General features: G+C 41.6%; 4 protein-coding genes across 4 annotated transcripts; all 4 read right to left on the reverse strand.

The window, feature by feature from the left end:
• Positions 1 to 15,931: 15,931 nt before the first annotated feature.
• LOC308370375 (uncharacterized protein) lies at positions 15,932 to 24,320 on the reverse strand (the record flags this gene model as incomplete). Its single annotated transcript, XM_080845029.1, has 13 exons — positions 15,932 to 16,848; positions 17,285 to 17,408; positions 17,623 to 17,850; positions 17,975 to 18,790; positions 18,905 to 19,184; positions 19,309 to 19,364; positions 20,358 to 21,262; positions 21,669 to 21,792; positions 21,902 to 22,129; positions 22,270 to 23,058; positions 23,145 to 23,436; positions 23,615 to 23,777; positions 24,299 to 24,320. The coding sequence occupies 13 exons, from the start codon at positions 24,318 to 24,320 to the stop codon at positions 15,932 to 15,934; spliced, it is 4,944 nt and encodes a 1,647-aa protein (XP_080701155.1).
• An 11,737-nt stretch (positions 24,321 to 36,057) lies between these two features.
• Positions 36,058 to 41,859, reverse strand: LOC308370376 (vomeronasal type-2 receptor 1-like; the record flags this gene model as incomplete). The annotated part of the gene is made up of 9 exons (XM_080845030.1): positions 36,058 to 36,204; positions 36,403 to 36,536; positions 36,676 to 37,172; positions 38,610 to 39,519; positions 39,606 to 39,729; positions 39,879 to 40,106; positions 40,199 to 40,990; positions 41,198 to 41,489; positions 41,654 to 41,859. 9 exons carry the CDS (start codon positions 41,857 to 41,859, stop codon positions 36,058 to 36,060), a joined length of 3,330 nt encoding a protein of 1,109 aa, XP_080701156.1.
• An 11,748-nt stretch (positions 41,860 to 53,607) lies between these two features.
• LOC308370377 (extracellular calcium-sensing receptor-like) lies at positions 53,608 to 56,840 on the reverse strand (the record flags this gene model as incomplete). The annotated part of the gene is made up of 6 exons (XM_080845031.1): positions 53,608 to 54,521; positions 54,617 to 54,740; positions 54,896 to 55,123; positions 55,220 to 56,011; positions 56,185 to 56,476; positions 56,635 to 56,840. The coding sequence occupies 6 exons, from the start codon at positions 56,838 to 56,840 to the stop codon at positions 53,608 to 53,610; spliced, it is 2,556 nt and encodes an 851-aa protein (XP_080701157.1).
• Positions 56,841 to 63,000: 6,160 nt separating this feature from the next.
• Positions 63,001 to 70,170, reverse strand: LOC308370378 (uncharacterized protein; the record flags this gene model as incomplete). The annotated part of the gene is made up of 11 exons (XM_080845032.1): positions 63,001 to 64,170; positions 64,255 to 64,485; positions 64,586 to 65,398; positions 65,556 to 65,835; positions 65,939 to 66,076; positions 66,655 to 67,561; positions 67,670 to 67,793; positions 68,279 to 68,506; positions 68,656 to 69,471; positions 69,584 to 69,872; positions 70,037 to 70,170. 11 exons carry the CDS (start codon positions 70,168 to 70,170, stop codon positions 63,001 to 63,003), a joined length of 5,130 nt encoding a protein of 1,709 aa, XP_080701158.1.
• Positions 70,171 to 72,089: the final 1,919 nt, after the last annotated feature.

The following is a 72,089-nucleotide window of genomic DNA, read 5'->3' on the forward strand; positions in this document are numbered from 1 at the left end:
GCGATTTTGTATCACTTCTCCCCACACAACGACGTCTCATCTTTGCTCCTTGAATGTCGATATGTAATGATATGGTGTTATTGAAACTTACTACATGTAAAAAAAGACATTTAACGTTTTTTATTCGAGTCTCAAGCCTCTAATTTGCCTCGGGCGCCTTAAAGTGAACATAATTAAAAATTCACATAAGTCCACTAAACAATTCCCACTTAAAGTAACTATAACTAGATCAGAAGCTCCAGTAACAGAAGAGAAATACCCCAGAGGAGGGGGTAATGATAAACCAGTAACATTCTCGCACAGACGAGCTGAGCTCTGAACCAGCACGGTAGCTCAGTGGCGAGAGCACAGCACCAGACACCTGAAGAACGCAGGTTCGAAACTCGCGAAGCTCGCGCAAGATTTCATAATCTTCCTGACAGATACAGGTTAGATACTCACAAGTGGCAAACATGTACCAAGTTGCGAAATGACTACCTCAGTATCAGAGTAAGCCCGACTCTGTATAATTACATGCCAAAAGTGAATCTCAAGAACATTACAGAGAGGAAGCTCCGCAATATGAGTGGAACAGCCTCGAAAGTACATTGCCATCCTCGAACTCTGAAAACGAAAGTCAAATCAAGAATTGTGATAACCCCGGAGCAAAACCCAAAAGACAGAACTCTGAAAACGAAAGGCAAATCAAGAATTGTGATAACCCCAGACAAAAACCCTTAAGACAGAATATCAATTAAATTATTATCGAGTAAATGATTAATTTCGTTTTTATGGGGCAATAGCTGTAAATGAGAGGGGATACGTTTTGTCAGTTGAAAGCTGACCAATAGACAGAATCTCATTCCGTCTCATCACAAGACGTTTTAATTCAATTCCCTGTCGTTTTCAACCAATGGCTGCAGCAGGGTGTGTGTGGCTAAACTGCTGACAGTCAATATGAATTGAATTCGTCGGATGCCCACGCTTGGTTCAAGTTAGCTTGTTCAGAATAACAGACTTGTAGAAGACGGCTTAGCGAAAGAATGTTTTTATTCAGTCACAAGCCATGGTCAGCTCCATACAGCACAAGCATGCACAAGGCACGTCTGCTGCTGAGGAGTCGGTCTCCTTGCTTCTTCTTCTTCTCATTACAAAAGGTTGTGACTCTTATAGTATAAAATTAACATGTAAACAATACCAAGAAATGAAAGGTGTGTCCATAAATGGAAGTAGGATGTATTAACTAATTTGGTCTAATTTAATTAAGTGTTTGTCTGGGGTCCTGGCTCCGGAACATCCCATATAACCATTGATCTCCAGCTGTCCTTAAGCTACATCAAGAGTCTGGCTTGATGGTCCTTCCTGGCCCTGGACAAAAGACAGGATCTATCTTGATGTCTCAGCCAAACATCAAATGGTCAGGGAACCAAATGTTTAGGAAGCAGGCCTGACGCTCCGTCTGTGAGACCTAGATGCATATTCACAGAATGGGCCTTGCCATGATGCATATGAGATTATATTACGTAAACTATAACCTATGTATCTAACTGAATCTAACAGCTTACAGTATTACCACTAATTAAATGATAAAACAAAGGTGCCTTGAGGTGCAGTATATCATTGAATATGTGATTTAACCAAAGGTTAACTAAATGGTTTTAACAAACATGCGCTATATCTGTCAATAATTATTTTTGGTGTAATATCTCCGCAAGATCCTCTAGACTAGATCAAGGAAAAGGGACTGCAAAATGCAGTGGAAGGATGTATCCAAAATATTAAGATCAACAACAAAGGGGACACAACAATAATTGAAGCAAAAGCATACAGGTCTCAATCAAAAAATTAGTAACCCCACGACCTCTTCATTAAATGCAACCAGCACAACATTGTAGACTAGTCATGTTCTTTCACCACTGGGTAAGATCTGTATATAATAGTTGAGGCTAGCTAATAACCTTCAAAGATTATTTTATTCCTATTTTGTATTCCTCTGGCGAGAGGCTGTGGAGAGGTCTCTATCTATCTAGCTAGGATGGTGACAATCTAGATAACAGTAGCCTAGAGTAACGTAGCAGTTTGGAGCAAGATAGCTGCTATCCCAGTAACGTTGTATGGGGTAAGTCTACACTTAAAGCCCAGAGGGATTGCTGACTGAGCACTTGATTGACGCGCTTACTCTTACGATGTCAATAACGTTCCAACTTTGCGTTCAACTTCTTGATTACGATATTTTATTTCTCACAATAAAATCCAATTAGAGAAAGGTGTCCATACATCCAAAATGCATCATAATTCATACAGTTTACAGACCTTTGGTGACACAATGAAGCGGTCAAAAAGCTATATTCGCTCTCCCTCCGTCAAGCAATACCTGAAACCTGCATGACCTTTCACCTTTATATTGAGTGAGCCCAATTAAGGTGGAGCGCCATCTAGTGGCCCAACAAGATTAAAATATGAACCCCAAATGGCTCCTACACACTGCCCCCTAATTGTGATGGCCGACAGACATAACAATTACAATACATACAAATGGGAGCCATAAAGAAAAGTGGACAGAGTGAAATCACACTATAGATACTCCACAAGTTTGAAACATTAGCATAGGGAAATGACGACACAATGGCTCAAGCAACAATCATTTGGATCATCAGACAGTTTTGTGATGGAGTGGTCATTTTAGCATAGCCTCTGCCTTGCACATGGATATCCTATTAACCATGGCTGATGTACACTCTACTCCAGGGCTGCTGTCGTTTCCATGCAAAGGACCATTAATAACCCAGCCTAGGGTTGTTTTCATAGCATATGGGCCATCGCCTCTGCTGTTGATAACCTCCCAGGGTTCCAACATTGTCGGTGCGTTGCTTCCAATCAACAGGTCAACATTCGCCATTATGCTGGGGATTTTAATCTTTGCTAGGTAAGGCCATTTTGCCAAATCTCCTTCCTTCAACAGGTTATCTGAATTTACCAGCATTTTCTTCTGTGTGAAGGTTTCTGGGAGTTTATAGAAAAGTTTGTCATTGATTCCAGACACCTCCAAGCCTGTGATTGAGTATGCTGGCACCACTCTTTCCTGTCCCATGGTTTCTAGGAGTAGACTAGTTTGTCTTCCAGCAAGGTTGAGCCTTTGCATGAGCTGTTCTGAGCAAAATGTTGCGGAGCTTCCAGGATCTAGGAAGGCATAAGTTTGAATTACTTGGTCCCCCTTAATAGACTTGACTTGGACTGGCAGGATGGGAAGCAGGCAACGATCCCTTCCGGCCCCTGTATGATCACAAGGCTTCAGGGATGCTGTTATCACTTGGGCTCCTGACTCCTTGGCGGGTTCTGTAGGTGCACTGGCTGTCTCACTCCTGTCGATGTGAAGTGCAGTGGGATGCCTTTGTCCACAAGTCCTAGAGGTCAACCGCCCCTCACAGTTCCGGCTCCAGTGCCCTGAGCATAGGCAGGCAAAGCAGAGTTTTTTCCTTTTAAGAAAGCTTAGCTTGTCTCTGTGCTTCATCTGTTTGAACGGTTGGCATTGCTGCAATGAGTGGTGTTGAGTGCAACAGGCGCAACCTAGCTCCACTGCAGAGTCATGTCCTTGTTACGCGTTCGTCCATTCTCCCTTATTCTACATTGATTGCCCTGCAATGCGCCTACATCTTCAGTCTTTATTATGGGCCAGGACAAAGCCCTTTCTATGTATGCCACAGCAATCTTGTACTTACTGCCGAAATGTTCACACAGCAGCTGCTTTGCTTTAGCATAGCCATTCTCAGGTGTCATGTGAAGACAGCTACAGACCAGCTCCCTTGGCTGATCCCTAGTGAACTGTTCAAGGTAGTAGAGGCAGTCACTTTGCTGGCCTTCTCCTCCACTCCTTGTTCAAATGCTCTCATGAAGGAAATATACTGCAGAGGATCTCCATCGAACACAGGGATATCTCTTGCTGGTAATGATGATAGGCGTTGTTGTTGGACGAGTGCTGATGTTATGTCATTTTGCCTTTGCATTACTACGAGAAGGTCTTCAGAGTGACTTCGATCTGTTGGTTGAGTGTTGGTATGGGAATGTTCCAGAGTCAACGTCAAAGTTTCCCTTTCCAGTGTATGATGGCTGTTAGAATTAGTCCACTCCTTTGGTCGAGTTGCAAGGTGTTGGCCAGCTCCCTGAGGCGACCAGATGGCTGTTGATGGGTGGATGGCTGCGGGCAGCATCGACTGCTGGGTCTGCTTGGGGATATAAGATTGAATTCCTTTGCCAATGGGTCCAATCTGTTGACAGGTGCCATGTTTCTAGTTCCTCTTTTCAGGTAAGAATTCATTGCATTGGATACCTTTGACCGGCTATCAGAGGCCTGTAGCACAGCAAGTTTAGCTGCAGACTCAGCAAGCATGGTTTCCAGTTCCTGTTGTTCCTTTTTCCTCCTTATTTGCCGTTCTTGCTCCTCCAAAGCATGCTTTTCCTTTAACGCAGCCATGCGGACAAACAGTGCTGCCTTGTCTGCTTCTATTAAAACTATTGCGGAGGAAGTAGTGCTTGATCCACTACTGTTCCTGCTTGAGTGATGGCTGCCTACATTTGAAATACTGTCATCAGGGTTGATACCATCATCATCATCATCATCATTATCATCATTCAATGCATTATGTTCGCCACCATCATTAAGGACATTTTGTTCAACACTTAATAACCATAATTGCACATGTGTGATACATTCAGTTATGTTCAACATTTGGGCTTTAAACCACACATCATGTTTCTCTTGTTCAACCTCAGGTAACATACCAATCACAGAATCTTGAAAACCCTTTGCTTCATCACATACTTTAAGCAGCTAAATAAAAGTGCACTGGACCTGTGATTTCTTTCCCTTTTGTATAAGCTCCTTTATCTTTCTTTTTAAGCTGCTCGCTTTGTTAAGCTTTGCCCTCCTATCCTTCTGCAATCGTTCAATTTTTTAAACAAACACTTTAGCAGTTAATGTTACAACACATTTTTCTTTGTCCCATTGGGCATCGGCGCCATTTGCAACATAGTTCGAATCAGCTGGTGGCCCAGTGGGATTGTCCGCGATTTCATACATCTCAGTTTGAATGTTAGCAACAAGTTCGCAACACAGTAACGTCAAGTTTCGTGATCCTCCCCAACCCAACTGTCACCAATGCATTGGAATTTTAGCCCTACTGTGTGTGCACGAACCTTGAATGGCCATTCGCATTGGGTGCCATGTGTCTGATGAATTCCCAGTTGGCTTTCGAAACCAAGTGTTGATTTCTGTGCTGGTGGTAGATGGTAGCCTTTAGATCCGCAGAGACGTGAAGCAACGCTGACCCCAATACGAACGCTGTACTCGCGCAGGCCACGGCTTTGTTGTTGCTGGTTGGATTGAATAAACGTGATGTTCCTTCCTCTATGATCCACGATTCGCTGAGACGTGAAGCAATGTTGTTGACTCCAATACGAACGCCGACCTTACTGTCCACGGCCCGTGTTGTTGTTGGCTGAGTGAACAGACGTGATGTTTCTTCCTCTAGAATCCAAGATTATGTGCAACTTTCTTTGCTCGGTTTGAGCGCGACTGTAACCTAATCTACTGCATCAGTAACGTGGAGCAGTAAGCTTTTTGACTTGAGTATGGGCTAAGTCTACACTTAAAGCCCAGAGGGATTGCTGACTGAGCACTTGATTGACGCGCTTACTCAATAACGTTCCAACTTTGCGTTCAACTTCTTGATTACGATATTTTACTTCTCACAATAAAATCCAATTAGAGAAAGGTGTCCATACATCCAAAATGCATCATAATTCATACAGTTTACAGACCTTTGGTGTCACAATGAAGCTGTCAAAAAGCTATATTCGCTCTCCCTCCGTCAAGCAATACCTGAAACCTGCATGACCTTTCACCTTTATATTGAGTGAGCCCAATTAAGGTGGAGCGCCATCTAGTGGCCCAACAAGATTAAAATATGAACCCCAAATGGCTCCTACAAACGTTATTGTTCAAGGGATGTGTGTGCAAGTTGCTGAAAGTATTTCACAGTCACTGTAGCGATAACGTAGCGATAGCTTGTAAAATGATGATCCTGATGCAATGCTATGGCTTTGTATCAGATCGCCAGGTTTTGTTCAACATTGATACAGTATGTTAAGCTCCTGGTAAATAGTTGGCTTTTGCTATCGCTAGTTAGCGGGCAATTTTACAGACGGTATCATTAACATTTTGACTGTCACATTAACATTTTAATTTTAACATTAACAAATGTGTAATAATACTAGTTGTCATGAACCAAAACTGTTTGGGGATGTTCTCTCAACTATATAGTTATCATACCAGCGATAGCTTAGTTCGCTAGTTAGATAGCTAGCTGCAAGCTAGATTTGGGGGAAGATTTGGGGGAAGCAAACAGTTTTTCGACTGTGCCTAGGTGCAATGTTGTTAGCTTCAGTGTATCAGATTTGAATGTGAGCAATTCGGTTTTGTTGTTTTGGTTACGAGTATTATGAGTTAAAGTTATTGCTGCTGTATTATATGGAAAATAAATGCAAGATAATTGCATCACTGAACTTTTCGTTATATTAGGGGGCAAACGCACCGGGCGCACGTCGGAAACAAAATAAGCTATCAGCAACCAGTACTAGACTTAGTTTAGGACTTCGTCAGTACAATTAGGTCGAAAAACTGCTTCAATTGAGATTACCGTTCATCAAGAGGACGCGGACTTGTTACATTGTGGAATTACGTTTCGTTTGGAAACCGCGGATGTGAGGTGGGCAAATGTTTGGAGTTGCCAATTGCTTATTGGAGCTCTACTGGGGCGAGCTACACGGCCAGCGGAGTACCAGCTTCATCACACCGGGACATCATTCATCAAAGCCGGCCAACGCTCGATTGGGGTATGTGTTGATCAGCGCTGATATTATGAATGGCCATGGTAATTTGTGTGCACACGTTCGTGTAAACCCAATGCATTGGTAATAGACTCGCAACTGTCTAAAAATAACTTTGCTCGTCGAGACGAGTTGTTGCGCAATACAAACAATTTTGCGGACTTAATAAGACAATTTACTTTGCGTATGGCTGAAGAGGAAAAAGGCCAACTTGGCCATGAGACTGAACTTGATGTGTGTGCAGATGGAAAATCTGTAACTGAAAAACGTGTGGTTAAATTAACACCTAAAGCTTTGTCGGAAAAAATAAGCCGTTTAGAAAAGGAAAGGAAGTCTAACTTTGGTAAACTGTCAAAAGTAAAAGAATATATTGCTAAATTAATGGGTGACAAAGAGCATGTGAACGAGGTTGAAAATCAGTTTAAAATGTTCAATGTGTTGTGCGACAAAACACAGCAGGTGCATGCATCTTTATTGGGTTTATTGCCTGCTGATGAAGCAAGCAAACATGAAATATGGTATCAAGCTAAAATGTTGAATGTGAATGAGTTTATTGTGGGTACAAATCAATGGTTGTCTGACACTAAAGCTGGTCCAGCTACCAAGGTGGGTGATCATGATAATGAAGTTAATGATGATTTGCTGGGTCAAACTGAACAATCTCAAACTGTCCAAGGTGAAAAAGAAATTGGACCAACAGAAACGCACATGGTTGTTGACAACGCTTTAAAGGAACATGAAAGGGATAATCATCAAACTGTTGATATCAATGCTGGAAATGGAGCTGCTGTTGGAAATGATGAGGAGGACGAGATTCGACCTCAAGACAGCATTTCAAATGTGCAGTGGAGGCACCATGGCTCAATTAGCAGATCTTCCACTTCTTCAGCAAGACGCAAGGCTGAGGCAGAACAGGCCGCGCTCTTTGCTCGCGCTGATGCTTTACAGGAAAAACATGCACTGGAGGAACAGGAGCTCATCTTGAAGAGAAAAAGGGAGCAGCTTGAGCTGGACACTGAGATAGCTGCCACTTCTGCTAAGCTAGCAGTGCTACAGGTAGGGAGCCGCGTCCATTCAAGGCAATCTGATGGAATGGCTTCCTACTTCAGAAAAGGGGCTAGACCTAAGCTCATGCTCACCTCTCTCAATCCACTGGCCTCCATGTGTGTGGCTCCATCCTCACAGCAGCATGCATCTCTACCACTGCAGAGCAATGCTTCACCATTGGTAATGCCAACTACCATGCCAAATTTGGGGAAAAAACAAGTTGCCGTTTCATCATCTTTACCCACTCATTTTGCATCACAACCAAAGCCAACTGTCAGTCAACGCTCTCAACCCCCTCAGTTACAATCAAAGACAACCTTCAGTCAAATCTTTCAACCCACTCTAGGCCAACAAGTGCAGCAACCCCTGCAAGGCCAACATCAGACAGCAGGTCTCTACAATCTGCTGCAACAACAGAATGACATAACAGCTCTCCTTGTTCAAATGCAAACGTCGCAATTGCTGCCGCGCTGAGAAATTCCAACGTATGATGGAGATCCTCTGCAGTTCAACACATTTATGAAGGCGTTTGAGCACTGCGTGGAAGCGAAGACCAGCTGTAAAGGAGACTGTTTGTACTATCTTCAACAATTCACAAGGGGGCAGCCAAGGGATATTGTACGCAGTTGCCTTCATATGACTGCAGATAAAGGATTTGCTGTTGCCAAAAGGTTGCTCAAGGAGCACTTTGGAAATGAGTTAAAGATAACAGCAGCCTACATGGAGAAGGTCACAGGATGGCCAAGTATCAAAGCTGAGGACACCAAAGCGCTCAAAGCTTATGGACTTTTCCTCTGTGAGTGTTCCAACGCTATGGAAGACCTTCAGTACTCGGAGGAACTTATTATTCCAGCAAACGTAAAGATTCTGAGTCAGAAGCTTCCATACAAACTCAGAGACAAGTGGAGAGCAAAGGCATGTGAGATACTGGAGAAAACTGGTCGAAGGGCGCGATTCTCAGACATTGTGAAGTTCATCGAGCGCCATGTCAGAATCATTTCAGATCCAGTCTTTGGTGAAATACAGGATACTTCACCTGTTATCAAAGGTGCTACAAAAACAAGCAAGTTTCAAGTGAAACCACAGCTGAGAAGAAACATCTTTGCAACACATGTGGTCATTGAGGATGAATGCAAAGCAGAAGCTCACAAGAATGAGGATAGATGCAGCTAACCAGATGGTGACAAGAAGGAAAAAGCTCAGAACAAAGTGACATCCTTTACCAAGACTGATTGTATTTCCTGCCAGTATTGTGCTACTGGTCATGTTTTGGAACAGTGTTTTAAACTGGGAAGAAAGCCACACAGGGAGAAACTGGACTATCTAAAGGAGAAAGGTCTGTGTTTCAGTTGCTTGTGCACAGGACACTTGAGCAAAAATTGCGACAGGCGCATCACTTGCAAAAAGTGCAACCGAACGCACCCCAGTGTTGTGCACATTGAAGAGAAGGAATGGGTCACTCTGAAGGAGCAGAAGAATGGTGAGCAGTCAAAGACTTCTGACAGCTGTACAACATCCTCTGCTTGTGGTCTTACAGGGGCTGGCCACTGCAATGGAATTCCTCCCATTTTGCCTGTTAAGGTGAAGTGCTCAAAGGGAAACAAGGTTATTGAAACCTATGCTTTTCTGGACCCAGGGAATACAGGAACTTTCTGCACCAGGAAGCTCACTGACAGGTTGAACATGGAAGGACGCAAATTTAAGATTCATATCCGCACCTTGGGACATAGTAACTCAGTAGAAAGCTCTGTTGTTAACAGTCTGGAGATTTCTGGATTTTCTGGTGAGTGCTTCTATCCACTTCCCAAAGTGTGTACCCAGACAGAGATGCCCGTCTCTACAGCCAACATAATCAGTGAAAGGGAGCTGAGAGAATGGCCTTATTTAGAGGATGTAAACATTCCACACATAAATGCTGATGTTGATCTGTTAATTGGCACAAACGCCTCCAAGTTGATGGAGCCTTGGGAGGTGATTAACAGTCGTGAAAGTGAAGATGGACCCTACGCGATCAGAACCCTACTGGGGTGGGTAATAAATGGTCCGTTACGGGGAAGTAGCGATTGTGGAAGTGACCACCCTTCAGTTTTTGCCAACAGAATCGCCATTGACAGAATTGAAGAACTGTTAACCAGCCAGTACAACTACGACTTCAACGAGCGAGCTTCTGCTGAACAGGAAGAAATGTCAAGGGAAGACAAGAAGTTCATGGAGATAATGGAAAGCTCTGCTCAGCTTCAGAATGGACACTACACGTTTCAACTGCCTTTCAAAGGGAAAGATGTTTTGATGCCGAACAACCTCAGTGTTGCCATGCAACGTGTTCGTGGTCTGAAAAGGAGACTTCAGGGAGACGTAAGCTTTCATGAGGAGTACAACAACTTTCTTACTGATGTCATTAGCAATGGCTACGCAAAAGAAGTGCCGCAGCATCAGTTCGAAACACCAACAGGGAAGGTGTGGTATATCCCTCACCACGGTGTGTATCATCCACGGAAGGGAAAGCTACGAGTGGACTGTGGAGCAGAGTATAAAGGGGTCTCACTCAACAGTCGGTTCTTGCAAGGACCCATAACCAAAATATGCTTGCTTAATGAAGCTAAAGAGTAATTGGTTACCATTTAAAAATGGACTGTACATATTTTTGTATTCATTTGTATCCCCTCTGTATTAATGGCTCATTTCAAATGTGGTGTAATTGCTCTGGCAGATGCATTTAGGGGCTGGAGTGTATGAGCCATATTCATTGTCCTTTCATTTGGTGTGATTTTGCCCCGTGCCACTAGGGGGCTGTATTTGCTGTGCGGCTTAGTTGACCTCGGGTCAGCCAAGCTAGGCCATTTTAACCTAGTGAAACCCAAACGCAGGTGTTGCTGATTTGGGGGAAGCAAACAGTTTTTCGACTGTGCCTAGGTGCAATGTGGTAAGATGCAGTGTATCAGGTTTGAATGTGAGCAATTCGCTTTTGTTGTTTTGGTTACGAGTATTATGAGTTAAAGTTATTGCTGCTGTATTATATGGAAAATAAATGCGAGATAATTGCATCACTGAACTTTTCGTTTTATTAAGGGCAAACACAACGGGCCCATGTCGGAAACAAAATAAGCTATCAGCAACCAGTACTAGACTTAGTTTAGGACTTTGTCAGTACACGTTACTTTGTAACACGTTACTCCCAACACTGGTTACAGGACATTTCATGTGTCCTGTTAAGCTATTTTACATTATACCTCATTTAGGTAATGTGAATAATGAACAATTTCTTTCAGGAGCTGCCACGGCTAAGCCTCTCATTTACCAGAGGACAATAATCAGCAGTTACAAGGTCTACATAGATACAGATACCTGACTCCTCAAAAATTTAGATAGGACGATGAACATATATAAGAGGTGGCCAGAACAATTTCTAAAAAAAGGGGTTGACACAATAATCAAACAATCCACAATGTAGTAAAATAACACTTTACTGGTATGTTAAAAAAAAAAAAAAAAAATTATCTGTGTAATTCAGCTAGGAACCAAAATAAATGTTCTTGGTTTCCGGCCGCGCTTCTTTGTGTAGGACCAACCAGCTAGCAGAGGACAAACTCCCAACCGTTTGGTAATCCATTTCCTTGGTTCATGAAACACCGTTGGTGCTCTTACTAAGTTCATTTAAAAAAACGGTTCCAACTATGTGCAATCAGTTGTGTGTTTGTGTTTTGTGTTTGTTAGCAGTCGCTTATACAGGGCAGGAGTGTGCTTTCCCTGTGCAGTCGCACCAAGGTCTATTTAAAGATTATAGTCTTGGACTAGGTTCTTTTTCGGCCTTTATCTGAAAACCGCTATCTGGCTCTATTACGGAATACATTTGTGGAATACATTACGGAATACATTTGTGCCCTGTGGGATGAGGGATGAAGGATGTTTCATGTATATCTTTTGATTGAATGTTGGGAGTGTGTCTTTGTCGGCTATCTGCCCTTGCTGGCCATTGAGGGCTCACCGATTGAATATTGTTGACAGGTCCCGAAGAAGCACGAAATCCAACTCCTGGCACCTCCCCGGAATCCCGAAGAGTAACGTCATCCAGGTTGGGGAAGCCGCATCGTCCCCATGCTAACGATAGCGACCGGGCGTCAAGTTAAAAGTCCCAGCTTCCTGAGAGTGAACTTACAGGCCCTGGCCTGTGCATAGAACTAAAAGTCCGGCTGTTACAAGATAACTTTCCACCAGCCCTCCACCTAGGTGGCCTGGTGTTGCAGTCTGCCAGATCCAGTCCTTAGTCTGTCAGAGGGACCACGACCGAACAGACATTCTTTTCTGTTTGTCTGTGTGCCAGCCTGCCTGCCTAGACAGGAGATAGCATTGGGGGTGGGCTTTATGAGAGTTACTGGTAGAGGCATTGGTGGTCCTTATGTGCACGTGTGAAGACTGAAGTGCTGTGTGCTATTCGTGTTGAGCCTATCTGTTAATAAGTCCCTATACTATTCTCCTAATCTAGTGTGCGGGTTAGACTTTGATGCCCAGTGTGCCCTTTGTTGTGTGCCCTTTATCTGTGTGCCCTCTTTCACCCTATTGGCCTGTGGCCCTCCGTTTAGCCTGATTGGTAATCCAGGGGTACTTATGAATTGCAATAAAAAAATATTTTTCTCAACCAAAAACTGGGATTCCTTGCTTTAAGTGGGTTCGCTCCTCAGGTTCGTTGACACCCTTTTCTTGTGTTTTTGGCAAGATCCCAGTTACACCCACAACATTGAGGAGGTCAATGGGCTGGGGGACAATGTAGATAACACGGCCGAGCCACAGCCTAGACCAGAGGCCGGCACCGTTAATGCAGTTATGATGCCGTGGTTCATGGGGGGACCCTGGATCCCCAAACTTATCGGGAAAGGGGGTCCAGCTACATTTGCAAAATGGCAGACACAGATGGAAGCCTTTCTTAGGGCGCAGCAGAAGGTGGATTTTGTCCTTAGTGCTCTAGAGGGTGAAGCTAAGCAGGAAGTACAGCTGGTCGAGTCCAGCAAAGATACAGCTGAAAAGAAAACGATCTTCACCCTCTTGAGGGGCTTGTATTGGGGGCCAACATCCATCGGCCAATGGAGGGCACAGTTCTTCTAGTGCAGACAGGGGGCCAATGAAGGGGTAGGCCCGTGGATCTCCGTGGATTACATCTCCGTGGATTACATCTCCGTGGATTACATCACCAGTGAAGCGCAGACCCAGGCCCAGCCGAAGGAGACGACGAGATGCTTCAGGCCCAGTTTTCAATGGGTCTCGGGCCAAGTCCAGCAGGAGCTGCAACGCCAGCTGCGGCGCTGGCCCGATATGTCCTTCACCGCCACTTGCACCGAAGCCGAGCCCCCGAGCAGGAAGTGGACCATGATGGCGTACAGGTCTGCCGGGTGAACACTCCAGGGCCTGCTACTCCAACAGGGCCTGCTGCTCCCACCTCGGCCAACTCTTCCTGGCAGCAGTGGAAGGAGTCCTTCAAGTTAGAACTCCAGCAGGAACTAAAATAGCAGCTTTCCGTGCTTGGCAAGGCCCTGGCAGATGACTTCAGGAACCTCCAACTCCATGGCCATCGGGCGGACCCACTGTCAGGGAAAAACCCTAAACATTTACTTTGTTTTCTCAGAATAAAGACACCACAACCCAGAGTAAAGTTAATTCAGACTGTTTATGCCCTGGCCCGACGGAGAGGGTAGCAACTTCTTGGTTCCCTCTGCCGTGCCCCTGCTCAAACAGCTGCTTTTATTAAACAAGGGGAGTGCGGTCATAACTTTTACTTCTGCATAGCAACAAGACAGATTGGGCCCGCTTTGTCCTTATCAGTAGAAAAACATTACATTAGGCATCTGGTTTCAAGGCCTTGCTTTGTTGAGTGGTCTCCTGTGGAAAAGTACAGCTTGACACAGTGTTATAGTTACACACTAACACACAGCATTTTTGAGCAAGCCCTTTTAGTCAATACATTCATGATAAAATATACAAATACTTTCTTAAACACCCACGCACGAGAGAGCGTTGTTTCCCTGCCACCTCATTTCCACAGTCCAGGCCCAACCAGCCAGTGGAGCCCAAGGGGAATCCCAGCCATATCGATGGGATGCACAGGGCTGGCCCATCTGCCTGGATTGCGGAGAAGCCAGCCACACTTAACGATTCTGTCCCCGGTGACAGCGCCCAAACCCCTCAGATTTTTAGAACCCTAGGTTGCAGTGGGGCGAGCCGCCGAGGGAAGCGGGACCACGGCTGCTCTTCAGAAGCCCACGCTGGTAGGAAACTGCCCACAAGAGGAAACATTCCGAACCAACAGTAACCCAACCACTGGAAAAAAGCCTGGGCCCTGCAATTCCTACGTGCCCGCAGGCCTTGGTATCAGGGCCTGGGCCCTATCTCCATGGGGTCGCCAAACTGGAACCCCAGCCGCCAGTCATCCTCCCTCCAGAGATGGAAGTGATGCTGTGGACCACGGTCCTCTAAGGCATCCGGACTGCTTGGTCATGGTGGAAGATCTGGATGATGGCGACCAGGAGTGGCGGGTGGAAAGGACACTCGGCTGGCTACGTCAGGGGCATGTTGCTGTCCGCCTTCGCAACACCAACCCCTTTCCGGTTCAGCTCCCTCTGGATCGCCCACAGGCTCCTGTGAGCCAGGTGTCATCGAAAGATGTGCAGGGTCGGAGCGAAATGGTGCTAACCAACCCAGAGCCGACTGTGGTGGAAGTGGCTGTGCAACCAGGCTTTGGTGGTCCTGAAGTGCTGTGTGCTATTTGTGTGTAGCCTATCTGTAATTGAGTGCCTATACTATTCTCCTAATCTGGTGTACGGGTTAGACTTTGATGCCCATTGCCCTTAGTTGTGTGCCCTCTTTCACCCTATTTATAAAGACCCTAGCCGTGCTGTGTGACCACTTTTGGCCAGTGGCCCTCTGCTAACCCTGATTGGTAATCTAGTTAATTTTTTTTAATAGCAATTCATAAAAAAATATTACACTAAACACAGTACTTACTCAATATTTGTATTCAATTTGATGTACTTAGTACGTTCTTTTTAATATGTTTTTGTTCTATTTTATGGACTTTCTCCTTTATTTATCCACTATGTTCTTTAGCTTTTATTTTTCTATGCTGTTTTAATTGTTTGAATGTTCTTTCGGCTTTTATTAATGTGAAATGGCTTCTGCTGTCTAGTCTTTTCGCATAAAAAAAGTTACTCCTGGTTAATATCTTCTGTGGAAAATGGATCTCGTACTTAAATATAATGCATATAAGGTTCAGATGTTGATCTTGATTTTAATGTTTTCCAAAACAAAGGAGTTTAAGTGGGTACTGATAAAAGCTTGCTAACATGCTAACTGGTGTCTTTAGTGATATAAATTTAGTTGGTGACGTCCTGCAGTGAAAGCTTTTCTTACATTTTCACTGGGTTTCCGACCCAGCCTGGGCGGCTAGAGGGAACGATAGGTGTGTTTATCGGTCACACCACCAAGTAAACCATCAAAATGAATTTGGAGATGATACCCAAATGCCTATAAAATATACATGTTAAATTCCTGAATATGAATTATGATAATAATTTAATTTAATAAACATCAGAGAGACTTCAAATGCAACTAACTGAGCAAGTACACTTACGTTTATATTTTGTCCTTCAAAACAAAGTGTGTGTGTGTGTGTGTAAGTGCAACATGTAGTTGAGTTTAGAATGAGTTTAATTGAGTAGACATCTTCACTTTATTTGGTCAGCTTGAAGGTCCTGAACTACATTCATGTACATTTACATTTAGTCATTTAGCAGACGCTTTGGTCGAAGTACAAGCGAGAATGTATGAACGTAATGTGAATGAATACCAAGACCAAGTTTGCAACCCCTAAGGGCCTAATGACATCCGGTTCACAGGTTAAAGTAGCAGTTTCAATATTCCCAGTTAAAAACCTCTGTTGTGAAGGAAAATGAAAGGAAAATGACTTTACTGACTCAAGTGACTTTACTGAGTACATTTAAAAAAAATAAGTCCTGTTGTTGCCATGCAATATTTAATAATGAATATCAGTGGATGTTTTTCCCATCACGTGTTTTTTAGTGTTCAAGTTTGGCCTTAGTAAAATAATGTAGCACTTTGGTAAGAAAATACAAAATAATAAACCGGAACTTGAAGCTAAAATCGCAAATATCTCCACTGCTACAGTGAACTTCCCAGGAGTGCTGACATAAGCTGGTATGAAGGTGATCCAGACTGCACAGAATATCAGCATACTAAATGTGATGAATTTGGCTTCATTAAAGTTATCAGGCAACCTACGACCGAGAAAAGCCAGTATGAAACACAAGACAGCAAGGAGTCCTATGTACCCCAAAACGGCCCAGAATCCAATAGCTGAACCCAAATAACACTCTAGAATAATCTTTTCCTGGTAAAGGTTCATAGTCTTGTATGGGAATGGAGGGGATATAGTTAACCAAAGGACACATATAAGGACTTGTATGAGAGTGAAGCCAAGAACACTGAGTCTCTGTTGCAGAGGCCCAAACCACTTCATGACATTACTGCCTGGAAGAGTGGCTCTGAAGGCCATTAACACCACTATTGTTTTCCCCAGAACACAGGAGATGCAGAGAACAAAGGTGATACCAAACGCTGTGTGACGCAACATACAGGACCACTGAGAGGGCCGACCAATGAAAGTAAGAGAACACAGGAAACACAGAGTCAGTGAGAAGAGCAGCAGGAAACTCAGCTCTGAGTTGTTGGCTCTGACAATAGGTGTCTCTCTGTAGCAATAAAAAATCACTGCAGTCATTATTGTAAAGAGGACTCCTAAAGAAGCGAACAATGCTAGGAGCATCCCCATGACCTCATGGTATGACAAGTATTCTATTTCTTTTGGGATGCAGGTATTTCCTTTGTTGTTGGACCAGTACTCACTTAAGCACTGCATACAATCAGCAGAATCTGTGGGGACAAAATTTAAATGACAGGATTTACTTTTGCAAAAACGTATAATTTTAGAGTTGTTCATCTGTGACATATACATGATTATTTATGAATCGACCATATCCAGTGCGGTGCACATGTTTTAGGCACATTTTGAAAGCGTGCTAGAAAGTAAAGATGCTTTTTTTCACCTTTCATTGAACAACATACAAATGTGCAACAAACCAAAGATACCCAAATCAATTTCACTATTTTCAAAAGGAATGTTTGAAAATCTAAATATGATATTTCCTATTGACACACTAATGCAGAAGAAAAAAATAACTGCGTTGAGACAAATGCCTAAAACATATGTTTTTATCACTTGGTTTAAGTTACTTTCAGCGTTGAACAATGTGACACTTATGAAACACATTAAAAAAGAGACTAGCGAATAAAGCTATTTATGCATCACCTGCAGTCTTGCTAATCTTGCCAGGTGGACACGGTATACAGTCGTAGCAGCAGACAGGCTTGCCTTTCTGCACAGCCTTCCTGGTGCCTGGGGGACAGCTCTCACTGCACACAGACACAGGCACCTGGCACAGACACAGATACACGTACGCGTTTACACACTGACTCATTCACACACACACACACATATCAAATTTTTTAACCATATAGTGTAAGTATGCTTTTCAGCGTGCTAGTTAGCAGTTGGACCTGGACTGGTATGGCACCGATTAGCACCAATCAGACCCAGATCCCTTCCCTGCAATATGTGTCTAATGTTTACTATAACTGTGTGTTTACCTGGTTGTGCCCTCCGCCCCACTTAATGTTCACATTGTTCATTCTGAACTGCTGCTCTTTAGGCAAGAAACCATCATAGTGGCCAATAATGTCAATGTCTGTGGTTCCTTTTCTGATATTTCTTAAATGTATCAATTCGTATCTTGCTGGTGAATCTCCATTGCTATCAAAAAACACTTGCTCACCATCGGGCATGGTAAAATTAACAGACTGCAGGTAATGCAAAACCTATACATGGGAATAGGAATGTCATGTTAGGGGACATGATCACATCTCTGATTAGAAACAATAATCATGCCAAGGATAAATGGAAATTCTGCATGTTCCTTGTTTATGGGGTGCTATTGCTCACCTGCCATGGTTGTGTCTGTGCCGCTACAGCACAGGTACCACTAATAAAGGGCCCTTTACCAGGCTGACAGGTATACAGATTGTGTAATGCATGTGCCACAGCATATACAGCTTTATAAACATTATTGGTGAACCTTAGTTCAGACACATCAGTAAACTGATTATTTACGTTTCTGAGATGCTCAGATCCATTACACTGTTTTCTGTCATCATTCTCCATCGGTGGATTCAAAGAACAGTCAAAAATAGATTCCCAGATGTCTCTTAGGAACTGACTGTTAGGATACTGGGAAGGGTGCAGTTCCTGTAGAAAAGGTCCCAGACCAGGAATGTGTGCCTTTCTGACTGTAAATCCTATGGCTCCAATGAGAGCAGTGTGCCCTTCACTGTCTATAAGGGAATCATCTGTGAGCCATGCTTCAGTGCCAACCCACTGCAGTCCAGAGATGTTTTGCCTCTGCAGTTCTGCCACTAAAATTTTGATCTCCCTGTGAGACACGAAAGTAACGATCACTTTTGATGTGGAGTTTCTTATGATGTCTACTATCTGGCGAACTCGATGTTCTGGATCCGTGCTCTCAAAAGCCTCATAATACTCAATACACACCCCCTCCTTTTGGGCAGCTCTCGCAAAACTATCCATTCCATTGATGCCATAGTCATTTGTATTGCTTATGGCTCCCACCCAGGTCCAGCCAAAGTGTCTGACCAGCTGAGCCAGGGCCCTGCTCTGGTAGAAGTCACTGGCAATAGTCCTGAAGAAGGAGGGGAACTCTTTCCTGTTACTCAGACAGGCACACGTGGCAAAATGACTGATCTGTAAAGGCATCAGACACAGGACTGTCAGATGTGTTAACGCCATGAACATAATATCAAACATACATGCATCAGTGATTGTAATTATAGAATAAATCAGCCGTTTTAATCTTACCACTGGTATCTGAAACTGTCCTAGAACTCTTGCAAATCCTATAGTTGGTGTTGACCCAGAATGCCCAATTATGGCTTGTACAGCATCTGGATTAGTACAGTTCTCTACCCTCTGCGGACCGTTTATCAAATGCATGGCTGCCCTCAGTATATCCGTGGTGCCACAGTCATCATAAATCTTGTATCCCAAAGAAATTTCGGGCAGAAGATCTGGGTTTCTATTTATTTCTTCTACTGCAAAAATGACAGTGTGAGCGAACTTGAATTCTCTGAAATTGAAACTGAAGATTTTTGATCAGTTGCATAACATATTCAGGTATACAGAACCATCCATCCCATTTAAATAGTTTGTTCAATAAAGGAAAAGGCAGAAAATATTTTTCTAAATGTGTGGACATGGCATACCTACTTTTTGCATTGACGTCGATCTGGCATATTGTTGAAAGTGTCTGTTGTGCCATCTTTCCCAGTGCGGAAGGAAAAAATTCCCCCAATGACAAAGTGTCCATCCTTGTCGAAATCAGGTAGATGTGCCCGGCCCATAAGGCTGCACTTGGGTTCCTCTGCTTGGATCAGGAGACCCAGGAGGACAAGCATCAGTAGCCGCATGACACTTTGCATGTGTTTGCCCCTAAATCCTGGCCCTAACTTATATAGCATGTGCTCTGCATCTCAACACCTTCTGCCCCTTGTGGCAGATTAGGTGCACAAATAGGAGAAGAGGAAATGAGCCATGGGAATAGTAATAAAAAAACCAATCACAAGTCACAGAATAGGCCTGCCCTCTCATTGTTGGAATGAGCTAAATTTCACTGGTCATAATTTTATCTTTGAAGTCTACTAAAATAGATTTACATGATTCAATGACCCAAGAACACATTATTTGTCTCATACTAAACATTTATTTCCCCTTTGTCTGAAACTCCTTGTTAGAGCTCCTGTCTTTAACATAGTAGATTGGTCATACAGACGTTGACACACAGGTCACGAAAAGAGTACCTACGTACAGTATGTTCGTAGCAGTTAATACTTTCAGATGTGTTTTTGTGTCCCTGTGGCTCGACTGTCAGAGCTAGCCAAGGTCATGAGTTCATATATGCACTATACTGTGAGTTATTTTAGGTAAAAGCACATATCTGCACTACACTGTGTTATTTTAGGTTAAAACACATACCTGCACTATACTGTCAGTCATTTTAGGTAAAAGCTGCAAATTGAGTACATGTTATGTGAATGTTTTAATCATTTTAAAACAAAGGCATTTCATGAGGACCATCTGCTATTAAATAACATGTAGTATAATAAAGAACACATACTTATTTATTATAAATCAAATAATAGATGCAAATCATGAGTTTTCATTACAGAAACTTCTCCAAACTATATTAGCACCAAAATGTGCATGAATATGGATACCATCTGTTAGCCATTTACTTCATTAACAGTCAGAGAGCCTTTGAGGGCATTTTCCCCATGAGGTGTTTTTTGGTGTTTTTATCAGGTTTATATAGAATTATATAACATTTTGGTATAAAAATGCAGAAGAGGACACCAAAGCTAGATGCCAATATTGCAAATATCTCCACTGCCACAGTAAACTTCCCAGGAGAGCTGACATAAGCTGGTATGAAGGTGATCCAGACTGCACAGAATATCAGCATACTGAATGTGATGAATTTGGCTTCATTGAAGTTATCAGGCAACCTACGAGCCAGGAAAGCCAGTATGAAACACAAGCCAGCAAGGAGTCCAATGTATCCCAGCACAGCCCAGAATCCTACAGCTGATCCAACATCACATTCTAGAATGATCTTTTCCTTGTAGTGATGCATATTCTTGTATGGGAAAGGAGGCGATATAGTTAACCAAAGGACACATATAAGGACTTGTATGAGAGTGAAGCCAAGAACACTGAGTCTCTGTTGCAGAGGCCCAAACCACTTCATGACATTACTGCCTGGAAGAGTGGCTCTGAAGGCCATCAACACCACTATTGTTTTCCCCAGAACACAAGAGATGCAGAGAACAAAGGTGATCCCAAACGCTGTGTGACGCAACATACAGGACCACTCAGAGGGCCGACCAATGAAAGTAAGAGAACAAAGGAAACACAGCATTAGTGAAAACAGAAGCAGAAAGCTCAGTTCAGAGTTGTTGGCTTTAACAAGTGGAGTGCGCTTGTACTTAAAAAAAATAATGGCTACCACACATGTCAAGCAGGTTCCAATCACTGAGAAAATGGTGAGTAGTATCCCCATAATCTCTTTGTGGGACAGATACTCAGTTCCCTTCTTCAAACATTTAACCCTTTGTCTGTTGGACCAGTATTCTTGATTACAAGGAACGCAGGTGATGGAGTCTAGAAATAAAAAACAGATACATATATTTTGGCACAAATATCAACAATATATAGGAGAAACCCTTTATTAAACATATGTGATCTTGCATTAAATATGAAGAACATAAGGTAATAGCATAGACTTTGGCAGGTTTAAAGCTTCGAAGTCACTCCTTTAAAACATCTGGTTATACAGGTAATGATTAATTTACCTTGTGTCTACAGTAAATCAATTTAATCTGTGACATTTTATTTTTCTTTACGTTTTATCCTCATGAAGGTCCATCAAGATTCTGCTACATTTAGGCCAATTGTTTGGTAATTTTATGTTATATTTATTCTTTATGTATGTAATACAGTGATTTCTCCTGAAATCTATATTTTCAGGTATATGAAACATTAGTTTTTTTAGTGTAGCCATCAGTACCTGTTTCATTGCTGATCTCTCCCTCTCCACACGGTATACAGTCATAGCAGCAGACAGGCTTGCCTTTCTGTACAGCCTTCCTGGTGCCTGGGGGACAGCTGTCACTGCACACAGACAGAGGCACCTGTGTGACATGGAGGCATAGACACATTGAACTTTCTGTCTCTCACACAGGGTAAATTCAAGCATTACAAGGAACTTTTTAAAGTTTAGGAATGTGAACTAATTGGTACCTCTGTAGCATTTTTAGCCCATAGAATAGAACCTCCATTTACTGACAGTCGGATATTGGCAGCTAAAGAAGCATCATAAAGTCCCACTGTCACAAACCCAAGCTGCCCATCTTTTCTTGGCTGCCAGTTTATTATCTCATATTTAGCAGCAGGGTCTCCATTTGCATCAAAAAACACCTCCTCTCCCTCTTTAGTCTTAAATCTTGTTTTTTTCAGTTGTTTTAACATCTAATAACAACGGCATAAAAACAGCAACTTAGTACATAAGAGCATCAAGAAGCGTAAAAAGTCACGCATGATTTTAAATGTTCTTGTTTCATAATAATTCATAGAATAATAGTCATGTATTGAAAAATCAGGGTCCCCACCATATGTGGTTCAGGTTGCCCCTTGGCAACACATGTGTCCTTGCAGTCTAGTGCCTGATGCAGCGCGTGAGCCACAGCATACACACCCTTGTAGACGTTATTAAAGATGGGTGTCAAAGACATGTCTGTGAAAATATTATTGACTCCAGACAAATCCTCTTGGCCGGTGCATGTTTTCTCCACAGATTTTTTCAGAGGGGTAAATTTACACTTAAACAAAGCCTCCCAGAGCTCAGTGAAAATGGCATTGCCTGAAGAATTCAGTGGCTGTATATCCAGGATGAAGTCTTTCAAACCTGTTACCTGTGCTTTGGGGATTGACAGCCCTATGGCCCCACTTAGGATGTGATGACGGTCCAAACTGGCGATGTAAGAGTCTGAGATCCACCCTTCAGTGCCTACCCACTGATATCCTACTAGGTCGTGTTCAGCAAATACATCCAGCAACACCTCCAGGTCCAGATGGGAGAGGAATGCCACCACTATCCGTGTGGTGGACAAACGCACCTGCTCCACCAGCTGCAACACCTTTTCTTGTGGATAATTCCTGAAGAAGGGCATAGAATACTCCAGGCAAATACCCATCTGTTCAGCAGCTGCTTGGAACGTGGCCATCCCATTGTTTCCATAGTCATCATCTGTTCTGATGGCACCAACCCATGTCCAACCAAACTTCTTTACCAGCTCAGCGAGTGCTCTACTCTGGTAGTAGTCACTGGGAATGGTTCTGAGAAATGATGGATATTTGCTTTTGTCACTAAGACATGCACATGTGGCATAGTGACTGATCTGAAATAATACACAAGGGTTTGAATCAACTTTGGGTCAAAAGTCAAAAGCGGGCATAATTATGGAATTCAGCATTATTTTCTTACCATTGGAATGCGAAAAGGTCCGATGCTGGTTGCGATAGCCATACAAGGTGAGGAGGACGTCTCCCCTATGATAGCCAGAACCTGGGCTGATTTGGTGCAGGGTCCTTCAGAGGCGGTGTGGTCATAACCATTACTTAATGCCATAGCTGCGCTCACTCCCATAGCCATAGAGCCACAGGAGTCATAAATCTTATATCCCAGTGAAACTCCCGGCAGCAAAGATGAACTGTTGTTGATCTCCTCCACTGCATACAGTACTGTTTGAGCATATTGGAATGCCCTGAAATTAAGACTGGATAACCAAGAAAATTACGAAATATTAACTCATTATAATTATGATAAACTCTGGAATAATCTTCTAATAATACAACTTGATACAACTTGATACAATACAATACAATACAACACTGTATAGAATAATTCAATACAAGGCAATACAACAGAATGCAATATAATACAATTTGGCCAACCTGTTGCATTGTAGTGAAGTTGGAGCCTCTGAGTATGAATTTTTATTATTCTTCCAAGTACTATGGAAGGAAAAAATGCCTCCAAGGGTGATGTCTCCATCCTTCTGTAAAAGAGGGTAAAAAGGGATTCCTCTGAGTTTGCACTGGGGTTCACCAAACTTCACTGAGGACACAAAAAACAGTAATATTAGGATTGCACAGTTTTTTGAATTACCACCGCAAAGCATATTTCCCAAAGTGCTGTAATTATGACTGCACTTGATAAAATGGAGAACATTTATACCATGTGGCATATGTAATCCTCTGTGGTATACACATGCTCCTTACTTAGAAGGAGGTGCTCCACTGGAGGTGAAATTTAAATGATGGCGGAAAGCCAATCAAGTTTTATCTTCAAATTTGAATTCACTCTGCCTGCAATGATAAATCAACTCTCAATGACATTGGCAATACAACCTATGTTTGGAACTGGTTCTTTATAACTTTCTAGTTCACGTCTGTTGTTAAAACAGTAGGCTTAAAGTTTGTATCAACAAGACACATAAAAAAACCAACAATACTTGAATCCATGTTGCAAGACAGAGACACAAATAACAATGGCATTTGCAGCCTACAGAAAACAGTGAGGGCCTCATTGCTTATTTGCGAGCGCAGCGTAATCAGCGCCTTTGCCAAACCGCATACAGTGCACGATGTGTTTCCGCATTTTGCGTAGTATTTATCAAACAAGAACCTCGTTGCGCCCTCTAGTGTTATTAGCACACCGCTAAAATAGGGGGAAATGGGCCTGCGTGTTCCTGCCACCATGGATGATGAGTTAGAATTAGAATTAGAGCTTTTGGTTAATGAGGTTACAGCAAACTTAGAACCCATCCACACTATCCCTAACTAACAGGGGAAACGGCGGTTTCGACTTTCGGTTGCCATGGCACTGGGTAGCTGGGTAACTTGCACTCTAGAGGCTATAACTTCAAAATAAAAATGGAAGGTGAAATAAATATGCTGCTCTGTCTCTACAATTTACTTAGTTTAGTTAGTGTACTTCAGGTACAAGTACTTTCCCTGAATAAACCCTATAGGGTTTAAACCCTATATTGAGCGGTGATTCTGGGTAAGACCTGGCCGAACAGCTAGTTGGTGGGTATCCAATTGATATGCCTATATTAAATGATGTATCAAATATAATAATTTAAACAAATAACGTTTCTTTTTATTGAAAGTTAAAATGGAGTTAAATACAATTCTCACGCAGAGAGCTGAATTCTTAGTTCACAGAGTCAGGCAAACTGACTATCTGGATGGGAGCAGACCTAGTTTTTTGCTAGCCAGTAAACTAAAGAACAATGACAGGTTGGCTGATATACCATCAATTAAGTCAGAGGAGGGCAGTTTATTAAATACCCCAGAATCAATAAACCAAGAGTTTAAGAAATTCTATGAGAAACTATACACATCAGAAATACAACCTACTCTTGATGAAATAGATAGTTTCCTTGATGGCATAAATCTGCCCACAATTTCAGAAGACCATTTTAACTCATTAGAATCGCCATTAGCTATTAAAGAACTTTAGGATGCTCTAAAAGACATGAACCGTGCGAGATCACCTGGTGGGGATGGAATCCAGCCAGAGGTCTATCTCACTTTCTGGTCTGAGTTAGGAACTCACTTATTTGCAATGATACAGACTGCAATAAAAAATGGTGAATTTCATAGGGATGTGAATACAGCCATTATATCTCTGCTCCACAAGACCGGGAAGGACCCAACCTTATGCACAAACTGGCGCCCCATATCTCTTATAAATTCAGATATCAAACTGTATGCTAAAGTTCTGGCCTCTCGCCTTGAGAAAACCCTGCCCGTACTAATACATCCTGATCAGACAGGTTTTGTCAAACATAGGCTCGCATTAGACAATATCAGAAGACTTCTACACATTGTTCACTCTACCTCATCTATTAAGTCACCATGTGCCATCTTAACCATTGATGCAGAAAAGGCGTTCGACCGCCTTGAGTGGTCATATTTATGGCGCACATTAGAGATCATGGGCTTTGGAGAGAATTGTATTTCTATGTTGAAAACTCTCTACTGTAACCCTACAGCAATGGTCTTGACGGGCAATCAGCTTTCGCTACCATTTAGAATTGCTCGGGGAACTCGTCAAGGGTGTCCTGCCTCTGCATTATTGTTCGCCTTATCAATTGAACCCTTGGCACAAAAGATAAGGAACTGTCAAGATATCAAACGTATATTCTTGAATGGTACAGCTCACATAACATCTTTATATGCCGACGATCTTTTATTATTTCTTGACCATGTTCCATCATCACTTCCAAAGGTTTGGAACCTTATCAATTCCTTTGGATCAATTTCCGGCTATAAAACAAACATCAGCAAATCAGCAATATTACCTTTAAATACAGCTATGACGGACATTAATGTCCAGTCTGAGATACCATTAGTATCTACCTTTAAGTATCTAGGACTTGATATATACCCCTCACTGGATACCATTGTTAACAAAAATTATAAGAAGTTGTATAAGTCAATAAAGGAAGACATGAGTAGGTGGAACAATCTAATGCTATCAATGTCTAGTCGCAGCTCCATTGTAAAGATGAACATACTTCCTAAAGTAAACTTTTACGCTACAATGCTCCATTTACCTCCGCAGCCAAACCTTTGGGATAAGATCCAAGGCAGAGTCTCACATTTTATATGGAATGGACAAAAACCAAGAGTAAAGAATAAAATACTCCAACAGGAAAAGCATCTAGGAGGATTAGGAGTTCCAAATTTTGAGTTATATTACTTATCCTTTATGATACGTGCCATAACAAGGTGGTTTGAGTTAGACTCTAATGTTCCCTGGGTTGAGCTGGAAAAACAGATTATACAGCCATATACCTTCAAAGACATACTTTTTTCTGGTGTATCTAATACATTTTGTCGCAATCATTTCGGACCATTGGTTGCCCATTCTGTATATACGTGGCATCAGGTTGTACAAATGGGACAATGGGACACCAAGTGGCACCTTGAAACACCAATATTTGGGAACAATGCATTATTAATTGGAGGTAAACATATCAGCTTTCCACAATGGCAGAAACGAGGGGTTCAAAGTTTCATAGATATTATGAGTGATACTGGTCTAAGGCCATTTGATGAACTTAAAAATCTGTTTAATTTACCTGTAACATCCTTTTATTTTTATTTGCAGTTAAGAGCATCAATACATACCTCTGGGGTCCCATGTGGACAGATTCCATCAACGCATGCCCTTATCAATTTTATACAATTACCTAGAACGGATGGACTTGTCTCTTGTTTATATAAGAAACTCCAGCAAGCTCAGAATGTGTCAATGGGCATAGTCACAATATGGAACATTGACCTAAAACATCTTGTACAGGGTATAGATTGGGGAAAGGTCTGGAATAACATCCGTATCACCTCTAGTAACTACAATAACCAATTAATTAACTATAAACTTATACATAGGTATTATCTATCACCACGTAAATGTTGTCAACATAGAATGACTACAACTCCAATCTGTACCTTGTGCACTGCTAATGTAGTGGGTACCTATGTCCATATGGTATGGGAGTGCCCAGCAGTTGAGGCCTTTTGGAAGAAAGTCATTACAAGAATTTCCAATATAGTGGATGTTCATATACCATTTCTCCCACATATTGTATTATTAAATGATGACTCCACTCTGAAACTGACTAGGCACCAAAAAGTATTACTGTTTAATGGATTAACTGTTGCAAAGAATATTTTGGTTATGAGATGGAAACCTCCACATACTTTGAATATTCAACAGTGGAACTGTTCATTTTTGGAGGTACTTTCACTAGAATTATCGATAGCACGAGCACGCAACATGTCAAGTGACCTAATTAAGCCACTTTCTGAGGCAATCGTGCAGATACGAAACTCATTTAAAATTATTGCTTTCTTTTTTCTTTCCTTCTTCACTTGTGTGTGTACTGTATGTATGTATGTATGTATGTATGCAGTATATGTATATGTATGTATGTATGTGGATAAGTGCATGTAGGTATGTATGTGTACCTGCATGTATATATGTGTGCGTGCGTACGTGCCTATGTATGTATGTATGTATGTATGTATTTATGGGGGTATGTATGCAGGCCTATGTATGTTCACCCATGATGCTGTTTATGTTTTTGGTTTCTAAATATTCTAGTGCTTGTGAGTAGCCTTAGTCACCTATGGTATTTTCCTAGACTTGTGTCAGGATGAACTACAGATGAGGGGGGGAGGGGGGGGATCAGTCGCAAACAGGGGGTTGGTGGGAGGGAATTGGGATGGGGTGTGTGTATGTGTTTGTGTGTATGTGTTTGTGTGCATGCGCGCGTCTGTCTGTGTGTATGCCCATGTGTATGCCCATGTATAAGTTATGTATGACATATTGTCCTATTGTTTCCCCTCATTGGGGTGTATATTTTTCTCTTAAAAAACAAAAAAACCCAATAAATATTTGGTCACAAAAAAAAAACAAATAACGTTTCTGAAATATTTTTACCGGTATCCCCACCCAAAACCCAGATGTTCGTATTTATTTATGTTTTTACGAATTGCGTCAAACTCCTCGCACACACATACAGCCGCGGAAAAAATTAATACTACACAATACTAATGCTTTAACTTAGGAAGAGTTCAGAAATCAATATTTGGTGGAATAACCTTGATTTAAAATCACAACTTTCATGTGTCTTGGCATGCTCTCCACCAGTCTTTCACATTGCCGTTGGGTGACTTTATGCTACTCCTGGCGCAAGAATTCAAGCAGCTCGGCTTCTTTTCATGGCTTGCGACCATCCATCTTCCTCTTGATCACATTTCAGAGTTTTTTTTATGGGATTCAGGTCTCGAAATTGGGCTGGCCATGACAGGATCCTGATCTGGTGATACTCCATCCACACCTTTACTGGCCTGGCTGTGTGGCATGGAGCATTGCCCTGCTGGAAAAAACACTTCTCAGAGTTGGGGAACATTGTCAGAGCAAAAGGAAGCAAGTTTTTCTTTTGGGACAACGTTGTACTTTGCCTGGCTGAGGTTTGTAAAAGACCATAAGGATTGAACCAAAGCGGACTGGAGGGTCTCCTAGTTCGTCTTCTCTGATGAGTCCAATTTCACAGTAGGTGCAAGACTCTGTGGCTTGTAGGCCTCTCCAGGTCTCCGTCTAACCATCAGACGACCATGTGTTGGGCAAAGCTGAAAATTGGACTCATCAGAGAAGACGAACTAGGAGACCATTTTGTGGAGTGGTCTCTTAATTTTTTCCGCGGCTGTAGTTTTCATTTAGCAACTGATATGTCATTCTACAACACCTCTTGTTTCGTTACAAATAGAACAGACCTGGTTTAGACCTGCTTTTATGAGGCGTAGAATTGTCACGCAAATAAGAGATGCGCTCTCGTCAGGCAGTCTTAGTAAATACCACGGAATTTATAATGAGGTGCACTTTATGCATCTCCCCCCATCTTTTTGCTGCGAACACCCACCCTCTCTTATACCCTCCCATTTATGCATGTGTATAAGACGGGAAGCGCAACTTGCCTCTATCCGCTTCAGTTGCGGGCAAACTGCAATTTTACCTATATGCACATCGTTTGTAAATACGGTTCAATGTCTTTAACCGCATACTGTATAGAAATTACGCTTAAAGTGGACGCAATTTGTTTTGTAAATCTGGCCTTGAATATCATAATCAATATCATAGTGAATTTTATTAAATTCTTTATTGAATTCCACTGCATTGTAAACAAAATATGGACTCATTTATGAGCCTGATTTGGATCTACAAATCGAATTGAGTGCTACTGTAAAACAACAGCTTTACCCCGCGCATCAGGGCTGTAATGCACATGCCAAATGGTAAAAAGAAGTTATAATTATATGGGCTGTTGTGACAAACAATCAAGAAACCTTAGGAACCAGCTGAGACAGAAATTACAGCGGTAATCATTACAGCTGTGAAATGCCTATGATTAAGTTACAGGATGAATTCTTTATTTATTTTTACGCATTTAACGCATGTGCAGAAGGAGCTTCCAATAATCCCACAATTGACCGTTCGCGAAACTCCTCCCTAGAACGGCCCTCATCCAATCCTACTTTAGCAACCGCTCCTAAGAAAAGAGGGTCCGACCACTTTGAGGTCTGAGCACTATGGTGCAGTGACGTGCGGTGAGGTTCACAGCTGGTGAGGCACAGAAACCGGAAATGATTACGTCATTCCGATCTCTAGTTGTTTAAAAAAAATAGAAATGTATACATCATACATATATGCTTATGGTTTAAAAATTGTCATCTCACCAGAACTGAAGAAACTTTATGTTTTATTGTCTAATACTATTACTTTTAAACGATTATTATTATAAGAAGTTATGCGGCTCAATAGTTAACTGACTTTTACGAGGCTATAGGCCTACAGTTAAACGTACTGGTAATTGAACTTTTACACCGTGTCAAATAAGATATTAATCGTTACAAGGAAGCGTATGTAGCCCTCCCACCAATGATATGGCTCATTTCAATTTGTCTAGGGAAAATATAACCTTTTACACAACTCAGTGATGGGCAGTAGCGTCACTACATTTGTCAGTAGCTTGGCAGTAACGTCGCTATTTACAAAACCAACTTTTCAGTAGCTAAGCTCTTTTATTGATCAAGTACCGCAGTAGCGTCCTCGAAAGTTAATTTATCCTGGACCTTTCTGATGTTCATTCATAACTGGCTTCCCTGCAGCCATTAAACACACAAAATTAAGCAGTACATCACTTTAGGCGAGACGAGTGAAAATAGATAGATAGATATCGTCATTTCAAGTACACCAGACGCTGCTCATACATTTAAAATGAATTCTCCCCTAATTTTAAATGGGTAGTTTGCATGCAGATTCTAGGCAACCGGATAACTAGAATGCTGTTGATATTTAGATACAGCTGAAGAAGATGATGAAAGTTAAAAAGTAAAAAAGTCTGTGCAGTCTGCTCAGGGAGTCGAATTGCGAAACTGCACAAAATAGACGAAAGATGAAGGTAGGTCTTCTGCACTAATTTGTTTTCGTCTGCGTTTGAATACCTGACTCAACAGCCATACCTTCAAAAGTACGTCACTTTATAAGAGACGAGTGAAACTAAATATGTTTTCAGATGCCTTCTTTGTAATCCAAAGAAAAAGTTCCTGTCAACGTCAATGACATCCAACACAAACAAACGAACACACGAATTTCATCCATTCAACCGTTTTTATCTGACTGACAGTTGTGTTGATCCCTAAAATTGCATTGACTTGGCATGCAGTTTGTTTAACTGAAAGTAGTTTCTAATGTATCAAACTACTTTTGACAGGTTTATGTAACTTAGCTTGCTACTTTTTTTTTTGAGTGGTAGCTTCTGTGTTGTGGAGCTGAATTTATTGTAGAGTAGCTGATAGCTTAGCTCACTACAAACATCAAGTAGCTTGCCCAACAATGCAACTCGGACACTTGAATTCGAGGTTGAGAAAAAAACACTTACATATTTATTTACACAAGGTATTAACAAGCAAACAGTTAAACACCACAGACAAAGCACACAATACCAAAATGTTCTACTGACCGGTATAATTTAAAGTTGGTGCACTTTTGTTGGAGCTCGTAATCCATTCACGGCTCCACTGCACCTAGCAGCCTTTAGCTAGGTTTGTGAATATGTCCCGTTGGGAAACTTGAAACACTCCACTGCAAATGTCAATACCTTCTGTCCCGTCGTTTGAAGCAAACATTTTAGCTCCGCCATTGGTCTCCCATTATTAATCATTTCTCGTTTGGACTGAAAGTCCAGTTTTGAGAACTGCTTCAGGTTAGCAATGCAATATTCCATTTTCGCCATCAAGGTCAAGTAAAAGTGTGTAGAAGAAGTCCAACGTCAGACTATATACCCGAGAATTGCGCTCATGCTCGCCCCCTTCACTGAATCCGTGCTACTGCCTGCCTCCCTTGCAATATTTTTCAATGCTACTCCCTGCCTCCTATGACTGCACGTCCCTGCTATGGTGAAACCGTTTGCCTACGGGACTTGTAGATCTGACACATGGTACCCTGAGATTTTAGAGGGACACGTCGTTTTTTCGCATTTTTAAAGCCCAAAACAACGGAGGAAAGGTGCGGCTGTGGATTTAACAGTGTGGGAGATGTATCAAAGATCAACAAACACCCATATGTCTGCACCAAAGTAAATGTGGCTTCTAGCAGTTAGCTTTCTAGCGAACTATGCTATCTAGCTAACTATCTAGTTAAGAGAACATCCCCAAAGAGTTATGGTTCATGTCAATTAGTATTATAACGACTACAAGTACATAACTAGTCTCTCCAACAAATGTGTTAACGTTAAAATAAAATGTTACCGTCAAAATATTAAGGTTACCGTCTGTAAAATAATTGCACACTTAGCTATCCTAGCTATCGTAGATAGCAAACGCCATCTAGTTGCAAGGAGCTTAATATACTTTATCAATCTTAAACAAAAAGTCCCGAAAGGCCATTATGAACTTTTTTCTATTTTAATCTTTGTAGCATTTTGTGAATGGGCAACCTACTCCTGAGTATCTCAAGGTATGCACAATGCACTAAGCCAAGGATATCCCAAAATGACAGATTGTTGAGGAGCATGAATAAAATGGAATGAGAGTGTCTCGTGGTGATTACCGGATATGTTCATTTGCAGGGGACTAGTTTGGTGTGTTACCTTGCAGAGAAGACGACCATCCAAAGCAGTGGCGTGGATAGGTGTTCCCAGCACCTCCCGACCGACTCCCAGCTGAGAAGCAAAAGTCATGTCCAAAAGGTTGGCATCAGCACCAGAGTCAATCAGGACTGTGACAGTGTCTTTCTTCCCATCACAGCTTAATTGTGCCTGAATCATAGGTCGAGAGGGACTTTCAAAAGTCATAGTTCGGCTCACTAGCGCCCTCTGGATGCCCTTAAGTGGACAAGATGAAACAACACGGCCTTCCTGGCCCCCTTCCATGCATCTATTCTGTTTCAGGCGGCGCTGTCGTTCAGTCACTGACAGCCAGGTTCGTCCGCGATGCATAGGCTCTGGAATGTCGCTATAAGCGGCAGTGTTAGTTTCTGAATTCAAAAACGGAGAACGAGATGAATGGCTACGTGGCATTTGTGAGTTTTTGTTTTGTTTTTTTATTAATTAAAAAAGAAAACATTTTAAATGTATACAGTGGGGAAAATAAGTATTTGAACCCCTGGCGATTTCACAAGTTTGGCCTCTTGCAAAGAAATGTGTGATCTATAATTGTAATGGTAGGTGTATATTAACAGTGAGAAACAGAATATCAACAAAAAAATCCAGAAAAATGCATTTTATAATATTTATGACTTTATTTGCATTTGATGCAAAAAATAAGTATTTGAACCCCTAGCAAAACTGACTGACAAAAATGACTTAGTACTTGGTGGAATAACCCTTGTTGGCAAGCACAGACGTCAGACGTTTCTTATAGTTGGTCACCAGGTTTACACACATCTCAGGAGGTTAATCTTTAAGGTTGCGTTTTCAATGGGAGGGAATGTGGGAATGAGGTTCAAGCCCAATATTCCACGTTACATGGCCCCATCCATAGTCCCCTTGATGTGGTGGAGTCGTCTTGTACCCTTGGCAGATAAACAGCCCCAAAGCATTATGTTTCCACCTCCATGCTTGATGGTGGGTATGGGGTACTCTTGTGGTCATATTCAGCATCCCCCCCTGTCAAACACGGCATGTCGAGTTGATGCCAAAGAGCTTGATTTTGGTATCATCTGACCACATTCTGTCTCCCAATCCTCAATGCAATGGCAAACTTCAGATGGACCTGTACATGCGCTTCCTTGAGCAGGGGGACCTTGCGAGTAATGCAGTACTTCAAAAAATTACGGCGTGGTGTGTTGCCAATGGTTTACTTGGTGACTGTGGTCCCAGCTGCCTTGAGATCATTCACAAGCTCCCCCTGTGTAGTTCTGGGGTTATTCTGCACCTTTCGAATGATCACTGATACCGCACGAGGGGATATCTTGCATGGATCGCCAGACCTAGAGCGATTAACATTTGTTTGGTGGTGCTTCCATTTACGAATAATCGCACCAATAGTTGTCTGCTTCTCACCAAGCTGCTTGCCAATGGTTTTGTAGCCCATTCCAGCCTTGTGCAGGTCTACAATCTTATCTCTGACGTCCTTGGACAACTCTTTGGTCTTGCCCATGGTTGTGAGGTTGAAGGTGTGAAGTATGATTCTTTGGACAGGTTTCTTTTATAAACGTCACCAGTTGAGATCAGGTGTACCTTGTTAGACCAAATGAGGACTAATCTGAGTGCTTCTTGGGCACATAACTGGTCATTGTGAGCCAGCATTCTTGCTGTTTGCTTGGGGGTTCAAATACTTATTTTTTGCATCAAATGCAAATAAAGTCATACATGTTATAAAATGCAGTTTTCTGATTTTTTTTTGTTGATATTCTGTTTCTCACTGTTAAAATACACCTAGCAATACAATTCTAGATCACACATTTCTTTGCAAGTGGCCAAACTTGCGAAATCGGTAGGGGTTCAAATACATATTTTCCGTCTTTTGTCATAAATCTTTTTCTCACAAAAATATACAGAAAAAAGCGGTAACATTTTAATAATCATGATTAATCCACAGAAACCTGTGATTAATTTGAGTAAAAAGTGTAATCATTTCACAGCCCTAGTAATCGTATGACCTGAAATAGTGTTCTGAAGTAGCAGAACTTATACAGTTGCATTGGCAATGTTGGATATTTTGCAAATATTTATGTTTATTATCAGTAGAATGAAAGAAATATTGATTCATCTCTGACCACATATTTTCTGAGACATTGGCCACCCTTTTTAGCCCATTTGTCTATCCATCCTTCATAAATTAATTATGGTAAACGCTAGGGCACTTCTCATTCAGAAAAAGTTGATTAAGTTCTTTTTAAAATAGTCTTTTCCCGGGGTAAAAATTTCAGCAACAACTTTTTATATACTGAAAACTAATGCTATCTTGGTGAATGTAAGGACATTTCTGCCTCAAAAACATAACATTTGATTTGGGTGATATGAGTCAAGTTTGAATGATTTGAAACTTTAGTAAACACTAGTATTGTCAGGCTGGGATTGAAGATCCAACACTCAGGAGATAAACTTGACAGCGATCAGAAGGTTCCAAAAACACAAAAGATAATCCAAAATCCCAAAAGATACAGCAAAAAAACGGCAGTGCAAAAACGCCCCGATGATTCTACAGAAAGACTGCCACACCCTGGAGGCAAACTGGGGACCTCAGTCGGACACTATATCCTCAGGAAGGCCAAAAACTCAAGGGCAGATGGCAGTTTAGGAAGCGCAAGAAAACGACAGGCCTTTGAGAACCGGTTGACGATGACTAAAATTACAGAGTTACCTGTCACAAAGTCCATAGAAATGTGAGACCATGGGCTGTGTGGGATTGGGAGCGTATGCAGCTACCCCTGAGGTCGCTGGTGGGGGTTCTTGCTCCGTGTGCAGACGGGACAGGCCCCAACGAAGGACGCCACATCCTTGGCCATGCCAGGCCACCAGAAGCGTCTCCTAAGGAACTCCAGCGTTCGTTGCATCCCAGGGTGGGACGTGATGTGCGAGGCATGGCCCCACAGGAGCACCTGGGAGCGCACGGCTCCGGGAACGAAGAGGAGTTCGGGTCTTTCTGGTCATGTGTTGGGTTCGTCCTGCTGTGCCCTTCAACTTTGGCCTCGATTCCCCAGCGGATGGACGCCAAAATCCTGGAAGCAGGGATGACTGACCTCTCCTTCCGATCCTGGCCTGCCCGGCAGAATTGCCGGGACAAGGCATCAGGCTTGATGTTCTTCGACCCAGGGCGGTAGGAGAGGGTGAAGTCAAAGCAACAAAAAAAAGGGACCACCGAGCCTGACGTGGATTGAGACGCTTAGCCACCTGGAGATACTCCAGGTTCCGGTGGTCGGTCCATACCAAGAATGGATGTTGCGCACCCTCCAGCCAGTGCCTCCATTCCTAAAGCGCCATCTTAACGGCCAACAACTCCTGATCGCCGTCATCGTATTGGGACTCAGCGGGACTCAGCCGATGGTAGAAGAAGGCACAGGGGTGGATCTTGCCATCCAGAGCCCGCTGGGAAAGGATAACCCCACCACCACCTCCGAGGCATCTACCCCAACAATGAAGTGCAGGGCTGGGTCGGGAAGGACGAGAATGGGTGCCTACGAGAAGCGGGTCTTGAGTTCGCGGAACGTCTTGTCTCACCTAGAACTCCAAAAAAAGGGTCCCCTACCCTTCTTGGTAAGGGCGGATATATGTTCCGCCATTGTGCTGAAACCCCGGATGAACTTCCTGTAAAAGTTAGCGAAACCCAAGAACTGCTGGACCCCCTTGAGGTTCCCAGTCCCTCACCGCTTTAGTTTTCCTCGGGTCCATCTCTATCTGGGCCTCTCGGAGGATGTATCCCAGAAAGGCCACCTCAGACTTATGGAACTCACACTTTTGGGGCTTTACAAAAAGTTGGTAATGGAGAAGCCTATGGAGCACCTGTCGAACGTGCAGGCGGAGTTCCTGCAAAGCGCTAGAACAAATTAAAATATCCTCCTGATAGACGAAAACGAAACGGTTAATCATATCGCGGAGACAATCATTAATTAAAAGGGCCTGGAAGACAGCTGGAGCATTAGTAAGACCGAAAGGTAAGACCTGGTATTCGTAGTGGCCTGATGGTGTATTGAATGCCGTCTTCCATTCGTACCCCTTCCGGATGTGAACCAGGTGGTAGGCATTTCGCAAATCCAGCTTTGTGAAGATGGTTGCCCCCGCCAGTAGGTCGAAGGCTGAAGACATCAGAGGAAGAGGGTAGAGGTTTCGGACGGTGATCTTGTCCAAGGCTCTATAGTCAATACAGGGCCTCAGGGTCCCGTCCTTCTTTTCCCTGAGGCTCGGGGCAGGAAGAGCGGCGGTGACCAAGCTCACCGCAGTACAAGCAGCGCCCCTCACGCAGTCGCCGCTCTCTCTCCATGGTTGACAGTCGGGATGCTCCTATCTGCATGGGTTCAGGATCGTCCTGGACCGGAGAACGCCAAGGGCCTCCCTCTGGTGTCTTCTGGAAGAGCCACTGATACCGGCGGCGCTCCCTCATCCGAGTGTCCAACCAGATGGCGTGGGCAATCAGGGGCTCGAGATCGGTGGGGCAATCCAGAGAGGCTAGCCCGTCTTTCAGAGAGTCTGAAAGCCCGTGATGGAAAGCAGTGACAAGGGCATGCTCATTACATTCACTCTCCTTGGCGAGAGTGCGGTATGCGATGGGGTAGTCTGCAATGCTCCGCTTGTCTTGGCGAATGGTCATAAGGAGCTTTGCTGCATCCTGGTCAACTGTCTTCTGGTCAAGTAGCATCTCCTCCTGAAATGCTGCGAAAGTACAGCATTCAGGACCCTGTTTGTCCCAGACAGCTGTGGCCCATTCCAGAGCCCTGCAAGAGAGTGCGGTAATCACAAATGCAATGCAAGACTTGTCTGTTGGAAAGGTTAAGGGCAGGAGATCAAAGTTCAATTTGCACTGGCTAAAAAATCCTCGTCACCCACCTGGATCGCCATTGAAGTACTGTGGCTCTGGGCTTGCATGGGAAGGAGGGGCGGGGTTAACTGGTGCTGGTTGCTGTTGCTGTGTTGCCCCAGCCTGAACCAGTTGTTGCAACCTCTGCTCATGGCAAACTAAATCTTCCCACTGGTGCACAATATCTTCTTGCTGGCGAGTTAAATCGAGTTAAAAATGCAAGGGGTTTATAGCCGTTTATAGCAAATAGTCGTATTTGTGCCTAAAAGTTGTTTGTTCGACCTTTTTTTGCTTAGATTTTTTTTAAATTACAGAGAAATAGACAATGTACAATGTAAAAACCCCGTTATTGTAACTGAAAGTACGTTTAAGGGGATTTGAGAAGTGTCTGAGCCAGCTATATAATATTAGCATGCTACTACCCACAAGGTTAACAGCTCGCTAACGGCATGATTGGTTTGTTCACCCTTCAATCTCACTATAACCTCTCTGGTATCAACACACCCCCTTGCGCCAGACTCTTCCTCCGTCATCCGTTGGATCAGCGCATTGCAACGCACGTGTCTGAGTTAAGCCTCAGGCATTAGGCTGTCATTACAAGTATCCATAATAAGTAAATAAGTGTACTTAATTAGTGTGTTTGCTAATAAATTTATTTTTTCTTTTTATTGGTACACGAATATTAGAAATGAATAAAACTGATTTTTTTTTTCTCACCCATATAATGAATGGCAATCTGGTATGCAAATCAAAATAATTTCAGACCAATATGAGGAGCTCTCCAATTTATTTCACAATACAATATTGTGTCATAAAGCGTTAAAAAAACATGTTATACTATTCATACCACTGCCATTACTTCAAACTACTTGCTATAAATATGTGCTTCATGACAGACAGCAGCATGATCAGTTATGGTCACAAAGATGTAAAAAGGCAATCTTGTTTTTTATTTCATAGTACACAATGCATATCCACAGTGACAGCATCATGAGAAAGATGTGATGAGGGGCTGTCCACTGTGTCTGGGTCTGATCTGGAGTGAGCCACAGCCTGGAGTGGGGCCTGTGGAGAGCTAAGCTGGTGGGTCAGAGCTCTGTGAGGATGCTGGCCTGAGTAATACCACTGATCAGACCTAGTTCAGCGCCTTGAAACAATGTTAATGAAGCTGAATAAATACTTCAAATGAAACTTAATGGGATTTGAAAGTAATACCATTCGTATTTTAATGTGGCAATACATAAAGATTTATACAAAATATGATGGAAAATTATAGTAAATATAGATTTTTTGGAATGATACAAAAAATTAAATAGCAGGTAGAGGAAAGAGTTGGGACTAAATTGTCCCTTACGGAGATTGGTGTGCTGTCTTCCCCATTAAGTGTTTCTTTGTGTTTTGCTCTGGCTTTATTAAAATAATGTAACATTTTGGAGTGAAAATACAAAAAAGTAATCCAAAACTAGACGCCAAAATAGCAAATGTCTCCACTGCTACAGTAAACTTCCCAGGAGAGCTGACATAAGCTGGGATAAAAGTGATCCAGACTGCACAGAATATCAGCATACTGAATGTGATGTATTTGGCTTCATTAAAGTTATCTGGCAACTTTCGAGCCAAAAAAGCCAGTATGAAACACAAGACAGCAAGGATTCCTATGTACCCTAATACGGCCCAGAATCCGACAGTTGAACCAACATTACACTCTAGAATAATCTTGTCTTTGTAAAGGTTCATATTCTTATATGGGAAAGGAGGCGATATAGTTAACCAAAGGACACATATAAGGACTTGTATGAGGGTGAAGCCAAGAACACTGAGTCTCTGTTGCAGAGGCCCAAACCACTTCATGACATTACTGGATGGAAGAGTGGCTCTGAAGGCCATCAACACCACTATTGTTTTCCCCAGAACACAGGAGATGCAGAGAACAAAGGTGATACCAAACGCTGTGTGACGCAACATACAGGACCACTGAGAGGGCCGACCAATGAAAGTAAGTGAACAAAGGAAACACAGCATTAGTGAAAAAAGAAGCAGGAAACTCAGCTCTGAGTTGTTGGCTCTGACAATTGGTGTGTCTCTGTGAATGTAAAACACAGCTGCCAACAAAATAGTAATTAATGTTCCAAACAAAGAAAAAAATACAAGCACAATTCCCATGATTTCAGAGTAAGAGAGGAATTCAATATATTTTAACACACATCGATCCCAACTCTCATTTGACCAGTACTCCACATCACAGGGTATGCAGGCATTAGAATCTGAAAAAATATTTGAAAAGGTGATGACTTAATGCTTCGTTACATATCAAAATATTATTGGCTAGTTTTCATGACATATGCAATACCTGTTTCATTGCTGATCTCTCCGTCTCCACATGGTATACAGTCGTAGCAGCAGACAGGCTTGCCTTTCTGCACAGCCTTCCTGGTGCCAGGAGGGCAGCTTTCACTGCACAAAGACACAGGTACCTTTTTGATACAGAGAGAGATCAAATAACCACAATCAACTGCTATAAACCTTTTAGCAGTCAGTAAACAGTATTAACAAATTCCTTCCTGAAAATCAGTGAACTCGGATACTAATTGTTGTACAGTGCTATTATTTTTCTACGCTTTACCTTGGTTTGACCACCAGCCCATGTCATCACCCCATGGTTCAAAACAAACCGTTGATCTGAGGGCATTGATGTGTCATAGATTCCCACAGTTCTAAACTGCACAGTTCCATCACCGTCTGGCTGCCAGCTGACCAGCTCATACCTGGCTGCTGGGTCTCCGTTGGAGTCAAAGAAAATCTGCTCCCCAGTTTTGGAGGTGTAATTAACCTTCTTCAAATATTTAAGCACCTGTTATTTTGGGTAAATTGACATTTAGTGTTATTAAAGAGTATTTTAAGCTATACTTACTTTATGCTTGTTTTTTTTTACTTTATACTTACCTTTTCAGGAACTAAAATATTCCTCTGGGTTTCATTGGAAGCTACAGCATCCATAAGAAGACTATGTAGAGAGTGTGCAATGGCATATACTGCTGTGTAGACCTTATTGGAGATCCGCAGCTCAGATACGTCAGTGTACTGATTCTGCAGAGTCAGCAGGCTCTCTGATCCTGTGCACTGTGAACCCCCGTTGGGGATGTTTTCAAACGAGCAGTGAAATGCTGTCTCCCAAAACTCTCTGAGAAAGAGGTTGTGTGCTGCTTTGGAGGGATGCACAGAGGTGAGAAAGTCCTTCAGGCCCTCTAGCTTTACATTTCCAATTGCAAATCCTACAGCACCTGTTAGGAATCTGTATGCTTTTGTCTCTGAGAGCCCTTTGGAAGTGATCCATGACTCGCTGCCCACCCACTGCAGCCCTGACACGTTTTGTATTGCCAGCTCATTCAAAAGAGGGATCATTTCCCCTAGCGATACAAATGCCACCACTACTTTGGAAGTGGCCCTTTTCATCACCTCAATGATCCTTAGTAATTCCTCTTTGGGATCTGTTCTGAAATAGGCCTCGGAATACTCGACACAAATGCCAAGCTCATGTGCAGCCTCCACAAAGGTGGCCATTCCATTATTCCCATAATCAGTCCTACTTCTAACAGTTCCAACCCAAGTCCAGCCAAACAGCTTGACCAGCTGTGCCAGGGCTCTGCTCTGATAGTAGTCACTGGGAATAGTTCTGAAAAAGGTTGGGAACCTGTCTGTGTTGCTGAGACAAGCACATGTGGCAAAGTGACTAACCTAGAAATTGGAAAAAAAAGAAGGTTGAATGAGAAATGTTATTTGTAATATTAGAACATTGTATTGCATGAAGAAAACATTGTTGTGACAGACCTGCAGCTAATCATGGAATGTCTTTTTAAAACATATTTATAATATATTACCACATGGATGAAACATGCTTATAATGTATTACCACAGGGATTAAACATATTTATAATATATCACCACAGGGATGCTGAAGGGTCCCACTGCAGATGATATTCCAATAGAAGGAGTGGAGCCTGACTCGCCAACAATGGCTTGAACAGCCGGTGGTCGTTGGCACGATGTGTCACTCAGTGTCTCTCCATAGCCATTCATCAAAGCCATAGCTGAACGGATTGCCAGGGATATGGAGCTACAGGAATCATATATCTTATATCCCAGAGTCGTGCCAGGTAGGAGGTTTGTGTTGTTGTTTATTTCCTCTATCGCAAAAATAAGTGTCTGAGCAAACTGAAACTCGCGCAGATTCAGTCTGTAAAAATATTCAGGATATACAAAACACTTGAAAAGCAGCTGATGGACACCAGAGTAAGTCTCTACTATAATTGTACTACTTGTGTCTCATTCCAAATATAAAAGTATAACTAATTATCCATTTATGTAAAGTAAGTAAAATAAGCTATTCTCAGTACAAACCTTATACACGACGTAGGCTGTGGCTCTGAGGTGAAATTATGAGTCTTCACCTGTGGCTCTCTATGTAAAGAAAAAACTGCCCCGATATTGATGTCTGCCTCCGATGACAAGAGGGGCAATGCTGGCTGGCCCAGCAGACTGCAGCTCTGCATCAATGCCTTGGCACACAAGCTTGCCAACACTAGAAATAGAGGCGTCTGTATCATGACTTTAATCCACAGACTGGAGGCCAGTTAAGCGTTAAGGTAAGGGGGCCCAGTTTATAGTGATCAAGATGCTCCCACAGGGACTTGCAGAACATAGAACCTCCCAGAACTCCTCCAACACATTTTGCTGCAAATGTAACCTGAACAAAGAGTGATGGGTTATTTAATTAAATGTGTACACAAATTATGGGTGGGTGGAGGGGGCTAGGTCCTGAGACTGGTTGTTCTTTAATATACACTACTCTGGTGTACATGGAATTATCACACTGTTCCCAAATAACTTCCAAGGGAATAAACAACATCACAAGCATTTTATTTAGTTGTACAGAATGCTCATTCTCGAACAAGTTTGGAAGAAATGTCTTCTTAACTCCACTTACAACATTCCGAGGGCAATTCTGGCATTTATGAAAATGTTCTCATCTGGGATTCGTTCTTAACTTAGCTTCCGAATTTAGAAACTCTAAATAGCAGTTGTAAATCGGCCAGATAAGGGCTGCATTTGTGAGAAATTGTCACAGGTGAACAGGTGTACGAAAATGTGCGTTCAATTTAAGAATCCTCATTCGGGGGAGCCCAGCTGAGAACACTTTGGCTGTTTAAGAACCCATTTCCAGGCCTTCATGAATGAGATATTTAAGAAGATACTTAAGAAAATGTTCGAGAATGAGGCCCAATGTAGCTGTCACTGTAAACTGTAGCTGTCTGTGGTCTGGAAATTAAAGGGTGCTTAGTTTCTTTGTGTATGAGCTTGTATCCGCGGTATCCCTTACTGGAGGTTTGTGAGGTTTCCAACCTTTTCCAAGTCTATGTAATGAAAATATGACCAGATACTGCATGTTAGGGCAAGCTACTGAATGACAATAAAAAAAACAAGCAGTTAGCAAACACATGATCTAGAAGTGGCTAATGTATGATAATATCAGTTTGAATAGAATGTGTTTTTTCAAATTAGAAATGACATACCATACCAGTATTCTGTATTTTATTTGATGATTATGTCCCTCTGGAATGAAATACTGTTTTCTGATTGGCTAATGGGGTGTACAATAAGTTCGTATAGATGGACACCTTGGACATAATCCCAGTAGAAAAGTTAAATCTCCGTTCCATATCAATGCTCTTGAATGGTTACCATTGACAACCAACGTAACGTTTATTTTGTGACAGCTAATATAATTCGAACAAAGATGGCGGCCTGTTGGGAGAAGTTAGTGGGAAATGTTTTATGTGAATTAAGCTATCTACACGACTATTTATCAGTCTAAATTGACTCGGTTAGTTGTTTATGTGCTCCACGAATGTTGCAGAGTATTGTAAGTCTTAACTGAAAGTCTCGAATATTATTTGTAGGCGGCTGCTAACGCGTAGACGAACAACCCATTCAAACAGATAGTAGCTCACACGGCTAACTCGCCAGCTTGATTGTGAGCCTTCGACCAAAATCACCAAACTTGACCTCCCTGTTGCTCTGTCCAACTTCACCATCAACGTGAGTTCAACTTTAAATAGTAAAACCTTATGAACAACACCTTTGTTCGTGTGTCCGTTTACAGAGGAGAGCTCATGAGTGTCACTTTGCAGCAATGCCCGGGGAAACTAAAGGTTATATGATAAGACCAGTTCCACGCACTACTTTCTCTAACGGGAGCGCTAGGCTTCAAATCAAGAATTCATCAGGTTATTATGCATATTAAGTTTCCTAAAGGTAAAGGAAATTCTAAACAATAATAGTAATAAAAACATTTTTGGATGTTGTAAACGGGAGATAAGCGGGATAACGGCCTCCGAGCTGTCCAGTTCTACAAAGATAATGGACTTCGCGGCGCAACACCACTCCGCTGCGCGTCGTGGTGTTCTTTGCCCCGCAGCGTCCATTATCTTTGTAGAACTGGACAGCTCGTCGGCCGTTATCCCTTACGTATTTGTTATTTGTAACAAGATACTATTTGATGTATCTCTTTATGAACCAATAGGTTTTCCTATATAACCAATCCTATGGTTACTTTGTTGGAAAAACCTTGAAAACCAGAAGAAAATGCATGGTAGCCGAAACGTTTAATCCGTCAAATTTAAAGATTAATACATTTGCAAATAAACATTATTCAAAGTGTATCTGAACTTCCCTAACCTAAAAGGTTTCTCTTCAATTGGACTTGAATTATATTCATATTCATGAGAAAATGTTGCTCGTCAGTGTAGCTAGCTAGCTAGTTATTGCTAGGGAGCTAAGTGGTTGTGCAATGTATTGGAGCTAAAGCTATTATGCTGGATCTTTAAGTACTTGCATAAAATATATCCCTAGCCAATTTTAGCTCCATCTAGTTTGCTGTAGAATAGCCACTTGCCTCTTGTTGCTGTAAATCGCCAGCTCTCATTGAAAAGTATTTGCAGTAGGTTACTTCATTCTGCAACAGTCTTTCCTGTGTTATCTGTGTGATTGTATGGGGGACAGGAGTTATTACACATGCACATGGATCACACAGGAAAGAAACAAACCTTTATCGCTTTATGGGCATTCCTGGCTTTTGGTTACCAGATAATGAAACTAAACAAGAAGGCAAGACATTACTTAGCTCAGAGAAAGCTGGTTTGTAAACTAGCTATAATGACTGACAAAACGTAGTCTGAACAACCTTTTCTTGCTAACCTAATATGAACAACTAGCTGGTTAGCTACCTATTGTAGTGTTCCATAGTTCTGCCATTAAAAGATAAACAGTTAAAGTCTTCAATCAATCAAATTCAGTGTCTATATTACGATTGGCATTTTGTTTGGATTTGACCTGAAACATATTTCCTTTTTTTTCCCATTGTGTTTACCTGTAACGAAGGCAGAGAGTAGTCACCCCACCCGGACTTGAACCCGGGCCTACATGGTGCCAAACCCACACCTGCACTCCTGCACTGAACCGCATGAGCGACCCCCAGGTAGGTTGACCCCTGTGTGAGGGACCCCATAGAAGGGTGAAGCACCCTGAGATCGGAAGAGTACGGTTGGTGGGCGTTGAGGAATGCCAGTGTGCTTGAAGTGCAAAGGGATGCTTACCCAAGGGATGTGTCATCACTAAACATAATTATGTCCTCTGACTACCATTCCATCAAGCCTGGCTCTTTGGCTTTGCGGACAAAGTGCAGGTCTGGTACCCAGTAGACCCGGATTAAAGTCTAGGTGTGGTGACTACCCTCTTCCTTCAATACATTACCCATACACAAAAATGGCTGTTTAAGGTTTTGAAAGGAAAGGGTTGCTGTTCAGTTTAGCTAGCTATCTAGTTATCCCTAGGTAGATAGGTGATTGTGCAATTTCTATGTTCCACTTTTAATGCCTGGCCCTCTGACCAATGTGACTATGGTCTTACCATAGAAGTTATATCTATTGACAGAGTGAGAACAATATAACATCTCACTGTTTAACAATGGAGTCTTATTGTAAAGTGGTACCAGAAAATCTAACTCTAGATATTGCAAAATTGTATTGTGCACCACAAAACAACATAAAACCACACAGAGCATTTTCAGTCAAAAGGGCTTCATTATCCAGAGTTTTGAAACAAAGGAACTTATTTCCCGTACTCTTACTCTCTGCTGCTGGTTAGCAAATAATGCCACTGTATTCTTTGTTAGAGGATTTATTCACTACACACCGAAATCTTAAAGGAGCCGCACCATTTTACAACAATATTGCAATAATGAGAAAACAAAGTAGGCCTACAAACGAATTACAACAGATACATCGGGACACTTTTTTGTGAATGATGTCATAGTCATAGAACAGTCGTCATCATAGATGTTACCCCCTACGGGCACTGCACTAGTTTTATTAATATTAGGCCTCATTCTCGAACGCAGAGTTTTCTTACATGCAATTCCTTAAAAAAAACGCTAGATGCAAGGGCTGAATTTGTGTGAAATCATTGGTGACTACATTCACATCAACTCTACAGACTTAAGGATTTAAATCAAGGGCGTCAGTTTGTTTTTACAAGTGGTGGGGACAATAACCATAAGCTTGAGTGTGTTTTGAAAAGTGCTGGGTACCCTTATGTAAGATATTCATCCATTCAACGTTGCATTACAATATGCTCTACAGTGTATTGTCAGGTGTTGAAAATCCCATTCAAACAATAAAAAATAGATAATCTCGATGTTGACAACAGCACCATCTTGCTTATTTTACCAGATCATAACGGTCTCAATTTAAGACATATCGTTAGCTAGGCTAGCTGTAGGGAACGTTACATCATCTGTGAATAGTATAAAATAGGGGATGTTGAGTTGACTAGATCCCCAAAAGAACTGTATGACTGGTGGAGTAATGAGTGACAATCGCCACAGGTTGTCCGGTAAGAACAATACAGAATGCCAATGTCAAATGAAGATGAAGGTTTATTTCCAACACACACACACAAGACTTATTTAACTGGATGATATGGAATGATAATCCGTGAATAACTGAAGTAATGAATGCTAGAATTATCCTTTTTTACTCAATAAACCTTTGTAGAATTGAAATAGTCCGTCTGCTTGTTGTTCTTTGCACTCTGTTGCATTTTAATACATGTAGCATTTCGCTCGGTGGTAGAACGGCATTGCAAACAAACCGTTGTCAACAATGTTGCGAGGTACCGAGGGACGGAATAGCTCGCTCAGATAGGTGCCATAAATACACATGCACAAGCTATTTATCACAAGCTATTAAAATCAATAGGCTACTAAAACTCAGCATACAGAATGGCAACAGGAGATACATGTATACTTCTATTATCACCGTTTTAAAAGCAATATTACTGATATAATAAAATACCGGTGATCCCACGGGATCTCGTTTTAAGGGAACGTTCACTAGAACAGACTGCCAAAATTCTGGCGTCTTCATTGGCAATAAAGTCAGCAATTTCCTGTGGAAATCATAATGTAGCTTAGATGTTTAACAAACCAACCGATTGGAAATCATGTGCAACTTCAGTTTTATTATGTGCAACTTAAGTTGTATTAAAAAGAAAGAACAATTATGCCTCGCCAATTGATGTAAAATGATTGAAACACAATAGCCGTGATACACAATAAAGCTGCACATTTCAACATGTTCAAGCATCGAGAATTATTACCAAGGTAATGACGTTTGTAAATCAAGTAATTTGTAAATCCGTCAAGATTTCCGCGAGATATGAGTGTAAACGATTGTGAAGATCACTGACGTTACCTAACGTACCACTGATCCCTCCCGGAACTATTCCGTCCTTAAAATGGCCTCCTGTACGGACATTCACGAGTCCGCCGTTGCACCCCTTGGTCCATGCCCAGCTGGAGTCCTCTTCGTCCACGCCTGGCTGACATGTAGGTCTCCGATGGCTGAGGGGCGTGTTCTTCAATCCATGTGCGGATCTCTGGGTTGACCATCCACAGGAACTGTTCCAGCATGAAGAGGTCCCCGATTTCTTCCTTCGTCCGGTCTTCGGGTGTTACCCACTTCATGTAGAGGTCCCGAAACCTGGCCTGCAGCTCCCGCGGTGTCTCGCCGTCTCGCACTTCTTCGGATCTGAACCTCAGCCGATAGGTCTCGCTTTCGATTTCAAACTTTTTCAAGATTGCCAGCTTCACTTTTACGTAGTCCTGAGCGTCTCGAATGTCCATAGCAACGTAAGCTGCTCGTGCCTTGCCTGTAAACAGGGGCACAAGATAAAGTGTCCATCTCTGCATGATATTGATATGGGGTCATCTTGGGTGCCGCCCATACCATTGGAAATGGGGTTGGGGCCTGGTTGGCCGAAGACGTCACAAGGTTGGAGGGAACACTGCTTACTCTGCTCGCTCTTCCTGCACCGTAGTCAGAGGGGCCCACGCTGGCTGGGCGAGATGCTGTCGGGCTGATGGGTCTGGATGCAGTCTGCCCGTCCAGCTGTTCCACACTGACGATTGTCTGGAGCAGGCCGAATTGATGCTGGAGGGCCCTCAGCCAACGGCCTTGTTGTTGGGCTTCTCGCTCCCGCTGCATGTCACGCTGGTGTTGCTGCTGCATGAACTGCCTGAGCGTAGCCTCCAGGCCATCTCCTCTGTCACCATCTGCAGGTCGGCGCTGGTGCTGTAGTTCCTCTTCACCTCTGAACTCCCAATCACTGTCGACATCACGGTTGGCTCCCCCTTCTGCCATCATCCTTCTGTAGGACTGGATGTTGCTCGTCTGCACTTCTGCTGGTCACTGGCTCCCAAAACCGCTGCCACCAAATGTGAAGATGTGTAGCCGTGACAGGCAAGTCTGGCAGAGATGCAGGTCCACACGAAGGTTTTGTGCAAAAGGTTGAGGGTTGTTTTAATTTTTCCCAAGCCAAAATCCGTGCAGACATTTACAGTGAGAATAAACTAAAGTCAAAAATGCAAATAACCAAACAATGACACGTGGGTCAAAAGAAAAGAGAAAATAAACTGACAAAATCTAACGCAACAAAAGTTAACTCAAACTAACTTTGTGCTACAAGGTTACTCACTTAACTGAGTTCTGAGGCTCTCACTAACAATAGTGTGCACGCATGGCTGGCCTTCCGAAAACTGAAAACACTGGACCTTTTAAAGACCAATCAATTTCCCCTAAGTAATTGGAACAAACCAATAATACACAAACTAGGGGTTAAAATACAGAACATGCTTTTACAGCCACAGTAAAGACATTAACTGAACAGAAATGAAATGTTCCTAATACAGGAAATAACAACCATCACACTCGTACCATAATATTAAAACCTGAACGCTTCCTGAGCGAATGTCACTTTAAATTGGACAATACCATTGTCAGCTCACGCACGCGCCGTGCGCGAACGCGCCCCAGTCGGCAACAACCGTATATCAGGCTTGGCAGTGGAGGTGCACGCCCCTTTAACACTGCAGTCAGAGATGCCAGGAGAAAAAGGTAAACATTTGAACCTACTTTGTTCTTGCTTTGTAACCTTACTTTACTCAATAAACCTTTGTAGAATTGAAATAGTCCGTCTGCTTGTTGTTCTTTGCACTCTGTTGCATTTTAATACATGTAGCATTTCGCTCGGTGGTAGAACGGCATTGCAAACAAACCGTTGTCGACAATGTTGCGAGGTTGGTGCGTGCACTCACCCTCTCGCAGGGAAACTACTCACAGGTTTAAAAGCAGTTGTTTGAAAGCAGTCCAAGGTCTTGGTAAATCCACATGGTTAACAGTAAAGGTTAAAAGTAGTCCATTTAACGATCTCAGTTCAAATATTACACACAGAAGCCATTACCTGGCTGGTGGTCATGTGACTCAGTCACGTGATGTGAAGACGCCAAGTCACAGCATCACAAGGGGCAAGAGGGGCTGAGAGGCATGTTCAGGCATGCCTCAGGGGGAGACCCGAAACTGTCCACAGATTTATTGGGCTTTGCTTGAAACTGTCTCGGGGGTGGCCAAATGGACAGTGACATTCCACTGTTGACGTCCCCCACAGAACCTAGGGATGATCTGATTGGCCTGATCTTGTCATCACCCCAGGTCCTGTGAGTAGCCTTAACAGCAGGGTGCCAAGCTGATGCATCTGGGGGAGGGAGTCGTTTTTACAAATAGCAAGCTAACATTTGGCAAGGTCAAAGCCACATCTTACCTTATCACTGTCAACCGTCGGTGGTTTTCCAAATTAAATGTAGGCTAGAGTAATTGACATTTAATAACACCTAAAACAAAATTATACTGACGGAAGAGATTGACAGAGGCAGCGACGAGCTGTGCCTCATCCGTGTTAGAAGGGCTAGGGCTGACTGCACACGTCACTACGGTTGCGTGCCCTGGCGGGGTGTGTTGCGTGTATATATGCAAATCCAAATTTAAAAATCCTCTACCTCAATCGGCACAGCTGAGAACACTTCGGCTGTGTAAGAACCAATTTTCAGGTATTTATTAATAGGGATGAGAATCGATAAGATTTTAACGAATCCGGTTCCTTATCGATTCCTGCTTATCGATTCGATTCCTTATCGATTCTCTTAACGATTCTTATTGGGCAAGGAAAGAAAATACTATAAACGAGTTTATTTACATTTATTTCCTTTTATATAATATTCTCTAAATAGATGATGCACATCATATACAGTATGTATTTATATATTTACATGTTTTAAATAACCAAAAACAAACCTCATAATAGGTCAACAAACTCTCAAAGTGGGGTCCAGAGACCCATAGCCTAGGGATCCTTTTCCTAGATTGGGTGCCAGGGGGTCCCAACAAAGAAAAAAAGTATTTGTTTTGATTAGAATTCCAACCATAAGTAACAGAATGTATGACTGATTTGGTTATGGGTTTCAAACATTTTTTGTAATAAAACATCTAAACTCAAAAATCTAAAATAGATGGGGGAGCCTGAAAATAATCCCTCCCTGGTCTAATTTGTGGCAGTTTAGGGGTCCTTGATATACCAGAGTTTGAGAACCACTGTGCTAAAAACTATTTGAACATGCCAATTACAGTGCTGTTTAAAAAAAAAAAAAAGTGCATTCACCTTAAATTAAAAATAAAACTGATATAAACAAACAGTGAAAGCTGGTTAACACAATAAAACAAATGGCACTAATATAGGGTGACCAGATTTGAGTTTGTGAAAAAAGAGGACACTTCGTCGCGGGACCCCGCCCCTTTTCCCGCGACGGAGTTCTTGGACATCTTTTTAACATGCAGATGAGCCTGCCCCTCTCACCCACGAAGTTTTCTTCTTTTTAAACAGATGCCATGCACTATTGTAAACGATGCAACTAGTGGAGGTTGCAAGATGCTCAGTGTTGCCAGATTGGAAATGCCGTATGGTATCAGAGGCTCAAAATGATCGTATTTGGAGGATAATTATCCTATCTGGGAACATTGGGAAGGCGGTCAACCTCGCGCAAAAAAGGGAGATACCCTTTCCCAAACGTAATGACTAGTTTGTGAAAGACTCAGAGGAACACTAATATCCGGCAAAATCCCGGACGTTCTTAGGTCTCTAAAAGAGGAAATGTTTGGGTAAAGGAGGACGTCTGGTTCACCCTAACTAACACAATAGACTGTAAGAGTTAACCTTCGATATTAACAGATGAAGCGCTAACGTTAGCCGCACGGCTGTTGCTTGGTTGAGATTCATTAACGTTATCTTCACTCCATAGCGCTCAAAAACGCGACATTTCTGCAAAGTTACTGCATGCAGTATGGACAAATGTTTCGGAGTAATGGTAGTTTTTCCCCCCTTTGACGAAAGAGATGTTTTGCAAGCATTGCAAGTGGCCCTGTGGTCATCTTTTTGCGTGAAACAAAACCACCCTTTTGTATGCCTATGCCTTGGCAGTCTAAAACTGCTATGTTGGCTGCAGTGACATCTAGTGACACCTAAATGGCACTTACATCGATACCAGAATTAAAAAAAATCTAAAAATTAATACTTTTTTTAAGGTATATATAGCGGAATTGAAGAAAAAAAAGTAATTATTATTATTATTTTTTTTTTTAAGATTTGATAGCGGAATCGAAAAGAGATTTGGCTAACGATTCCAAGGAATCTGTCCACTCGGAACAGGTTCTCAACAAGAACCGGTTCTTGATTCCCATCCCTATTCATTAATAAGGTGGAGATATTTTCTTACGTTGAACTTCCGAAGTACGTAAAACACATTTAGGTGGAAAAAAAAATCGAAAAATAGTCCCCATAAGTGTGAAGATAGATCGCAAGTAGGAGTATAAAAATCAATCAGTGCTTTCTCAAAGGTTAAATTTCTTAGAGAAAACTAGACTTGCGTCGTCTTCAACGGTTTAAATAAAAATGCATTTTTAACTAATTTGCTCCACACGAAGCCAGGCAGGTGTGCATGCTGTGAGGATGTCATTGTGCGCGCCTGCGCGCCTATCGCATGATTTAGACTTGACGATTTCGGTTGATCATGTGGGGATTTTTTCAGTCGCAATTGGTTTCAACATTTTTAAAAGTGGTGGGGACAAAATTAAAATTATCCGTCCCACCTGTAATCTACGCCTATGATTTAAATAATTATAATAATAAAACATACGAGAATATTTGTATCATTAACAATTATGTTTCACATTTATAGTCATGATCGTGCAAACACTGCAAATCCAAGGGAAAAAATAAGTAAGCACTGCGTTTCTGTATGTAAATCCAGGTGCACGAGAACGCACGTTCAATTTAAGAATCCTGCTGAGAACACTTCAGCTGTGTAAGAACCCATTTTCAGGCGGAGATCTTCTCTGACATTGGTCTTCCAAAGTCCGTAAGATAACATTTCAGAAGACACTTCAGAAATGTTCGAGAATATTTTTTATTTTATCTTGGATAGCGACAGGGAAAGTCTCTGAGATCCGAGATTGCGATCGACGGGTTGGCGACCACTACCTTAAGCTGTCTAACAAGTATCCATTATTAGTAAATGAGTGTATTTAATTAGTGTTTTTCCTAATTAGTGTATTTTTTTCTTTTTCTTGGTACATGAATATTAGAAATTGATAAAATAATTTTTGTCTTACTCATTAATGAATCACAATGTGGTGTGCAAATCAAAATAATTTCAGACCCATATGAGAAACTAGCTCACTAATTATTTCCCAATACAATATAGAGCCAAAAAGTTAAAAAAAAATGTTATATTATTCATACCACTGTCAACGTTAACAGTTCCCCATTCACTTTGAATGGGGTGACGTAATCCGTTGCCAAACTGAAATGTGGCTCCATTGGGCTCCATTGTGTTGCTTTGAAAAGTGTTCCAACCAAACTCTGTTAATGGTCGTATTTGTACATAAAAGTTGTTTGTTTGACCTTATTTGCTGAGATTTTTTAAAAGTTACTGAGAAATAGACAGTGTGCAATGTAAAAACCCTGTTATTGCAACTGAAAAATACGTATGAGCCAGCTATCTAAAGTTAGCATGCTACTACCCACAAGGGAAACAGCTCGCTAGCGCTGTGATTGGTTTGTTGACCTGTCACTCTCAATATAACGTCTCTGTTATCAACACAACCCCATGCGCCAGACTCCTCCTCCATCCTCCTTTTTGATCAACGCATTGCAATGCACACGTCTGAGTTAAGAATCAAGCATTAGGCTGTCATTACAACTATCCATAATTAGTAAATTAGTTGGATTATTGGATTTTTTCTTACTAATTTAATGAATCGCAATCTGGTTTGAAAATCAAAATAATTTCAGACCCATATGATGAGCTCTCTAATTTATTTCACAATACAATATAGTGCCATAAAGAGTTAAAGTAAACACGTTATACTATTCATACCACTGCCATTACTACAAACTCCTTGCTTTAAATATGTGCTTCATTACAGACAGCAGCATGATCATTTATGGTCACAAAGATGTAAAAAGGCAATCTTGTTTTTTATTTCATAGTACACAATGCATATCCACAGCATGCATGACAAAGATGTGATGAGGGGCTGTCCACTGTGTCTGGGTCTGATCTGGAGAGCGCCACAGCCTGGAGTGGGGCCTGTGGAGAGCAAAGCTGGTGGGTCAATGCTCTGTGGGGATTCTGGCCTGACTAATACCACTGATCGGACCTAGTTCAGTGCCTTGAGATAATGTTATTGGTGCGAAAAAAATACTTCAAATGGCACTTAGTGGGGATTGAAAATGTAATGATAATTATAGTTGGAATACAAAATATGATAGAACATGATGGTAAATATTGATTTTTTTGGAATGATAAAAAAAAAATGAAAAGGCAGGTAGAGGGACTTAATTGTCCTCTACCGAGATTTTGGTGCCGTCTTCCCCATTAAGTTTTTCTTTGTGTTTTGCTCTGGCTTTATTAAGATAATGTAACATTTTGGAGTGAAAATACAGAAAAGTAATCCGAAACTAGACGCCAAAATAGCAAATATCTCCACTGCTACAGTAAACTTCCCAGGAGAGCTGACATAAGCTGGTATGAAGGTGATCCAGACTGCACAGAATATCAGCATACTAAATGTGATGTATTTGGCTTCATTAAAGTTATCTGGCAACTTCCGAGCCAAAAAAGCCAGTATGAAACACAAGACAGCAAGGAGTCCTATGTACCCTAAAATAGCCCAGAATCCGACAGCTGAACCAACATTACACTCTAGAATAATCTTGTCTTTGTAAAGGTGCATATTCTTGTATGGGAATGGAGGTGATATAGTTAACCAAAGGACACATATAAGGACTTGTATGAGAGTGAAGCCAAGAACACTGAGTCTCTGTTGCAGAGGCCCAAACCACTTCATGACATTACTGCCTGGAAGAGTGGCTCTGAAGGCCATCAACACCACTATTGTTTTCCCCAGAACACAGGAGATACAGAGAACAAAGGTGATACCAAATGCTGTGTGACGCAACATACAGGACCACTCAGAGGGCCGACCAATGAAAGTAAGCGAACACAGGAAACACAGCTTTAATGAGAAGAGCAGCAGGAAACTCAGCTCTGAGTTGTTGGCTCTGACAATAGGTGTCTCTCTGTGAATGTAAAACACAGCTGCCAACAAAATAGTAATTAATGTTCCAAACAAAGAAAAAAATACAAGTACAATTCCCATGATTTCAGAGTAAGAGAGGAATTCAATATATTTTAAGACACATCGATCCCTACTCTCATTTGACCAGTACTCCACATCACAAGGTATGCAGTCATTAGAATCTGAAAAAAATATTTGAAAAGGTGATGACTTAATGCTTCCTTACATACATATACAAATATATATTATTGGCTAGTTTTGATGACGCATGCAATACCTGTTTCATTGCTGATCTCTCCCTCTCCACATGGTATACAGTCATAGCAGCAGACAGGCTTGCCTTTCTGCACAGCCTTCCTGGTGCCTGGGGAACAACTCTGACTGCACACAGACACAGGTACCTTTTTGATACAGAGAGATCAAATGACCACAATCAACTACTATAAAACTTTAGGCAGTCAGTGTGCAACTGTACAGCATTCACAGATTGTTTCCTAAAAATCAGCAAACTTAGATACTAATTGTTAAACAGTGCTCTTAATTTTATACGCTTTACCATGATTTGATCACCAGCCCATGTCATGTCTCCATGGTTCAAAACAAAACGCTGATCTGAGGGCATTGATGTGTCATAGTATCCCACAGTTCTAAACTGCACAGTTCCATCACCGTCTGGCTGCCAGCTGACCAGTTCATACCTGGCTGCTGGGTCTCCCTTGGAGTCAAAGAAAATCTGCTCCCCAGTCTTGGAGGTGTAATTAACCTTTCTCAAATATTCAAGTACCTGTTAAATTGGGTAAATTGACAATTAATATTGTTAAAGAGTATTTTCAGCACTTACACTTACTTTATGCTTGTTTTTTCCTCACTTTATACGTACCTTTTCAGGAACTAAAATATTCCTGCGGGTTTCATTGGAAGCTACAGCATCCATTAGAAGACTATGTAGAGAGTGTGCAATGGCATATACTGCTGTGTAGACCTTATTGGAGATCCGCAGCTCAGATACGTCAGTGTACTGATTCTGCAGAGTCAGCAGGCTCTCTGATCCTGTGCACTGTGAACCCCCATTGGGGATGTTTTCAAACGAGCAGTGAAATGCTGTCTCCCAAAACTCTCTGAGAAAGAGGTTGGGTTCTGCTTTGGAGGGATGCACAGAAGTGAGAAACTCCTTCAGGCCCTCTAGCTTTACATTTCCAATTGCAAATCCTACAGCACCTGTTAGGAATCTGTATGCTTTTGTCTCTGAAAGCCCCTTGGAAGTGATCCATGACTCGCTGCCCACCCACTGCAGCCCTGACACGTTTTGTAGCGCCAGCTCATTCAAAAGAGGGATTATGTCCCCTAGTGCTAGAAATGCCACCACTACTTTGGCAGTGGCCCTTTTCATCACCTCAATGATCCTCAGTAATTCATCTTTTGGATCTGTTCTGAAATAGGCCTCGGAATACTCAACACAAATGCCAAGCTCATGTGCAGCCTCCACAAAGGTGGCAATTCCATTATTCCCATAATCAGTCCTACTTCTAACAGTTCCAACCCAAGTCCAGCCAAACAGCTTGACCAGCTGAGCCAGGGCTCTGCTCTGATAGTAGTCACTGGGAATAGTTCTGAAAAAGGTTGGGAACCTGTCTGTGTTGCTGAGACAAGCACATGTGGCAAAGTGACTAACCTAGAAATGGGAAAAAAGAAGGCTGAATGAATGAATGTCATTTGTAATATTAGAACATTACATAGCATGAAGAACACATTATTGTGACAGACCTGCAGCTGTTCATGGAATGTCTTTTAAAACATATTTATAATATATTACCACAGGGATTAAACATATTTATAATATATCACCACAGGGATGCTGAAGGGTCCCACTGCAGATGAAATTCCAATAGTAGGAGAGGAGCTGGACTCGCCAACAATGGCTTGAACAGCCGGTGGTCGTTGGCACGATGTGTCACTCAGTGTCTCTCCATAACCATTCATCAAAGCCATAGCTGAACGGATTGCCATGGAAATTGAGCCACAGGAATCATATATCTTATATCCCAGAGTCGTGCCAGGTAGGAGGTTTGTGTTGTTGTTTATTTCCTCTATTGCAAAAATAAGTGTCTGAGCAAACTGAAACTCGCGCAGATTCAGTCTGTAAAAAATATCCATCATATACAAAACACTTAATAACAGCTGAAGGACACCAGAATTAGATTTTACTAAAATTGTGTTACTTGTGTCTCATTCAAAATATAAAAGTATAACTCCTTATCCATTCATTAAGTAATATAAGCTACTCTCAGTACAAACCTTATACACGATGTAGGCTGTGGCTCTGAGGTGAAATTATGAGTCTTCACGTGTGGCTCTCTATGTAAAGAAAAAACTGCCCCGATATTGATGTCTGCCTCCGATGACAAGAGGGGCAATGCTGGCTGGCCCAGCAGACTGCAGCTCTGCATCAATGCCTTGGCACACAAGCTTGCCAACACTAGAAATAGAGGCGTCTGTATCATGACTGTAATCCACAGACTGGAGGCCAGTGAAGCATTAAGGTAAGGGGGCCCAGTTTATAGTGATCAAGATGCTCCCAAAGGGACTGGCAGAACAGAGAACCTCCCAGAACTCCTCCAATAAATTATACTGCAAATTTAACCTGAACAAAGAGTGATGGGTTATTTAATTCAATGTGTATACAAATTATGGGTGGGTGTAGGGGGCTTGGTCCTGAGACTGGTTGGTATATATTATATACTACTCTGATGTACATGGAATTATCACACTGTTCCTTAATAATTTCCAAGGGAATGAACCACATTACAAGCATTTTATTTTTTTGTACGGAATGCTAGTAACAATGTGTTTACATTTTGTACACTCTAGCTGTATGTGGTCCACTGTAGCTGTCTGGGAATTGAACGGTGCTTAGTTGCTTTATGTCTGAGCTTGCATGAAAAATACAGATATGTGTATTAAAATTGATGTGGCATCCCTCACTGGAACTTTGTGAAGTTTCCAACCTTTTCCAGGTCTTTGTAATAAAAATAAATAAAATAAAAAACAAGAAATTAGCAAACACATGATGTAGAAGTGGCCAATGTCTGATAATATCAGTTTGCATAGAATGTATTTTTTTTATTTTTAAAATTACAAATGACTTATATTTTAGTTTAAAGTATTTTGTCAAACAGTATTTTATATTTTATTTTGATACCTTTGATGAGTATGTATTTGTAATTTCAAACAAGATACTTTTTTATGTATTTGTGCCCATCTCTTTATGTAACAATAGGTTTTAACCGATCCTATGGTTACAAGTAGTTACAAGTAGTGCTGTCAAATGATTGAAATATTGAATTGCGATTAATCACATTTTTGTCATAGTTAACTCAAAATGAATCGCAACTAATCGCAAATTTGTATCTATTCTAAATGTCCCTTCAATAATTTTTTTCCATATTTGTATTTTATTTTAATGCTCTTATCAACATGGAAAAGTGGATTGGCTTGCTTTATGCAAATATTTAATTTAATTGAAAAACAACATTGCCAAACAGGGAGGTACAAAATAAAATGATTAAGTGCACATTTCAGGTAAACAAGGACACAGCCTATAGACCAGTTAAACCATGGCTTAATATTTTCTTTTTTTTCAAGTTTTCAAGTCTCTTATTTCAGAAACAATGACCCGTAACAGTTAAGTTACCAATAAAAGGTAAGCCTACTACTTCTTTGCTTTCAGCCAGCTGCCTGTTGACATTTTCAGACAACAGTGAAGCTTGCTTCTTTTTCACAACACAACTTTTAAAGGTAAACTTTCCATTCAGAAGCTTTTTATCATCCATTTTGCCGTATCGCGCTCACGATTCACTCAAATAAGGTTAGCCTACTACACAGTTTGAGAGGCCAAAAAGAGCGTTAATCTAAACAACGTTAATCTCGTGATAAAAATGGGTTTGCGTTAACGCAGTTAATGACGCGTTAAACTGACAGCACTAGTTTTAAGTATAGTCAAGATGGTCGTTGACTGTTAGGAATTGTAAGTAATGTCTGATTCATGCATTCGGTCAAGTTTTTTGGGGGGGAAACCCGTTTCTTTAAAATCTTTAAAATTATGCGAACATGTTGGTGGGTAAAATATTTTATAATATGTAGCTGCTACAATGTTACAACATGTGTGACGACGTGAAAGTAATGGACTATGCGTTTGCAGTTCGCACAAATTAAACAGGAGAGTGACATCTAATGGGAAGGACTGGTAATAATTCGATTATCTTCAATAAAACACTTACTTCAATAAAGCATAATGCATGGTAGCCTAAACGTTTGATCCATAAAATGTGCAGATCAATACATTTACACACACAAAAAAAATAATCGATTAAAGTGTTTTCCCTAGCATAAAAGATCAATTGGATTTGATTTATATTCATATTGCTGATCAAATGTTGCTTGTCAGTGTAGCTAGCTAGCTAGTAATCACTAGGGAGCTAGGAAGTTGTGCAATGTATTGAAGCTAAAGCTATTATGCCAAAGAGCTGTGACTGCAGGCAACTTATGTTGGTTTTAGCAATGTGTCTCATGTTGTATTCCCTCCTATTGGTTGTTGTCACACTGGATTGCTAAGGACTTGCATAAAATAGATCTCTAGTCTATTTTTGCTCCGCCTAGTTGGCTTTACTATAGCCACTAGTCTCTTGTTGTTGTAAATCGCCCACTCTTACTGAAAATGAATTGCAGTAGGTTACTTCATTCTGCAACAACATTCTCCTGTGTTGTCCGTGTGATTGTATGGGGGACAGGAGTTACAGTTTTTTCCAGTGTACCCCTTCAGACATTCAATCCCCAGCTACCCCCCCCCCCCCCCCCCCCCCCCCCTCATATATATATATATATATATATACGTATATGGGCCATTCTACCGAATTCGTGTAATATGCAGTCCCTCAACAATAACAACTATTTACAAAACAATTAGGTATTTAGGCATAGATATTTAATTAGAAAATGTTATGGTCTATATAAACCCAATGCATTACACGAGATAGTGATAAGCTAAATATATACAAAATCATCATTTATAGGGTACTTTCTATTGGGAAGTAGCTGTCCCCAACCCTGACATCTAAATTTCAATGCCTTTAAATAACACTTTTCAATTTTTTTAGATTTTTTTCAATGATTTAATTTCAAAGATCTTTATGATTGGGTTGAAACAGAACTTGGAATATTTAGATTTATTGTGGGTTTAATTTTTAAATCAATTTTCTATACTCAAAAAATCATGTCCCTAGTTTTCATGTCACTACCGAAACACAAGAGTTTTAGTCCATTGGCTGAGCCTGTGTTTTAGCCACGACTCTGCATTTTTGACCATGCAGTGACACTGCATCTCTGACCCTCATGGTTGAATGGTAAGTAGCTAAATCCCATAGTTTTTATATAAATGTGTTCCAAAGTCTGAAAATCGACGTGTAACCTTAAGAATTGTCACTACCGAAACGCATGTTTTCTTCAATTAAGTAAACCTTTTGGGGTTTCATGGAAAATCTTATGTTTGTATGTGTGTTCACCTCTTCAAAGATGTGTTTGCATGCCGTGTGCTTGTTAGAATTCTTTATTTATGCTTAAAGTTAGCTAGAATTGTCACTACCGAAACAGTCACTACCGAAACATATGGTAGTGACCAGATGATTTCGGTAGTGACAAAATGAATTAGTTAAGTAGTTATATTATTAAGTAGTTCAATCCCATAATTTTTAAATAAATGTGTTGTGTGGACTAAAGGGCGGCCCAGAGCACCTTTTGGAAGATTTTGGGAGAGAAATGAACATCCATCCAACAGTGCAGTCACTACCGAAACACTGGATGTCACTACCGAAACAGTGCAGCACTACCGAAACACAGGATGTTTTGTAAAAAATTAAGTATATTGAGTAATCAACTAAAATGTTATGATACTGATTGGATTAATGTATGTTCAATTTCATCAATGAACAACTCTGGAATCAATATGATCAGTATTTAGCATTTTACAAAGAAATATTGCACTTAGATTTTGATGAATTGTATAAATTGAACTTGAAAATTTGGTAAAAAATTCATTTTTATGGATTTCATTGTGAAAACCTTCAAGAAATATTTGTAAAAATACTCTTCAGAGAAGGGAAGGAAACACAATCTGAACAGGTCAATAATAATACTTTTTTACTATAGTAAATGTGATGTTTCGGTAGTGACAATTTTTGGAAGAGGAAAAACATTCCAACACATTCTGAAAATACAATATAAAAATTGACTGTTCTTTTACTAGATAAGTGTACTTTAGATATGGTACAATATACATACGGACAAAGTTTTGGGAATAAAACATAAAAAAAATCCAAATATTTCCGACCTGACTTTGCACCAATTCGGTAGAATGGCCCATATATAATGTTTGTAAGCCCAATCACCCGCCCCCCCCCCCACACACACACACACACACACTCATCACAGGTTAATGAGACGGGTGTGCTTGAGAGGATGCACATAACTCAATGTCTGGCTGAATTTGAGTCGTTTCCACAAAGTCTGTGTCTGTATTTTGTTTTCGTGCCCGTCAGAGCTAAAAACCCACTCTCACATAAGTACATCGTGGCAAAGGGCATCAAAGTCTTTTCACAAGGTGCGTTGTTATGTCGTGTTTGACAATGTCTGTCACACTGAGTTGATTGCACACAAAAACGCTAGTAGCTTGGCTAGCAACAACTGTACTGCTGCTTACATCCTGATCCAAGGCAGACTTGGAAGAGCAACCTGGTTTGTAGGCCTTCTACTTGTAGTAGCGATTGGTGTCTCTCTCGACTGGGGATTTACTGTTTTTAACCATTTATCCCTTTTCGTGCAGCAACCAGAATGAGCTCCCGCTTCTGTACACAGGGCGTCAGCGAATGGAATTCTGACGAGGGAGCTAACTGTTGTGCCTATGTTTTGACTGACCTACCTTCAGCTATCATTGGCAGTTTAATTATTTCGCTGAACACTACAATGTATACATGAGTATATTTTTGGCATTGCAACTGGGCTCTTCGGACTATTTTAGATGACATGTCTATGTATAGGTACTTTTGAAAATGTTATGTGCGGTTTCACTTTGAAAATGCAAATCACATTTTTCCACCCGCGTACCCCCTACGTCCCTTTCCCAGTTTGGGAAACCCTGCTCTAAATGCACAGGGATGACACAGGAGATAAACAAACCCTTATCGCTTATGGGCATTCCTGGCTTGTGGTTACCAGATTAAGGAACTAAACAAGTAGGCAAGACATTAGTCTGAACATAACTGTCTTGCTAGCCTAATAAGAACAACTAGCAGGTTAGCTACCTATTGCAGTGTTAGTGCACTTAAAAGATAAACAGTTAAAGTCTTCAATCAATCAACCTTAAATATTTCACTAGCAGTTGGTGTCTAGATTAGAATTGGCATTTCATTTGGAGTTGACCTGAAACATATTTCCTGTTTTTATTCTATTGTGTTTACCTGTAACGAAGGGAGAGAGAACTTCATTCCCCATACGCAAAAATGGCTGATTAAGGTGGGATTGCAAAGGTTTTCCCTTTTTCCAACCCACCGTGATTAACCTTTGATACCTGTGGTTAAAGGTGAGCAGCCAAAAATGAACAAAACATTACCCACCATTGATCAACCTTAAGCTGACGATCTGCCTCAGTTGAACAATTGTATGAGTGAGAAAAACTTAAAGAAACATAACAAAAAATCCTTCCGAAGGCGTCTCGTCAAGACAGGTGTCTTGCACGAGATATTTCTATGGGTGAAGGTATCTCAAAAAAACAATGTTTTTGAGTAGTCTTACGTAGGCTAACGTTCTTATGTTAGAAAATTGGCTGACTGACGCCTCGCAAATCACATCAACCATAATTGCTGGTTACAATAACGGTGTTATCAGATAGTGCAGTGTCTATTTCTAAAATAAACTAAATTTACCTTAAATAAGGATATTTTTCTTTCTTTTTTCATTATAATTTTTAAATTAATAACGAATAATTTTTTTTGTTATAAACCTTTTAATCATCTTTAGCAAGGGTGCCAATTATTCTGGAGGACACTGTACTACCAGAAACAGACCCGCCAGTAATGCTTTCACAGCAGCACTGTTTGACCTTTACCATTAGATGCTATGGTTAGATTTACATTGTGTGGGCTGCAAGCTCTGAGTGCATCACAGTAAACTGATCCATCCGATAAAAGTTTGGGTGTAGAGAAATAGCAATAATAAGATCAATGCATTCAGTTGTCATTACATTACCAAATATTATACCAGATTACCATTAACCCTTAGGGGGCGGGGGCCTGTTTGACTTTTTTTGGGAGGTCTCTCATGCCTTAATGTTTTTGTATATATAACTAAAAGTATTGATGCACGTGGCATATATGATTATATTCAACATACATTTCCATTAGCCAAAATCGGTAAAATTATGGAGCCTTTAATAAAGATAACCGACAATGATAGAAAACTATGATTATAATTTTATTGGACAGTTTATAAAACAACACAACATTTCTGATAACTGAAGGGACAGCAATAAATATGTGAACATTTGTCACATAAGCAACCTACACTAAATGGTACACAGGCTACATGATATACAGTAAAGCAAGGGTTGTGCAGTCAGAGCGCTTTAGTCTGCACTTTTCCCATTACATGCTTCTTTGTGTTTTTCTCTGGTTTGAATAAAATAATGTAACATTTTGGGATAAATATACAAAAAAGCATTCCATAACTAGATGCTAAAATAGCAAATATCTCCACTGCTACAGTAAATTTTCCCGGAGAGCTGACATAAGATGGGATAAAAGTGATCCAGACTGCACAGAATATCAGCATACTAAATGTGATGAGTTTGGCTTCATTAAAGTTATCAGGCAGTTTACGAGCCAGAAAAGCCAGTATGAAACACAAGACAGCAAGGACTCCAATGTAGCCTAATATGGCCCAGAATCCTATAGCTGACCCCACATCACATTCTAGAATGATCTTATCTTTATAGTGATGCATATTCTTATATGGGAATGGAGGGGATATAGTTAACCAAAGGACACATATAAGGACTTGTATGAGAGTGAAGCCAAGAACACTGAGTCTCTGTTGCAGAGGCCCAAACCACTTCATGACATTACTGCCTGGAAGATTGGCTCTAAAAGCCATTAACACCACTATTGTTTTCCCCAGAACACAGGAGATACAGAGAACAAAGGTGATCCCGAACGCTGTGTGACGCAACATACAGGACCACTCAGAGGGCCGACCAATGAAGGTAAGGGAGCAGAGGAAACACAGAGTCAGTGAGAAGAGCAGCAGGAAACTCAGCTCTGAGTTGTTGGCTCTGACAATAGGTGTTTGCCTGTAGTGGAAGAATATCAGGCCTATTGTGATGGTTAAACACCCACCAAACACAGAGAATGTCACTAGCAGTATCCCCATTAGTTCCTTAAAAGTTAGGTATTCAATATTTTTCAAATCACACTGAGTTGTCTCTTCATTTGACTTGAATTCAGGTGGACAGGACAAGCATGTGACTGCATCTGAAAGGACAAACACATTGAGTGTCGGGAGGATGGCCGCTTTTAGATATCTGACAAATGTGCTTAATGTGATCCTTCCACACAGTAACATGATCAGTATTAGAGTAAAGGAGAGGAGCTGCGTCATCTCACTTGTGGTGTTACTAAATTCGCCGTCTGCACAACGGATGCAGTCAAAGCAGCAGATGGGCTTTCCTTTCACAAATGCCCTCCGGGTGCCTGGCATGCAGCTCTCACTGCAGATTGACCTGGGTACCTAAAACACAAACATACAGCATCGTATGTCTGACACATACACTTGCATACATGTTATCTGTGAAGTGTCTCTCAGAGAATTTACCTCCTGTTTGTCTCCAGCCCAGACTGCAGTGACATCTTGTTCCATCATGAACTGCTGGCCCTCCTGTAGAGATGCATCATAAATGCCTATAGACTCAAAAGAGATGGTGCCAGCAGTGTTCATCTGCCAGTTCACAAGGGAATATCGCGCAGCTGGGTCGCCCCGGTGATCAAAAGATACACTTTGCCTTTGCTTTGTGGTGAAATTCACCATGGTCAGATAATGCAACACCTGCAATGTAATATACAATGCTTTTTAAACACATTACGTTCTTGTAATAGCTGAGAAACAAAAAAAATTGCATCCTGGAAGTAGTAGGAAGTCACCAAACCTGCCAAGGCTTAATTTTGTTTTTGCTCGCACAAGACTGATTTGAAAATGGCCCTTGACCATTCTCACAGGCAAGGAGCTCATCCAGAGAGTGTGCCACAGCATACACGGCTTTGTATATGTTGTTGAGTAGACTGGCATCTGATACATCTGTGAAACGAGTGTCTGTGTCTCCCAGGGATTCCTCCCCTGTGCAGGCTTTGGCTGTGCTGTGTGAGTGAGGGTCAAAGGTGCAGTCAAACACGCTCTCCCACATCTCCACTAGCCCCTGATTCCCAGGCTGCATGGAGGGATGGGCATCCAGCATGAACTCTTGCAGCCCAGGGATGATTGCATTGGGCACGGCAAAGCCCACTGCCCCACCGACCACTGCGTAGTTTGTCTGAGTTGCAACATACCTGTATGTGATCCAACCCTCACTGCCAACCCACTGAAAACCAGTGACATTCTGGAGGAAGAGTTCCTTAAGGAGAATGTCTAGATCATTGCCATCTGCAAAAGCCACAATTACTTTAGATGTAGACTTACTGATGATATTGACCACATCGAGAAACTTTTCACGTGGGTCAGTCCTATAGATGGCCACAGAATATTCAATGCAGACACCCTCTTTCTCAGCTGCACTGAGAAAAGTGGCCATTCCACCGTCTCCATAATCACTCCTGCTTCTGATGGCCCCAACCCAAGTCCAGCCAAAATGCTTGACCAACTTAGCCAGTGCCCTGCTCTGGTGGTAGTCACTGGGAATGGTTCTGAAGAAGGAGGGGAACTCTTTCCTGTTACTCAGACAGGCACAAGTGGCTGAATGACTTAGCTGCAGTAAAATAAGCCAACAGAAGGATTATTAATTAATTTAAACTTTGCCACACCGCATATTCCAAAACAGACAAGAGAAGATTAAAATAAAAAAAGAAACAACGTCAGACAGTTTCATCATGGATGTGGCCGTTCCCTTTGGTCATCATGCTCACCACAGGAATGTGAAACGGCCCCATGGTCCTTGCAATGTCTATGGTGGCTGTGGATGTGGTTTCCCCTATGACTGCATGCACAGTGTCAGGTCTGACACAGCTCTCTGACACAAGGCCATTCATTAGGGCAAGAGAGGCCCCGACAGACAGGGGAATGCTGGGACAGGAGCCGAAGATCTTATATCCCAGTGTGAACCCAGGCAGGAGCTCTGTGCTGTTGTTAATCTCCTCAATAGCAAAGATCATAGTCATAGCATATTGCAGCTCTCCAAGATCAAGTCTAAAAGAACAACACAGAAAACATATTTTAAAAATGGCTCCATATATCTACTTTGATATATTTACATGTTATTTGTTACAAATATTAAATGTCTTGATCTTACCCTTCACATCTTACTTGTCCTGGGTTGACCTGAAGTGATGGATTCACACTGCTTGGATTTTGGTGAAATGAAAAAATGCCTCCTATATTAATGTTGCCTTTTTTCGAAAAATGAAGGAGTTCTTGCGATCCATACGGTCTGCATGTATGTGCTGCATTTAGCAATGTAAGTGCAAGTAAACGAGCTACCAACAACATTGCTTTCCCCCACAGACTAAATCTGTCAGACAGCATGCAAATACACGGATGCCATGGTTCTTATATAAGGCAATCTAAGGCTAGGCGTGGACTCCAGCATGGAGTTCAATACTGTGTCAGTGCTTTTCAACCAATTGCAAAATCATTCCTACTGACTGACAGAAAGAATAATGCAATCAGCTTGCATCTATGACAAAAAAGTTTAAATCATCAAGGGTTTCTCTGCTGCATTGTCTTGAAAGTTCAACATAAGACAAACATTTTGCAAGTATTTATATATTTTTTATTTGGACTTGGTACTTTAATCTGAAGTACCTCATAATACAGATCTGATATATTTCATCACTGTGCTGAGGTGCTGATCTAGGAGTCATCAAGTGGAAACTCGAATTCTTCATCTACCCATGTGATTTTATTTGCCTTTATGGTATTTTAATGGCAATGATAGATAGTCCTTAAATTAACTTAATGGGAGCTCAGTTTCCTTTAAAAGTTGGATGTCAGTCCGGGTAAGGTCACTGTGATTTCACATGTGCTTTACCCATTACGTGTTTCTTTGTGTTTCTATCTGATTTAAATATTATTATGTAACATTTAGGAAGAAAAATGCAGAAAAGGAGGCCAAAGCTAGAAGCTAAAATTGCAAATATCTCCACAGCCACAGTAAACTTCCCAGGAGAGCTGACATAAGCAGGTATGAAGGTGATCCAGACTACACAGAATATCAGCATACTGAATGTGATGAATTTGGCTTCATTGAAATTATCAGGTAGTTTTCGAGCCAGAAAAGCCAGTATGAAACACAAGACAGCAAGGAGTCCAATGTATCCCAGCACAGCCCAGAATCCCACAGCTGATCCAAGATCACATTCTAGAATGATTTTATCAGTGGAGTAAGCCATGTTCATGTTTGGAACTGGAGGAGCAAGTGCTAGCCATAGGGCACATATGATCACTTGCAGAAGTGTACCGCACAATACACTCAGTCTCTGCAAGGGCAATGAACACTGAGGAACCCCAGCACCTGGCACTGATGCTTTAAAAGCCATGACCACTATCATAGTCTTAGACAGAATACAGGACAGACAGAGAGCAAAAGTGATCCCAAACGCTGTATGTCTCAGTTTGCAGGACCACTCGGAGGGCCGACCGATGAAAGTGAGAGAACAAAGGAAACACAGGGTGAGAGAAAACAACAGCAGAAAGCTGAGCTCTGAATTACTGGCTTTAACCAGGGGCGTGTCAATGAAACAAAAGAACACAACTGCCACAACAATTGTGAAGCAGGTGCCTGCAAGAGAGAATAGAGTCAAGATGATTCCCATGTTTTCAGTGAAAGAGAGGAACTCCATCTGCTTCAGAGTGCAGCGGCTGTGGTCTTTATTTGACCAGAACTCCAGAGGACACTTTGTGCATTCTGTAGAATCTAAAACAGCACACATTATTTGTTATTATACAGCACAGTCAAAATATTCTTATTTGAAGTTGCTTCACAAATTCTGGTCAAACAGTTTATAACAGATTATTCTCTCACCAATTTTACTGCTGACCTCTCCCTCAGCACACTGCACACAGGAGAAACAGCACAGAGGCCTCCCTCTGATTGTAGCCTGGCGATAGCCTGGGAGGCAGCTCTCACTGCACACAGAGCTTGGTTTCTGGTAAACAGTTTATAATAAAGTTTAAGTTTAAAGTATTTGGCAGACACTCCAGAGACTAAAACATATAAGCATGACTGGGAAATTAAGCATTATACAAATTTCAGCAACAATAAATTGTAGTAAAAAATAACAAGTATTACTTTCTTAATTATAATAATAATTATAATAATACCAAAAACTATGATTGTATATGAATTGTTTGGCTGTAACAAATACACTAGCTGTTGAGTGAGTTTTTAAACTTCTTTAATATACCACTGCTGTTGCTGCGAGGGACAGCACTAGGTAGGTAATTTCCCCACTACCACGACTGACAATCAAACCGGTCAATGTTACCTGTATGTTCTCAGTGACTCAATATGTTTCGATTCCAATAAACCTCACTGACGTGATGAATACAGACAGTATTTGTATCACCAAAGCTACAACAAGATAAAACTGAACACAATCAAATTTGATCAGACAGTATATGTTGTACCTACTGAGTTGGTTTCGCCAGCCCAAATAATATTGACATCTTTCATGGCAAACTGCTTGCCCTCTGGCTGCGAGGCATCATATTCCCCAACAGTCACAAACACAGTGTCTTCTGCTGCATTTTTCTGCCAGTTCACCAACTCATATCTTGCTGCTGGATCTCCATCTTGGTCAAAGTAAACGTTCTCTCCAGAAGGCATTGTGAAATTCACCCCGTGTAAATAATGTAAAACCTGAATTGGGAGAATGTATCATTTATCATTTAATTTCTACTTTTGTATTTATAAGTAGGTGTACTGTAATACAGTGCATTGTATTGATCAACATCTGTTTTGAGGGAAACTGGTAGCAGCACTATAACAGTCTTCACAGACATCCTTACCTGACCTGGCTTAATACTTTCTTTCAGAGTACACTCTCTGGCCTCAAAAGAATGTTGACCATCTGTACAGTTTAAAAGGTTCTGCATGCTGTGAGCCACTGTGTATACTGCTTTGTACACATTATTGGAGATTCTAAGCTCTGACAAATCAGTAAAGGGGTTTTTAAGCTCTGTCAGGTTTTCTGAACCTGAACATGGCCTCATACTATTTATATTGCTTTGTTCAGACAACTGGCATTGGAATGCTGTCTCCCAGAACTCCCTCAGAATGGAGCTGGAATTGTTTTCTGATGGATTCAGCCTCAAGAGGAAGTCCCTCAGCCCAGGGATTTTTGACCTGCTTATCGTAAAGCCAATGGCTCCACTGAGGATCCTGGCTGTCCTTCGTGTGGCCAGGTGCCTAGCTGTGATCCAGGACTCACTCCCTATCCACTGCAGCCCAGTGAGATTTTGAAGGAGGGCCTCTTCCAGGAGCACCTCCATGTCACTCTGTGCCAGAAAGGCCACAAGCACACGAGCTGTGCCCATTCTTATGACCTCCACCACACTGGCGATCCTCTCACGAGAATTCGTCCTCAGAATGGCCTCTGAGTACTCAACGCACACTCCCTCTCTCTGTGCAGCCTCCACAAAGGTTGCCATACCATTGTATCCATAATCGTTATCACTTCTTACAGCCCCGACCCAGGTCCAGCCAAAGTGTCTGACAAGTTGAGCCAGGGCCCTGCTCTGGTAGTAGTCACTAGGAATGGTTCTGAAGAAGGAGGGGAACTCTTTCCTGTTACTCAGACAGGCACAAGTGGCAAAATGACTGATCTGTTGAGGTTTAAATAGACATATTTGTTGTAATTAGATGGTACCCAGTACTAAGATTAATTGTAAACAAATACCATGTAATGATAGTGGTGTGTATGTTCAGATACATCACCACAGGTATTTTGAAGGGTCCTGTAGTTCTGGAAAGTACTATAGTTGAAGAGGACTCGGACTCTCCTATAATTGCATGCACTGCTGACTGTCCAGCACACGAATCGTCCACTGTGAGGTCCTGTCCATTCATTAAAGCCATAGCTGATCTCATAGACAACAGAGTTGAGCCACAGCTGTCATATATTTTATAACCTATGGACACATTTGGAAGTAAGCTACTGCTGTGATTGATCTCCTCAATGGCAAAAATCATTGTCTGAGCAAAGCGGAATTCTCTGAAGTTTATGCTGTAATGTAAAGAGAAAGAAGTATTAAAATCATTTTTCATGTTACATCATGTGGTAGCACGTAAACCAAATTGTTATCACAAAAAAAAACGACAACATGAAATACATTCCTATCCCACATATGTAAATGCAAAAGATCAATTTACAAAATCATTGAGACAAACCTTGAGCATGTGACAGGTTCTGGTTTTTCCTTAAAAGTTATTGTAGGTCGTGTGACTTTGCTGTGAATTGAAAATGCTCCTCCGATCATCAAATCTCCTTCCTTTGATAACAAGGGTACCTCGGGCATCCCCATCAAGTGACAGAAAGGCTTCTCTGCCTTTGCCAGCGAAGTGTAGACCAGGAGTAGTAAACAGAGCGGCATCTCCGAGTTGTTGGGAGTGCCCAGTTGACAAATATGAGAAAGGGGGTGTCTGCAGGCCTTATAAAGTGTCATGTTGATGTCACTCACCTCAGCCTAATCTCACCAGCTGACTGATAATTAAAGAGGAGATAGTGTTGATTTAAGGAGCTGTAGAAAAAGTAGAAGCTATTAGTTATAAATATTTGTCCCCCCTTTTAATAGAGCAGGTTTATTTGACACTTGATTAGTACACTGTACTGTAATATATGAAAAAGCATTTTTTTTTTCACCTGGAAGTTTGTAATGCACACAGTAAATCTGCCAGGTAAAACATGCGATACAAGTTGTTGTGATTTATCCTAGTGATATCTAGCTTAAGCAACCGTCTTAACTGTTGGTAGTTGCTAGCTAGTAATGTGAATTAATTTTAATATAAAGTGAATATGAACCTGTGATTATGTTAAGCTGAACCGGCACCCAGAGGATTTTTACTTATCGTGACTTTTTAATCATCCTAGCGATCTCTAACTTAAGGAACCATGTTTACAGTTGGCAGCTGCTAGTGTGTGTCAATATGGACTCATCTTTATGTGTGAATATGAACTTGTGTAAATCGGAACCCTGAGGGTTTTTCTGCCTTTTCCTATTATATATAAGTTACATTTAGGAGACTGTAACATCAGCGAGATAACTAGCTATCATTCCATACCCCCTGGTTAAGAAACTTTTAAATAACCTTTTAACAGTTTAAATGGCTGAGTTCCATTTACATGAATAGCTAGTTATCTAGCTGATGCTACAGCAAACAGGAAACGGTTTGCTGTATAGCCTGAAGCAAAACTTAATTTCTCAAAATCTGCTCACTAATAAAAGGCAGTCTTGGGTTCAAAGTGATCAACCACTTCAAGATGATGTTAAATGTCATCGCATAGACATGAGAGGAGACCTACTCCTGAGAGTAAGTAATGGGACACCAGTGGAGCAAAGGCTTACTCTGATATCAATGTGGTGAATGAAGGCCCTTCCCCTTGCCTTGACCAAACAGTTCTTTACATTCCCATTGGAAGTGTCACAAGATTGTGAGTGGGAGGGAGGACGTTTTGTGTGTGTGTGTGTGTGTGCTGGGAGGGGATGTACTGATTTTGCTAGAATACCCATGCATACTTCATGGTTTTATTTAAAACGATGATTTAATGTTGTTTGAACTCTGGTTTCTGCACGGTTGTGGTCAATACCCGGGTTTGTTTTGTAAAATTACATAAAATACTGTAATGTTGTTTATACACAGTGCAGTTAATAGTCAGGGAAATATGGTACCTCGTACACGAATGGGAATTGTATTATAACTCTTAATTATTTAGATGTATAAGCACATACGTGCTGTACTTAAGGCCTCATAAACACTTAGGGCCTGATTTACTTACAGGATTGCGCCCATTTCAGGCGTAAAATAGCGGTCGTAAACATAAAACGGTATTTACTAAGGGGGCGCAGCGCATATTAACGCCTGTGGGTGTGAACAGGGGAGGGCACGGAAACGTGGGTGGAAACCTGGGTGGAACGTGGGCATGGAGCGCAATTTAATGGGAGGAGAGAAGGTAAGTGCGCCTAATGATGTATTGCGTGGGAATTAACTAAAACTGCCTGTCGAGCACACGTTTCAATTTGCGGGATAATTCTCCGCCTCGTAAAAGCACGTCATAACCTGGAAGCGCATTTCCATTGAGTCTGAAAACGTTGATTTTGCACCAGTTATAAGAGCAAGGCGAAGATTTAGACAGAGACAGCGCACAGAAATATTTTTTTCAACTCGTATAACACTTTTTCAGTTAAGCGATCCACAAATCATTAGACGGTACAGGTTAACCAGC

The sequence above is a fragment of the Sprattus sprattus genome, assembly GCF_963457725.1.
Source record: "Sprattus sprattus genome assembly, chromosome: 9".
Lineage (NCBI taxonomy): Eukaryota > Metazoa > Chordata > Actinopteri > Clupeiformes > Clupeidae > Sprattus > Sprattus sprattus.